The sequence below is a fragment of the Nicotiana tabacum genome, chromosome 15, assembly GCF_000715075.1.
Source record: "Nicotiana tabacum cultivar K326 chromosome 15, ASM71507v2, whole genome shotgun sequence".
NCBI classification, from domain to species: Eukaryota; Viridiplantae; Streptophyta; class Magnoliopsida; order Solanales; family Solanaceae; genus Nicotiana; species Nicotiana tabacum.
In genome coordinates, this window is record NC_134094.1 from 115885407 (window position 1) to 115957495 (window position 72089).

General features: G+C 39.4%; 5 protein-coding genes across 8 annotated transcripts in view; 3 read left to right on the forward strand and 2 right to left on the reverse strand.

The window, feature by feature from the left end:
- The first annotated feature begins 26374 nt into the window (after positions 1–26374).
- Positions 26375–29833, forward strand: LOC107823396 (soluble inorganic pyrophosphatase PPA1). Of its 3 annotated transcripts, none has more exons than XM_016650040.2 (9): positions 26375–26511; positions 27586–27729; positions 27831–27859; positions 28409–28474; positions 28621–28728; positions 28858–28923; positions 29006–29126; positions 29215–29296; positions 29494–29833. In XM_016650040.2, the coding sequence occupies exons 2-9, from the start codon at positions 27606–27608 to the stop codon at positions 29534–29536; spliced, it is 639 nt and encodes a 212-aa protein (XP_016505526.1). In that variant the 5' UTR covers positions 26375–26511; positions 27586–27605; the 3' UTR covers positions 29537–29833. The 3 variants fall into 3 exon arrangements, with proteins under 3 accessions (XP_016505526.1, XP_016505533.1, XP_016505518.1); XM_016650047.2 differs by having other exon boundaries at positions 26487–26576; XM_016650032.2 differs by lacking the exon at positions 26375–26511 and adding an exon at positions 26558–26581.
- Positions 29834–32588: 2755 nt separating this feature from the next.
- LOC107823389 (mitochondrial import inner membrane translocase subunit Tim13) lies at positions 32589–38572 on the reverse strand. The gene is made up of 2 exons (XM_016650023.2): positions 38324–38572; positions 32589–32906 (listed from the first exon to the last, which is right to left on the reverse strand). Exons 1-2 carry the CDS (start codon positions 38426–38428, stop codon positions 32760–32762), a joined length of 252 nt encoding a protein of 83 aa, XP_016505509.1. The 5' UTR covers positions 38429–38572; the 3' UTR covers positions 32589–32759.
- A 4889-nt stretch (positions 38573–43461) lies between these two features.
- LOC107823350 (uncharacterized) lies at positions 43462–48888 on the reverse strand. Its single transcript, XM_075231729.1, has 5 exons — positions 48885–48888; positions 45771–46043; positions 45153–45656; positions 43811–45092; positions 43462–43552 (listed from the first exon to the last, which is right to left on the reverse strand). Exons 1-5 carry the CDS (start codon positions 48886–48888, stop codon positions 43462–43464), a joined length of 2154 nt encoding a protein of 717 aa, XP_075087830.1.
- A 20182-nt stretch (positions 48889–69070) lies between these two features.
- Positions 69071–71134, forward strand: LOC107823356 (heavy metal-associated isoprenylated plant protein 30-like). Its single transcript, XM_016649991.2, has 3 exons — positions 69071–69196; positions 69832–69907; positions 70701–71134. The coding sequence occupies exons 1-3, from the start codon at positions 69167–69169 to the stop codon at positions 71021–71023; spliced, it is 429 nt and encodes a 142-aa protein (XP_016505477.1). The 5' UTR covers positions 69071–69166; the 3' UTR covers positions 71024–71134.
- Positions 71135–71969: 835 nt separating this feature from the next.
- The window catches only part of LOC107823362 (putative cinnamyl alcohol dehydrogenase 1), a 5870-nt gene continuing 5750 nt past the window's right edge, over positions 71970–72089 (forward strand). The window contains exon 1 of one of the 2 annotated variants that reach the window (XM_016650000.2): positions 71970–72081. The gene's annotated coding sequence lies outside the window, so the exon portion shown is untranslated. The remainder of the gene's footprint in view (positions 72082–72089) is intronic. The other variant, XM_016650008.2, reaches the window with a different exon arrangement.

Below are 72089 nucleotides of genomic sequence, written 5' to 3' on the forward strand. Positions count from 1 at the left end.
GCAAAAGAAATTCCGCGTGCCCGAGATTGCTAAGTATAACGAAACGACCGACCCAAATGAACATGTAACCTCTTACACGTGTGCCATCAAAAGGAATAACTTGGAGGATGATGAGATCGAGTATGTCCTATTGAAGAAGTTCGAAGAAACCCTATCAAAAGGGGCTATGATATGGTATCATAACTTACCTCCTAGTTCTATTGATTCATTTGCTATGCTTGCTAATTCTTTCGTGAAACCACACGCTGGGACCATCAAGGTCGAGACTAGGAAATCGGACCTTTTCAAAGAAGGATAACGAGATGCTCAAAGAGTTCGTGTCCCGTTTGCAAATGGAACGAATGGATCTATCGCCGGTCGCTGATGATTGGGTTGTTCAGGCTTTCACTCAAAGGCTCAATGCTTGAAGCTCGGTGGCTTTGCAGCAGTTGAAACAAAACCTGATAGAATATCTGACCGTTACTTGGGCCGACGTGCATAACCGGTATCAATCGAAGATCAGAGTAGAAGATGATTAACTCGAGGCCCTTTCAGGGTTTGTTTATCCTGTTAGAACCTTCGACAGAGTCAAGAGAGACATCGATCGTGAACCGAGGACAAACAAGGATCGATATCAGTCATATAATGGAGACCGAAGAAGTAGTGGGTCCGGGCGGAACTCCATGAGAAATGAAAGGAGAAATGACCGAAGTCAGAGCAACCGAGGACTCATGATCAAAAACATCTTCGACAACTCCATCGGGGCTAAAGAAGCTCTGAGGCTATCGGAATATAACTTTAATTTGATGATGCCGCCATTGTATCAACTATCGGGCGCATCAAAGATACCAAATGGACTCGACCTCTACAATCCGATCCAACCCAAAGGGATCCTAACCAGATGTGCAAATATCATGGCACTCACGGTCACAAAACGGAAGATTGTCGACAGCTGAGAGAGGAAGTAGCACGACTATTCAATAACAGACATCTTCAAGAATTCTTGAGCGATCGAGCCAAGAATCACTTCAGGAACAAGGATTCTAACAAACAGAAAGAACAAGAAGAACTTCAATATGTCATTAACATGATCATCGGTGGGGTCGATATCCCTCAGGGACCGATGTTGAAACGCACCAAAGTATCTATCACTAGGGAGAAACGAACTCGAGACTATATACCAGAAGGAACTTTCTTTCAATGACAAGGATGCAGAAGAGATTGTACAACCCCACAATGATGCGCTGGTAATATCTGTATTCCTAAATAAAATTTGAGTTAAACGTGTGCTAATTAATCCAGGTAGCTCGGCCAACATCATTCGATGGAGGGTAGTGGAGCAGCTCGCTCTACAAGACCAAATCGTGTTTGCAGTCCAGTAAACACCGCCGGGACCATACAGAAAACTATGTTTTATCTAATCAAAGAAGACATAAGGTACAACGCTTTGTTTGGAAGGCCATGGATCCACAACATGAGGGCAATACCCTCAACCCTGCACCAAGTGTTAAAATTCCCAACACTAGATGGAATTAAAACGGTCTACGGAGAACAGCCAGCCACAAAGGAGATATTTGCAGTCGAAGAGGCGATTCCGATATCCGCACTTACAATGACAAAGGGGTCGGGTTCGATTACAAAGCCAGAAACCGAATAGCAATTACCAACACTAGCTCTAACCCAACCGAAAAAATAGGGGACTGATAAAAACGATGATTACGGGGTACCTAGGTCTTTTATAGTCCCCGATGATTCTGACGCCACCAAATTGATGGTCGATGAGCTGGAACATGTCATATTGCTCAAGCATCTACCAGATCGACAGGTATACCTGGGCACGGGGCTAAATCCTGAGCTCAGGAAAAAACTTATGCAGTTTCTTATGGCTAACATAGATTATTTTGCTTGGTCCCACCTTGATATGACAGGGATCCCACCGAAGATAACAACTCACAAGTTGAGCCTGGCCCGAAGTTCCATCCGGTCAAGCAAAAGAGTAGACCGCAGTCCGAGGTCAAACATGTTTTCATCAAGGACGAGGTATCTAAACTCCTTAAAATAGGGTCCATTCGGGAGTTTAAATACCCGGATTGGTTAGCAAATGTAGTAGTAGTCCCGGAAAAGGGGAGCAAATTAAGAATGTGTGTAGACTATAAAGATTTGAATAAGGCATGTCCCAAGGATTCTTTCCCTTTGCCCAATATCGATCGAATGATCGATGCCACAGTCGGCCATGAGATCCTCAGTTTTCTCGATGCCTACTCCGGGTACAACCAATTACGGATGGACCCGGGTGATCAGGAAAAAACCTCTTTCATCACTAAATACGGCACATACTGCTACAATGTGATGCCATTTGGTTTAAAGAACACTGGCGCCACTTACCAACGCTTAGTAAATAAGATGTTCGAGGAACAAATAAGAAAATCAATGGACGTTTACATTGACAACATGTTGGTTAAGTCCCTGCAAGCAGAGGACCATTTAAAATATTTGCAGGAAACCTTCATCATATTAAAGAAATACAATACGAAGTTGAACCGAGAGAAATGCGCATTTGGAGTTGGATCAGGTAAATTCCTCGGGTTTACAGTATCCAACTGAGGAATCGAGATCAACCCCGACAAAATCAAAGCCACCGAAGACATCACGGTTGTGGACAACGTAAAGGTCGTGCAAATATTAACCGGGCGCATAGCTATCCTGGGCCATTCATTTCGAGGTCATCCGACAAGAGCCACTGATTCTTCGCACTATTGAAGAAGAAGAATAACTTCTCATGGACCCCGAATGCCAACGATCTTTGGAGGAACTCAAACGGTACTTATCGAGCCCACCGCTGCTTCACACACTGAAGACAGACGAACAACTATACTTGTACTTGGCAGTTTCGGAGATAGCGGTAAGTGGAGTCCTGGGCTGGGAAGAGCAAAGTACGCAATTTACAATTTACTATTTTAGCAGGACCCCAGGTGAGGCCGAAACTAGGTATCCTCACCTAGAAAAATCAGCACTCGCTTTGCTAAGCGCCTCTAGGAAACTAAAACCATACTTCCAGTGTCAACCCATATGTGTTGTAACTACTTACCCTTTGAGAAATGTTATGCATAAGCCCGAGCTTTTGGGATGGTTGGCCAATTGGGCCGTGGAAATCAGTGGGTACGATATTGAATATCGACCCCGGACAACCATTAAGTCTCAAATTTTGGCAGACTTTGTAGCCGACTTTACGCCGGCCCTAATACTCGAGGTCGAAAGAGAGTTATTGATCAACTCCGGGACCACCTTGGGAATCTGGACCCTCTTTACGGATGGCACCTCGAACGCAAAAGGGTCTGGACATAGCATTGTGTTGAATCCACCAACAAGCAATGTAGTTAGGTAATCTATTAGGACTATGAAATTGACAAACAATGAGGCCGAATATGAGGCCATGATTGTATGTCTCGAACTGGCTAAAAGTTTGGGGGTAGAGATAATTGAAGCTAAGTGTGACTCCCTCCTTGTGGTAGACTAAGTTAATGGGACATTCGAGGTCAGAGAAGAACGAATGCAAAGGTACCTGGATAAACTGCAGGTAACATTACACCGATTCAAAGAATGGACTTTGCAACACATACATCGGGATCAAAATAGTGAGGTCGATGACCTCGCTAACCTAGGGTCATCGGTCGAGGATGGCGAATTCAACTTGGGGTCAGTCATACAACTTATGAGATCGGCAGTGGAGGAAGGCCATGTCGAGATTAACTCAATGAGCCTAACTTGGGACTAGAGAAACAAATATATAGAATACCTGAAGATCGAAAAACTGTCATCGGATCCAAAGGAATCGAGGGCCCTACGTACAAAGGCAGCCTGGTTTCATCTATCCGAAGACGAAACCATGTTCAGAAGGGTGTTCGATGGCCCACTCGCGATTTGTCTAGGACCGAGGGACACCAAATACGTTTTGAGGGAAATCCACGAAGGCACATGTGGAAATCATTCAGGCGTCGAATCACTGGTTCGAAAAGTTATCAGAACTGGCTATTACTGGATCGATATGGAAAAGGACGTAAAGGAGTTCGTACGAAAATGTGATGACTGTCAAAGACACGCTCCGATGATTCATCAGCCCGGGGAAATACTGCATTCGGTCTTGTCACCATAGCCATTCATGAAGTGGGGTATGGATATTGTCAGCCCCCTTCCATAGGCAACCGGTAAGGCTCAATTCATATTGTTTATGACTGACTATTTTTCTAAATGGGTGAAAGCCCAGGCATTCGAAAAGGTAAAGGAGAAATAAGTCATCGACTTCATTTGGGATCATATCATATGCCGATTCGAAATGTCGGCCGAGATCATGTGCGACAACGGGAAACAATTCATCGGCAGCAAGGTAAGCAAGTTTCTCGAAGATCATAAGATCAAAAGGATCTTATCAACACCCTACCACCCCAGTAGGAACGGGCAAGCAGAATCGACCAACAAAACCATACTCCCAAACCTCAGAAAAAGGTTAACCGACGCCAAAGGAAGGTGGAAGAAAATCCTGCCCGAAGTCTTATGGGCATACCGAACTACTTCAAAGTCTAGCATTGGGGCTACCCCATTCTTACTAGTCTAGGGCGCCGAAGTTCTGATACCGGTCAAAGTCGGAGAGCCAAGTCTCAGGTTCTAATATGTAACCGAGGAATCAAATGGCGAAGCTATGAACACCAGTCTCGATTTATTGGATGAAAGGCGTGAAGCAGGCCTTGTCCGCCCAAAAGCAGCGGATCGAGAGATATTACAATCGAAGGACCAACCTTTAACACTTCAGTGTTGGGGACTTGGTACTAAGAAAGGTTACATTAAACACCTGAAACCCGAATGAAGGGAAGTTAGGGCCAAACTAGGAAGGTCTGTATCAGATTATTGAGATCACCGGTAAAGGATCGTACAAACTCGGAACGATGAACGGTGAGCAGCTACCGAATAACTAGAACACAGCTCACTTGAAGCTATACTATTGGTAAGGTACGATCCCATTCATTTCCTATTATTTATTTACATTCCGAACTAACAACTGAAGCAACTGTAGCAAGGAAGAAACTTTATGATTCAATGATCTTGGCTCGATCGGTAGGGTTTACTATAAGGGCCAAACGGTCACATGAACCGTGCCCTTATACACTGCACGCGCCCTGGCATGAACCCTGTACACATGTGTAACTATCACGCACAAGAATAAAAGAAGTTTCTACCTTGCGGATAAATGTCTTATCCTCTAAGAATTTCTCTTTTTTTTCTTTTAAGGAATTGCGTACATTCGATCCCCTAAAGGTACCGAGCCCAAGGGTCGCCTTTACCCGGGTTCAAACGTTCACCCCAATCGGGGACTTTCGTCCAAAATCAAACTTGGATGGATGATTCAATGATCTCGGCTCGATCTGTTGGATTTACTGTAAGGGCCAAACAGTCACATGAACCATAGCCACATAGACTGCTCGAGCCCTGGCATGAAACCTGTACACATGTGTAACTATAACGCACAAGAATGAAAGAAGTTTCTACCTTGCGGATAAATATCTTGTCCTTTAAAAATTTCTCTATTTTCTTATAAGGAATTTCGTACATTCGATCCCCTAAAGGTATCGAGCCCAAGGGCCGCCTCTACCCGGGTTCAAACGATCACCCCAATCGGGGACTTCCGTCTAAAATCAAACTCGGACGGATGATTCAATGATCTCGGCTCGATCGGTAGGATTTACTATAAGGACCAAACGATCACATGAACTGTGCCCACATACACTGCACGCGCCCTGGCATGAACCCTGTACACATGTGTAACTATCACGCACAAGAATAAAAGAAGTTTCTACCTTGCGGATAAATGTCTTGTCCTCTAAGAATTTCTCTTTTTTCTTTTAAGGATTTGCGTACATTCGATCCCCTAAAGGTACCGAGCCCAACAGTTGCCTTTACCCGAGTTCAAACGATCACCCCAATCGAGGACTTCCGTCCAAAATCAAAGTCGGATGGACGATTCAATGATCACGGCTCGATCGGTAGGATTTACTGTAAGGGCTAAATGGTCATATGAACCGTACCCACATAGACTGCTCAAGCCCTGGCATGAAACCTGTACACATGTGTAACTATCACGCACAAGAATAAAAGAAGTTTCTACCTTGCGGATAAATATTTTGTCCTTTAAGAATTTCTCCTTTTTCTTTTAAGGAATTTCGTACATTCGATCCCCTAAAGGTACCGAGCCCAAGGGCTGCCTTTACCCGGGTTCAAACGATCACCCCAATCGGGGATGGCCATCCAAAATCAAACTCGGACGGCACGGGCTATCGGAGCCCAGCGGCACAAGACCTATTAGGCAACGCCCGAACCTTAAAGGCTACGGCCACCCCCATTCGGGGACTGTTATCTTAGTCAAAGCCCGGATAACTCAGAGTAAATCCCACTCGGCAACACCCGAACTAAAAAGGCTACAGCCATACTGAAATGGCTCGAAGATGTCCGAGACCCATAACAAAACCAAGGCCTTCAAAAATATTTCATAGCCGGTTCTAAAGGCCACCCTCAGCAAAATATAATCTAAACTACTTTGGGAAAAGTTTCTGGTAATACCGAATTCCCACGATGCCTTAAAACGAAATAATGTTGAAGGTAAAGTTTGTTCGAACCTCCGAACATAACCTAACTACTTCATGCTAAGGCATTTCGATCTTTGCGAATATAAATAATAAAGCAGAGGAAACATTCAAAAGCCTTATATACATATCAAAAATTCTTTTTACAAGGGCCAAACAACCGTGATACAATTTTTTAAAAAGGCCAAACAGCCTCACCAAAAGGGTAATACGAAAAACAAAAACATCTGAAAAGAGCCTAAAGGGTAATACAAAAAACAAAAACATCTGAAAAGAGCCTAAGTGGCCTAAACTTATCCGGGAGCCGCATCATCACCTTCGGGGTCCCCGTCTTCCTTGGACTTGCCCAAATCCTCAGAACTTTCATCATCTTCGTTAAAGGCTAGTTTTTTGGCCTCGGCTTCGGGCTCTTTGGCACTCTCAATATCAGTCGATAAGTCGAAATCCCGAACATGAATTTCCTCGAGTGTCTCCCTTCGAGATTGCCATTTCGTGTGCTCGACGAGATCCTTTGCTCGAACCTATTCCGCCTCCGACTTGGCTGTCTCGAGCTCTTTGGCCAGCTTTTCTCGATCGGAAACAACCGAATTTAGCTGAGATTGAAGCTCCTCGATCTTTTGGGCCTGCACCAAGGCCTTTTCCTTCACAGCTCAAAGCTAGGCCTCAATCGAGGCCAATTGTGCCAAGACAGTCTCCTTTTTCGAGGCCAAGTGGTCCATGTTTCTTTTCCATTCTTCGGCCTCGGCCTTTACCGCATCCACCTCTGGAGCTGCTCGATCTCACTAAGTTTCTTTTGTACCTACGATTTTATATTGTTAGTGTCATGCCCCAACCTCGGAAAGCGCGACCGACGCTCAACCGAGTAAATCCGGTCGAGCAAGACTGTTAGATATATTCTACCCAGTTCACACATGATCAAGAAAATATGTGATTTCATTAATTATACAGTAGGAAGCTCATTCATACAATCCTAAATTGTTTCATTAGTTATTGCGCTTTTAAGACTCAAAATACATATTTCTTATAGTTCGAGTAGAACAAGTGATCAAACACAACATAACTTGTTTAGCATTCCCAACACACATATACAACCCGCATATAGTATCTACGGAGTCTCTAAAGATACAAAAGAGAGAAAAGATGGTGCCGGCAATAAGCCCCTGGCTATACCTCAAAATATGACCACAATATAAACAAAAGGTACAATACTTGACCCCGGAATGAAATAGGGCTCACCGAGTCTGCTGAGAAGAGGATGCAGCAGTATCTTTGATCAACATTGTCTGCTATATAACCACCTGCATCCATTTAAAGATGCAGCGCCCCTGGCAAAAAGGACGTTAGTATCGTCGAATAACACTAGCATGTAAAGCTAAACACCAACTCAATAGAATGAATAATAATACAAGAGGAACAATCAAGAATTTAATAAGGGCTTCAAATAATATTAAAACAACAAGTTAAGGATCATATACGTTTTCAAGTAAATTTCCATATTATTAGGTTGGGTGATCTTTAGTACCGATATTCCACAATTCACAATACCTCCGTATTCTTACACGGAATCCGATCTCGACCCGATAGGCTAGGTCATTTCATTTGAGACATTACCACAAATTCATTATAATTTTCAGCACAATACCACCACGTGTGCGGCATGACGTCTGATCACGGCCCGATCGGCTAGGCCATCTCATTTGAGACATCAACCATTTTCACAATTTCATCCACAATACCACTGTCTTATTATACGGAGTCTGATCTCGTCCCAATTGGCTAGGCCACCTCATTTGAGACATTACCTTTTTTAGTCAATCATCTCACATCGTACTCCTTTCATATACTTTCAATTCATTGGCACTAGTGATCACAATTACAAAGTCATTCTTGGCACTTGGTCGGATTTTATAGTTCCGGTTCCCTTTTCCACATTCAAATATCATTATCATTATCAACATCAATAGGGCTTCCCATTCAAGACACTAATTCACATATGAGCAATTTGAGAAATCTTAGGCACATAGAGGTCTTTCATACAATTTGGCATAACGACCTTTATTTCGGTTTTGACATGAAGTTTTAATATTCCTAACACATATTCCACATTTTGAACGTATTCTCAAATGGAAAGATGACATGATGAAGCATTTAGAATAAACATTGAACAAACATCCTTCAACACAACCACATTAGGAATAGTCAATTCAATAATGATCAAGGACTTACTCCAATTACATGAACACCGTGGAATTCGATTCTAAGAAGAAGGAGGTTTAGCCAACATACCTCAATTGAGCTTCTCAAACTCTAAATTTATCCGAAATTCTTTGCAACTTCAATCTATTTTAGAAATATAACAAGTTGAACCAAAAATTAGGAAGATGATCATGGTTTTAGCTCATTTGAGCATTTTATCAAACACTAGGTGTGCATTAAGGTTCTAAGGCTCTTTTGTGGAAGATTCCATCATTTCCCAACCCGCTCTCTACCATTTTTGGCTCACAACCTTCCCACATACTTCAAGGATACATGCATGCAAGACAACAACCCCCACACCCATAATTTTCTCTCTAATTACCCCATTTTTGTAAAATTTCGAAATTGAGAGCTAGGACATAGATTCTTACCTTTAGGGTGAATACTTTCTTTGTTAATCCTCAATGATTGTGCAAGAATTGATGGATAATGGTTAAAGGTTGCTCCCCCACTCAAAGAACTCTCCCTCTCACTCTAAAATATCAAAAATGTGCTCAAAATGGTCTATGAGGTGTGTTTTAACGGAATAGGGTCGGGTTTAAAAATCCCAAAAATGAAGCTCCGGAACAGGTTCTGCGGTCACATATACGATCGCATAATGGTTACGCGGTCCGCGAAATGACCGCAAAATTGGGGGCCAAAACTGGAGAAGAACTAACCAAGTCTGCGGTCACTATGCGGCCCGCAGACCTGTTTTGCGGTCGCATAGTGCACCGTGGAACCTCCCTCCAAATATTTCCAAGGAGGGATATGCGACAAGAGTGCGGCCCACGAAACAGTTATGTGGTCGCATAATTGGCAGCGAAATTGACATCAAAAACATCCCAGAAAGCTATCTGCCCAACGTTTTTCTTCAACTCCCCAACGCACTGTCCAATCCAAAAAGGTCGAACCTTATTAACCTCTACGCCTACTTTGGCATCATGGGATTCGGGTTTTTAGGAAAAGTTTTACGGGGTCTTACAGTTAGCCACAGTATCTAACTCATCATCACTAACCTCAAATACTCTTCTTACCTACTCGACCAGGTCAGCATGCTCCTTTCGAGCCGCCTCTTGCTAAGCCTGGAGTTTCTCACTAAGAAGTTTGTAAGTATCCCTTTTCTCAGTGAGCCTTAGAGTCTCGGCCTCATGATGGTTTAACTCTTCCCGATATCAGATAAAAGTCTCGTGATGAAGTACCGAGGCCTGCAAACACAAAGAAAAAATGTTACGATTATTTATGACTTAATCTAAGTACATAATAGAGGTCGTCAAGAGGCATACGAAGTTACCCGATTTAACTCCTGTTGTGCTTCATTGAACAGGTAGGCACTTCCACCTCATTCATCTTGGCTTGATCCTCTTTGGTTACCAGACACCGAAGATAACTGGCAATCCTTACGGGGGCAGAAATGACCCGGGCATCCTGCGGAATAGACATGATGATTGATCGCTTCCGGTCGGGGTTCGCGCTCGGAGCTGGGAATCGGTTGACTAGTTTCGGACTTGAAGAAGGCTCGCTGGTCCCCGAAAAGGGACTCTTCCTTGGCACCGATAAGTCACCCAACCCGGTGACGTCCTCCGTGGCGGTTGAGTCTAGGCTATCAAAAAGGTTGTAAAGGGGGTCTGCCACCCCTTGGGGCCCTTCGTTGAGGTGACTTTTCAGTGTTTGAGCCTCGTTGATCATGGAGTCAGTAAACGAATGCTACTCAGAGAGATCTATCACTCAAAGTATGACCTTCGGGGCATTGTCCTCTACCCGAGAAGCACTGGTTGCAGTTTCCTTGTCGGCCTCCCTAACTTGAGGAAAAACGACTTCGCCCCTCTTTGGTTCGGAGGCCACTGCCTCTTCATCAGGCCCCCTGATTCAAGGCGAGTCAGTATCGCCTTTCTCTGGTTCAGGGGCCCCTCGTCCCTCGAGCTGCGACCACACGTGGGCCACCAATTTAGAGTTTTGTTATTCTTCTTCTTCGAATTCATCCATCAACCGGTGGAGTGAGTCCGTTGGGAGCTCTCGGGCGCTGGTACTTTCTTTGTATTTGCACACCAGCCTCCTCCTCGGGTTTTTTTCCTGAAAGTTCAGAGAACTCGGAGCCGTTTTTCTCTTTTTCTCCTCACCCTATCTCAGAGAAGGGGACTCAGCGGGGCAATCCTTATCACCAGATGGAGGCCTCATTGCGACATCCTTGGGAAGACCTGCAAAGAAAAAAACACAGAGTAAAGGTGTAGCAACATGGAGGAAACCTAAGTGTTGCCACTCGAGAAAGGAATCTCAATGTGAGAACGGGCCTCCCACCGGACCTTCGAAAGCTCGCGCCATGCGCGTTCGGAATACGGTTTCTACGACATAATTCCCTCGACCCACTCCTTGAGTCGAGGAACTGCATCCAGCATCCGAGCGACAGTTGCACCGCTACAAAACATCGATGAGAAGGGAGGAAAGGGAAAAGCGATGGACAAAATCTTGAAAGCAAGACTATACTTACGTGTCATGTTCCACTTCTCAAGAAATGGCATATGCTCGGTTGGGATCAAATTCGAGGTCTTTACTCGGACAAAGCGGCCTAACCAGCCTCGGTCCCTATCTTCGTCGATGCTCGAGAACTGGGCCTTACTGGCCCAACGAGCAAGCTTGATTAGTCCCCCTCAATAAAGTTGTGGACTGTATAAGCGCATGAGATGGTCGAGGGTGAAGGGATACCCCTCGATCTTGCTTACGAAAAAACCGAGGAGAATTACTATTATCCAAAAAGAAAGGTGAATTTGATCAAGAGTCACCACGTACCTCTTACAGAAGGAGATAATGACTGGGTCCAAGGGACCCAGCGTGAGGGGATAAGTGTAAACACTTAAAAATCTTTCCACGTGGGTAGTAATGACTTCCTCAGGCATAGAGACCACTATGTGCTTATTAACCCAGTTGCAATCTTTTTTACCTCGGAAAAGACGTCTTCGGTGATCGAGCAAATACATCTCAAGACTGGCTCACACTGACTCGGTACCGAGGAGGGCTACTCGTTCTTGAAATCAACATCGGTCGGACACCCCCCGGGGATGAACATTTTCAAAGGAGGTTCCAGTTCTTCGGTAGAAGCAGACGAAACATTTTCCTCTACAACTAGTTGTGAGGCAGAGGGTTTCTTTTTGGGGAACAGATTTTGAAGTCTTCGCTATTTCTTTGATAGATGAAGAAAAGAGAGGGGGGGTTAAAGATTAAGCTTGATGGTTGGGGATAAAAACAGAGCTGAAGTTCTTGTAAAAGGCTTTCAGAATAGCCAAAAATTTAATGCTCGGAAGTGTTGGAATTTTTAAGAAACAGGAGTAGAGAAGATTTGGACGTAAAGTTTAAATGAATGAAGAAGGGGGTATTTATAATTTTCAAACGACGGTTCAAAGCCAGGAGTGGCCGACAAAAAATTGACGAGCATTTAATGCCATTAAGACGTGATTGACGAGACATTTCGTTCATTTTGTCATATCTAACGTGGAGTACCGAGGTGAGAATCGAAAGCTCATTTCGTTTCTCGTCGTTTACTCTCCGAAAAATAAGGGGACTATCTGTATATGGTCAAAATCAGGCTCGACTATTACACGACAGATCGGGATCGGAGCGCGAAGGGTTGAAGGTCGACCCCGAGTCTCATCGAACCAGAACACGAGATTAGAATATCCGTCCTCGAGAACATTGAGCCCATGATCCCAGAATTGACCCTGACCCCGAATAAGCTCGAGGAAACATTGCCGATATAACCAACAGAAGACCGAAATAATGGAAGACCGAAATATCTGTAACCGGTCAGATATTTCGGCAGGAATCTCGGCACGTATCAATAAAGAACCGACAAATCAGCAAACGAGGAGATTTTTAGCTTTTATAGAATTGTACCTAAAGTAGGATTCCCCTACTATATAAAGGGGGTATGATTACTTGTAAAACGCATTGTAACACGCATCCAAAAGCAATATATTATTATTCTCGTCAAGTTCTTGTTATTCTCTTATTGTTTCTATTCTGATATCAGTAAAAGCATTTTTGGCTCGAGGGTGACAAACCGTCAAGGCTAAGACTGTTCAACTTGTGTGGTTAGCATTTACTTTTCCATTACTTATTTTAATTGCAATCTGATTTGTCGTTTAGTATCAAATTAAATCATGTATCCTTAAAACCACTTATAAATTCAATTGTTATCCGATTTTGAGGGTTAACAGGGGATAAAGTGCTCCCTAACAAAGGCGATTCCATACCCATGAACTCGAACCCACGACCTCTGGTTAAGGATGAAGTAGTACTTACCACTCCATCACAACCCTTGTTGGTTGGACGTTCGCTAGTTCGAATTGGATATAAATGGATTTTTGACTTTTGAATTTAAGAGATTATAATTCAAATTCAAATTTAAATTTTGCCCAAGTTTTTTCCACCCCTAATAATAAGTCTGTCAATACTGTTGAAATTTTTAACAATTTAAATAGTTATATATATATATATATATATATATATATATTTAGATATGCTCGTTCAAAGTGTGGACTTATATTAAAAAATACATTAAATATGTACAAATTCTACTTTAGAATCGAGTAATATAAAAGGGTTAGAATTTCAGACCCAACAACTTCAAATCATGGCTCCGCATCTGTTTATATAGAGATCTCCGAATGGTAAAATAAGCATTCTTGTTTAAAAGAGAAGCATTTAGTTAGCAGCTTATAGTTGTTTTATTTCCCGAAAGCGATTATAGCGGAGAATATTAGTAGTAGATAATGTTGCAGCTAACTCTGTTAATTTAAGATTGGTCATTCTTCCATTACTGGAAGATATGTTTAGTAGATAAGTGATGAGTCTATGGTTTTATTTTACAAGTATATGATTGCGTTTCAATTGGTTGTTTTCAAAATGATTCGTTGTAAAAGTTAGCTTATATTGCGATGATGAAATTATATATACATGTTGGGTGACATAGTTAGATATAGCTGTGCTGCTTGTGTGTTTGTGAAGTTGCTAACTTATATTAATTAGGGAAATTACTAGTTATGTAGTCCATATATAAGTACAAAAATTAGTCAATTCATACAATATTATCAATATTAGTCACTTAGCAATTTCTAGCCAACAAATGTCAAAATTTTGCTTTCTTTTGGGTGGGTGTTGTTGGTACAGATTGGATACATCTTAAAGTATTTAAATCTCAGTTTTGGGATGAATTTTGAGGTGGTTTGAATTGAAATTTCAAAGTAGAAGATGAACATGAAAAAAGATAATATTGTATAGTAAACCAAGCTCATGGTGCACCCCCGCCACCGACTAGATAAGCCAAGCTCGAGACATGGTGGCAAGGGACCGAAATTGAACCAAAAGTCCCACCGAGTCAGAATCCGAGGGCATGATGTCTGCCCTCGGGAATGTCGAGGTCATGGTTCCGGAATGAGTCCTAGCCTCGAACGACTTCGAAGAACATTGTCGGTCAATCAAGCATAGCAAATAGAGGCCGAAAGATCCGTGACCGGTCAGATATCACGCCGGGGATCTCGGCACGTATCGATAAGGAACCGGCAATCAGTTAATCAGAAGATATTTTACCTTTTATAGAGTTTTGCCTAAAGTAAGACTCCCTACTATATAAAGGGGTCTGATAATTCATGAAGGACATTGTAGCACGCATACCAAAGCAATATATCGCTATTTTCTCTGTCACTAGCTCTTTCTCTTTTTCGTTGGTGCTGACGGTGGTGAGCCCGGTTCGAGGGTGACTATTTCACTAAGGCTGGAACTATCCTACTCGTGTGGTTTGAATTTATTTTATCTTTATTTGTTCAATAGTAACTTAATTTATCGTTTTGTATCAAATTAATCCGCGTACCCTTAAAACCACTTACAAATTTAATTGTTATCCGATTTTGAGGGTAAACAGCTTGACGCCTACCGTGGGGCTAAGGATAATAGTGGCTATTTAATACAAACTTCTATAACACACCCTATTTTACGCTTGTTCTTTGAAGTGTCTCTAATTTCAGATCAAAGTTCAAAATGTTGAACTCCCAGTCAGCCCCAATAAACGTGGATGTTGAATCCGTCCACCATGGAGAGAACAACAACTAGTGCCCGGTAACGAGCCCTCTGCCGATCTTGGCGGGGTTCCAGATGCGGACCCGATCAATGTTAGCTCGCATGTGGCCATCAATGCAAATTTGCCTATCCAATCCAGAGAACAGTGTCCGCAGGGAAGTTCGATTGATCGCCCAAAATACGTACAGCAATGAAGGTGACAGGATCAATTTGCGGGTGATCTTTGAAATGTTACAAGCTCAACAGGCAGCGATACCCAGATGCAGAACCAAAGTCGTGCGCCAAGTAGAATTGAGACCGAGCCATCCCGGGAAGTCAACCGCATAAATGAACCGATCACGGGGAGGCCGGATGAATATGAATTGGGGACCAAACCCGAGATCATAAAGATGCTCGAGGAACTGACAAAACGGATAGAATCAGGAGAGAATAAAACCGAAGCCAATGACAAAAAGGTGGAAACCTACAATTCCAGGGTCGACCCGATCCCAGGAGCACCACCGATATTAAAGGGCTTGGATTCCAAGAAGTTTGTTCAAAAATCTTTTCCTCAGAGCGCAGCTCCAAAGCCGATCCTTAAGAAGTTCTGCATGCCCGAGATTCCTAAGTACAACGAAACGACCGACCCAAATGAGCATGTGACCTCTTACATGTGCGCCATCAAAGGGTACGACTTGGAGGATGATGAGATCGAGTATGTCCTGCTGAAAAAGTTCGGGAAAACTCTGTCTAAGGGAGCTATGATATGGTATCACAACCTACCTCCTAATTCTATTGATTCGTTTGCTATGTTTGCAGATTCCTTCGTAAAATCAAACGTCGGGGCTATCAAGGTCGAGACCAGGAAGTCAGACCTTTTCAAAGTGAAACAGAGGGATAATGAGATGCTCAGGGAATTCGTGTCACAGTTTCAAATGGAACGGATGGACTTGCCTCCGGTCGCGAACGAGTGGTCCGTTCAAGCCTTCACCATGGACTCAATGCTCGAAGCTTGTTGGCTTCACAGCAGTTGAAGCAAAATCTGGTAGAATATCCGGTTGTCACAACCGGTATCAATTAAAAATCAGGGTCGAAGACGATCAACATGGGGCCCCTTCCAGATCCATTTATCTCATCGGAGATGTCAACAAAGTCAAGAGAGACGTTGACCGTGAACCAAGATCGAACAGGGATCGGTATCAGCCATACAATGGAGACCGAAGAGGTAGTAGGTCTGGGCGGAACCCTATGAAAAATGAAAGGAGGAGTGATCTAGGTCAAAATAATTGGGGACCCGTGAGCAAAAATAGTTTCGACAAGCCCATCGGGCCTAAGGAAGCGCCAAGGCTATCAGAGTACAACTTTCACATCGACGTCTCCGCCATCGTATCCGCCATTGGACGCATCAAAGACACCAAATGACCTCGACCTCTACAGTCTGATCCATCCCAAAGGGATCCTAATCTAATGTGAAAATATCATGGCACTCACGGCCACAGAACATAGGACTGCCGACAATTAAGAGATGAAATAGCCTGACTATTCAACAACGGACATCTCTGAGAGTTCTTGAGCGATCGAGCCAAGAATCATTTCATGAATAGAGATTCTAATAAAAAGATCGAGCACGAAAAACCTCAGCACGTCATTAACATGATCGTCAGTGGGGTCGACATCCCCCAGGGGCCGATGCTAAAGCGCACCAAAGTATCCATCACAAGGGAGAAATGGACTTGGGATTACGTGCCGGAGGGGACCTTGTCTTTCAACATGAGGATACCAAAGGGAACATGCAACCCCACAACGATGCATTGGTAATATTGGTACTCATAAATAAATCTCTAATTAAGCGTGTGCTAATTTATCCAAGTAGCCCGGCAACATCATCAGATCGAGGGTCGTAGAACAGCTCAGTCTACAAAATCTAATCGTGCATGCAGTCCGAGTTCTAAACGGATTCAACATGGCGTGTAAAACCACTAAATGGGAGATAACATTACCAGTGAATGTCGCCGAGACCATTTAGGAAGCCAAGTTCTATGTAATCGAAGGATATATGAGGTACAATGCTCTGTTCAGGAGGCCATAGATCCACAACATGAGGGCAGTACCCTCGACTCTGCACCAAGTATTGAAATTACCGATGCCATGAGGGATTATCCCGAGCTCAAAAAAAAACTCATTTAATTTCTTATAGTTAACATAGATCGTTTCGCTTGGTCCCACCTTGATATGACAGGGATCCCTCCAGAAATAACCACTCACAAGCTGATCCTGGACCTGAAGTTTCATCCATTCAAACAGAAAAGGAGACCTTAGTCTGAAGTCAAGCATGCATTCATCAAAGACGAGGTATCTAAATACCCGAATTGGTTAGCAAACGTAGTGGTAGTCCCTAAAAAAGGGAATAAATTAAGAATGTGTGTGGACTATAAAGAATTGAATATGCATTCCCCAAAGACTTTTTCCCTTTGCCCAACATCGATCGCATGATCGATGCGACGGCCGGCCACAAGATCCTCAGTTTTCTTGACGCTTGTTCCAGGTACAACCAAATTTGGATGGACCCAGACGATCAGGAAAAAACGTCCTTCATCACTAAGTATGGTACCTACTGCTATAAGGTAATACCATTAAGACTAAAAATGTCGGTTCCATTTACCAACGCCTAGTAAATCGAATGTTCGAAGAACAAATAGGAAAATCAATGGAGGTTTACATTGACGACATGTTAATTAAGTCCATGCGAGCAGAGGACCATTTAAAACATTTGCAGGAGACCTTCAACATATTGAAAAAGTACAATATGAAGTTGAACCCAGAGAAATGTGCATTCAGAGTTGGATCCGGGAAATTCCTCGGATTCATGGTGTCCAACCAGGGGATCGAGATCAACCCTTATAAAATCAAGGCCATAGAAGACATTACCGTAGTGGACAACGTAAATGTCGTACAAAGGTTAACCGGGTGCATAGCCGCTTTGGGTTGATTCATCTCGAGATCCTCCGACAAGAGCCATCGGTTCTTCTCACTATTGAAGAAGAAGAACAACTTCTCATGGACTCCGGAGTGCGAGCAAGCCTTGGAGGACTCAAGCCCACCATTGCTTCACACTCCGAAAGCAGGCGAACAGTTGTACTTGTACTTAGCAGTATCCGAAGTAGTGGTAAGTGGAGTCCTAGTCCGGGAAGATGAAGGTATGCAATTTCTAATCTACTATGTTAGCAAGACTCTAGGCAAGGCCGAAACTAGGTATCCTCGCCTAGAAAAATTAGTGCTCGCTTTCCTAAGCACCTCTAGAAAGCTAAAATTGTACTTCCAATGCCACCCCATATATGTTGTAACTACTTACCCATTGAGAAACATAATACATAAACCCGAGCTCTCGGGACGATTGGCCAAATGGGCCGTTGAGATCAGCGGGTACGATATTGAATATCGGCCCCGGACCGCCATCAAGTCTCAAATTTTGGCAAACTTTGTTGCAGACTTTACACCGGCCCTACTACCTGAGGTCGAAAGAGAGTTGTTGTTGAACTCGGGGAGTTCTTCGAGAATCTAGAACCTCTTTACGGATGGCGCCTCGAACGCAAAGGGGTTCGGACTTGGCATTGTATTGAAGCCACCAACAGGTAATGTAGTTAGACAATCTATTAGGACTATAAAATTGACTAACAACGAGGCCGAGTATGAGGCCATGATTGCAGGTCTTGAACTAGCCAAAAGCTTAGGGGTAGAGGTGATCAAAGCTAAGTGCGAATCCCTCCTTGTGGTGAACCAAGTTAGTGGGTCATTCAAAGTCAGAGAGGAATGAATGCAAAGATACCTAGCTAAACTACAGGTAACGTTACATTGGTTCAAGGAGTGGACTCCACAACATGTACCTAGGGATCAAAATAGCTAGGCCGATGTTCTCACTAACTTGGGATCATCGGTCGACAACGATGAGTTCAACTCGGGGGCGGTCGTATAACTCATGAGATCGATAGTGGAAGAAGGTCACGCCGAGTTAAACTCAACAAGCCTAACTTGAGACTGTAGAAACAAATATATAGAGTATCTGAAGACCGAAAAGCTGCCCTCGAACCCTAAGGAATAAAGGACTCTGCGTACGAAGGCGGCTCGGTTCAGTTTGTCCGAAGACGATACCCTATTCCGGATAATGTTCGATGGCCCACTTGCAATATGTCTAGGACCAGGAGACACCGACTATGTTCTGAGGGAAGTCCACGAAGGCACCTGCAGAAATCATTCGGGAAAAGCCAGCTACTATTGGATCAATATGGAAAAGGACGCGAATAAGTTCGTACGAAAATGCGACGAGTGTCAAAGGCATGCTTCGATAATTCATCAGCCTGAGGAGCTGCTACATTTGGCCTTGTCACCCTGCCCATTCATGAAATGGGGGATGGACATCGTCGGCCCCCTTCCATGGGCACCGGGTAAGGCTCAATTTATATTGTTTATGACTGACTATTTTTTAAATGGGTAGAAGCCCAGGAGTTTTGAGAAATTCAGGGAGAAGGAAGTCATTGATTTCAAGTGGGACCACATAATATGTCTGTTCGGAATGCCAGCCGAGATCGTGTGCAACAATGGGAAGCAGCTCATCGGCAGCAAATTAAGCAAGTTTTTCGAAGACCATAAAATCAAAAGGATCCTATCTACACCCTATCACCCTAGTGGGAATGGGCAAGCAGAGTCCACGAACAAAACTATACTCCAAAAACTCAAAAAGAGATTGACTGATGCCAAAGGAAAATGGAAAGAAATATTGCTCGAAGTCCTATGGGCGTACCGTACAACCTCAAAGTCAAGTACCGGGGAAACCCCATTCTCGTTGGTTTACGGCGCCGAAACTCTAATACCGATCAAAGTGGGAGAACTGAGTCTCAGGTTCTGATATATGACCGAAGAGTCAAATGACGAGGCCATGAATACGAGCTTGGAACTGTTAGATGAAAGGCGCGAAGCTGCCCTCGTCCGGTTGGTCGCCCAAAAATAACGGATCGAGAGGTATTACAATCGAAAAGCCAACCTTCGATACTTCAATGTCGGGGACTTAGTATTAAGAAAGGTCATACTAAGAACCCGGAACCCGAACAAAGGGAAGCTGGGGCTGAACTGGGAAGGTCCGTATCAAATTATCGAGATCACCGAAAAAGGATCGTATAAACTCGGAGCAATGAATGGTGAGCGAATAACGAACAACTTGAACATAACTCACTTGAAACGATACTACTGGTAAGGTACGACTTCATTCATTTCTTTGATTTATTTATATTTTGGACTAATACAATTTTTAGGCCTAAAAGCACGCGTTGCACTCTTTTTCCCTTGAACCGATTTTGTCCCAAATGGGTTTTTCAGTAAGGTTTTTAACGAGGCAACAGTGGATCATTCTAACTTAGACTCGAATAACGCTTATGAACCGATGTCAAGGATCACATCAACAATATCCGAGGCTTCTCTATGATCGGCCTCGAACACTGGGGGCATCACCTTCGGATAATGAGTTTAGCAAGGAAAGAAACCTTGTGCTCGAATAGTCTAGGCTCGACCGATAAGATTTACTGTAAGGGCCAAATGATCAAATGAACTGTGCCCAACATAGACCGCCTGAGCCTTGACACAAAAGCTTGTACACATGTGTAACCTTGCATATTACGTACAGAAATGAAAGGAAGTTTCTACTTTGCGGATAAATATTTTGTCCCTTAATTTTTTTTTCTTTTTTACATTTGGTCCCCTAAAGACGTCGAGCCCAAGGTCCACCTCACTCAGGGACTGCCGCCCAAGGCAGTTTCGAACGGCCCTGGATAACAAAACACGGGGGCACAAAGCTTATTAGGCAGTGCCCGAACTTTAAAGGCTACGGCCATCCCCATTCGGGGACGGTTGTCTTGGGTAACCCCGAACGACTCGGGGTAACAAGCCCGCTGGGCAACACCTGAGCTAGGAAGGCTACGACCGTCCTAGAATGGCTCGGAGACGTCCGAGACCCGTAACCAAAATATAAGGCCTTCAAAATATCTAAATTGGTTCAAAAGGCTACCCTCGGCAAATTGTAATCGAAAATATTCTAAGTACTTTGGGGAAGGCTTCCGGTCATACCAAGCCCCCCACAAGTCTTAAGCAAAATAATATCAAGAATAAGGCATGTTCGAACCTCCGAACAAAACCTAATTATTACGTGCTAAGGCATTCGATATCTTTACGATCATAAAGAAAAGAGCGAAAGGAAACAAGCTTAATATATATATATATATATATATATATATATATATATATATATATATATATTACAAAGGTCAAACGGCCTCAACAAAAAGTACAAAGGTGCAAAAACGAAGAAAAATCTACAAGGCACCTAAACATCATGGTCTTCACCGGAGCCCGCCTCATCACCGGGACCATCAGGGTCTTCTCCACCCCCGGATCCGCCTGAACACTCGGAGTCTTCTTCGTCCTCGCGATACGCCAACTTTTTGGCATCGGCCTCGAGCCCCTTAGCACTCTCCATCTCGACCGATAAATCAAAACCCCAAGCATGAACCTCCTCGAGGCCCTCCCTTCAGGACTGCCACTTCACATATTCAACAATGTCTTTCAGGTGGTCCTGGGCTGCCTAGGCATTGGCTTTGTACTGGGCTACCATCTCATCGGCATCGGCTTTGGTTATTTCAGCCACTGACTTAGCCGCTTTAAACTCCTTGGCGAGGGTCTCTCGATCGGCAACAATCGAGCTCAACTGAGACTGAAGCTCCTTAATTTTCTGCGACCGTGCCTCAGTCTTCTCCCTCGTCACTCGAAGTTGGGCCTCCCTCGAAACCAATTATTCCCGGGCAGTCTCCTTTTTTGAGGCCAAACGGTTCATCTTACCTTTCCACTCTTTGTCCTCGACCTTTATTAAATCCATCTCGGGCCGGAGTTGGTCGAACCGATCAATCTTCTGTTGGACCTGCGGGTTTTGACCATTAGTCACCGTGTCTAGCTCATCGTCACTAACTTCAAATATTTTTATCTATTCAACCAGGTCGGCGTGTTCTTTCGGAGTCGCGTCCAACTCAGCTCGAAGGCTCTTAGCCGCTCCTTCACGTTGCTCGCTGAGAAGTTTGTACGTGTCTTTCTTCTCAGCAAGCTCTTTGACTTTGGCCTCGAGTTAGTTCAGCTCATCCGATACCGGAGGAAGGTTTTGTGGTGAAGCACTGAGGCCTGTAAATACGAGAAGAGATATTAGGATCGTCAAGAACTAAAGTTGTAAAATAAAAAAAAAGTTTGGTAACACCTTACCCGGTTTAGCGTCTGTTGTGCTTCGTTGAACAAGCATGGGGCGTCCACCTAATTCATTTTAGCTTGGTCTTCATCGGTTACCAAGCACCGGATGTAGCTAGCTACCCTGACGGGGGTGGAAAGAACTCGGGCATCCTCTAGGACAGTGATGACTATTGACCGCTTCCAGCTAGGATTCATACTCGGGGCTAGGAACCGGTTGACCATCCTCGGGCTCGAGTGTGTCCCGCCAACCTCCGAGGATGGACTTTTCCTTGTTACTTCTAAATCACCCAATCTGGTTAAGTCCTCCAGGGTGGATGAGTCTACGCCATCAAAGAAGTGACGAAAGGTAGTCGTTCGGGCTTCGTCGAACATTGAGTCCATGAACGAAGGCGATATCGTAATATCTATCACACCGGGCGGGGTGGAGCCGACATCTAGAGAGTTCTCGGCCCCCACTACAGCATCGACCTCGCGAACTTGAGAGGGGTTAGCCTCTATCGTTTACTCCTCGACTGCCGCCCGTTCTTCGGGGATTGATGGCTCTTAAGCCACTAAAGGTCCGTCCTCCTCAAGCTCGTCCCTGAGCTGGATGAGTGAGTTTGATTCAAGCACTCGGGAGCTGGAGGTTTCTTTTGACTAGCGAACCAGCCTCCTTCTCGATTTCTTTTTTCTCTGAGCTCGGGGAGCTCGAAGCCCTCCTCCTTTTCCTATCTCCGACCTGCCCCGGAGCAGGAGACTCAACAGGCAAGTCCTCGCCACCGACTAGAGGCCTAAGCTCAACATCCTTAGGCAAGCCTGCAAAATGAAGTAAAGGAAATAAGAACTTGATGTTAAAAGAAGAATCTTAATACAACCTACTTGGGAAAGAAGTCTCACAATGCGAACGGGCCTCCCAACGGCCCTTCGAGAGTTTGCGCCACGAGCGCTCGGAGTAGGGCATCTGTGAAATGATACCCTCAACCCACTCCTTGAGTCAAAGGACAATATTTGGGACCCGAGTGACGACTGCACCACCATGAATACCAATAAGGAAAATAAAAGTAAACATAAAATCAACATTTGAAGGAAAGTTCTACTTATGTGACATATTTTACTTCTCAGGGAATGGCCTACATTCATCCGGAATCAAGTCCAAAGTCCTCACTCGGACAAAATGGCCTTACCAGCCTCGATCTCTGTCCTCACCGATACTTGAGAATGGGGCTTTACTGGCCCGGCGCACAAGCTTTATCAGCCCCCCTGGGAATATTCGGGAACTATACAAACGAAGTAGGTGATCCACAGGGGACCGGCATGAGTCAATTTTGTTTACAAAAAATCGAAGGAGGATCACAATCCTCCACGGTGAAGGATGAATCTGACCGAGGCATACCTCGTATCTCTTACAAAAATCTATAATGACCGGGTCCACTGGTCCCAATGTAAAGGGATAAGTGTAAAACTCAGGTATCCATCGACATGGGTGGTAATGGCCTCCTCAGGGTCGGGGACCACTATGTTTTTATCGGCCCAGTTGCAGTCTTTTCGGACCGTATGGAGGACCTCTTCGGTAATTGAGCAGATGTATCTCGAGGCCTCCTCACACCGACCCTGTACGGAATAAGGCTTTTCAACCTTGAAATCGTCGTTCACTGAGCATCCCCCAGGGATGAACATTTTCAAGGGGGTTCGGGTACTGGTTCATCAACGGCCATACTCGAAGCAGTCACCTCGACCTCAGTGGTCGGCCGCGAAGTAGAAGGAGCTTCTTTCTGGGGAACGGTTTTGGAAGTCTTTGCCATTCCTTTAGAAAGTAAAAATGGAGGAAAATTTGGAAAAGATGAAGAAAGAAAGGAAGTTAAAGGATAAGACTTGTTGGCTTGAGAAGAAGCTGGGTAAAGTTTTTTGCAAAGGACCTTGAGTAACGGGGGTAAAAGTGCTAAAGAGTATTGAAATCCTAAGGGTACGAGGGTAGAAGGTTTGATGTAAAGTGAAAATGAACAAATGAGGGGGTATTTATAGTAGTTCAGCAACGTTACACGTCCAGGGACAGCCAACTGGCGACCGACGTGCATTTAATGCCATTATGATGCCATTATGACGTGATTGAAGAGACATTTTGGGTTTTTTGTCGTTTCTACCGCGACGTGTCGAAGTAGGAATCAGAAGCTTATATCGTTTCTCGTCATTTACTCCTCGAGAAACTAGGGGACTATTTGTATACAGATAAAACCAAACTTATGGTACACCCCGGCCTCCGAAAAGATAAGCCAGGCTCGAGACATGGTGGCAAGGGACTGAAATCGAGCCAAAAGTCCCACCGAGCCAGAATCCGGGGGCATGACGCCTGCCCTCGAGAATGTCGAGGTCATGGTTCTGTAATCGGTCCTAGCCTCGAACGACTTCGAAGAACATTGTGAGACAATCAAGCTTAGCCAACGGAAGGCCGAAACATCTCTGACCGGCCGGATATCACGGCGGGGATCTCGGCACGTATCGATAAGGAACCGACAATCAGTTAATCAGAAGATTTTTTTACCTTTTATAGAGTTGTACCTAAAGTAGGACTCCCTACGATATAAAGGGGGTCTGATAATTCATGAAGGACATTGTAACACGCATACCAAAATAATATATCATTATTTTCTCTGTCACTAGCTCTTTCTTTTTTTCGTTGGTGTCGGGCCGTGGTGAGCCCAGTTCGAGGGTGACTATTTCACTAAGGCTGGAACTATCCTACTCCTGTGGTTTGGATTTATTTTATCTTTGTTTGTTCAATAGTAACTTAATTTATCGCTTTGTATCAAATTAATCCGTTTATCCTTAAACCACTTACAAATTTAATTGTTATCCGATTTTGAGGGTAAACAGATATGTGTATCACACTTTGTATCATTTATGTATTATATATGCATATATTTGTGTCAAATGTGTATCACATGTATATCCATGTATACTTGTATGTGAGATACATGTGTGATACATATTTGATACATGTGTTGCAAAAGAATTTTTTGAATTTGATTTTAACTACTAATTTTGATTCCAAATCAGTCCAAATCACCTCCAATCTTCCTCAAAATTTGTATATTGAATTATTTATATATTTTCAATGAATTTTAACTGTACCTATTGAAAAGGAACCTAAAAAAAAGAGATAGGAATCTCTTTATTACACAGTGACAAACAACTTGTACTCAAGGAGGTATTGAATTTTGGTGGAGTCTAATAAGAGAGAACACTGAACAGCAAAAGTTCAATGCATTCGATTATAAAAGTTAAAAAATGTCTATGTATTGCTTAACTTTTTTTAGAAATAATTCATTAATTGTTAGGCTGTCAATTTTATTTTCAGAAGAATTAAGAAAAAGGACATATTTTCAGAAGCAAGTGAGATAAGCACCTAATTTAACATGTCTGGCTGGACATGGGAAGTTAGGTAAATATAGAACAATAAGAAACGCATCTCCCCTTCTATCGGCCTCCGACTAGAAGATCTACTTGAGCCATTCTAGTGATAACCATTGTCTTACATATAACAAATAGTAAATATTTATTCGTATATCAGTCTAATAAATATATAATATATGAGTATGTTTCACATATATTCTTATTACTAAATAGTAATGTATTTAATTAATATATACTCTTACTTTAATATGAGTCGATGCAAATATTGAATGCGAGAAAACCTTTACCTATGCACGTTTAATTTAATTCTCAGTCTCTTCCTCTTCTCCTTTGTAATACACAAATGAAATATAAAACAACAAACACATTGCCCTCAAACTATGGGTGCGTTATGCATATTAGTTTATCCGTACTCAAAAAAAAAATGATAAATTACAACAAGCACGCATGCAGAACAGAAAATGTCAGCCCTTTTACGCACACAAGTGGGATCGAATTTATCTGAATCTATAATTTTCGGCATTAAGTATAAAATAATGCATACAAATTTATAAAAATTATAACAAAAAGGTGAATCTAAACCATAAATTTAAACCAGAAATATAATAAAATCAATTCTTGGTTTGGTGATAAAATTTAAATTATAGATTCAACTCTTGGTTTGGTGATTACACGCAAATCGAAAATCAACGTAGGAGGGACATTAAAAGCAGGAAAGACATTGAATTGAAAGTTGAAAAGTTCAAGGAAAAGGAACCACTGCGTCCACGTCAATTACACGTGGTTAGGAGCCCACTTTTCACCTATTCCGATTTATATATCTCTCTCTCGGTCAAAAAGGACTTCTTTATCCTGTCTATATTTATAAGTATAATATAACATTTTCATTGACCATTTCTTTCTTCCTCTCCTGCAATCTATTTGCTCATTTCTTTTCGTTAAATCCAAGGTAAGAGACCTGATCAGTACCATCTCCCTTCATTTTCCAGTGTGATAATTATTTGCTATCTACATGTACAGTACGATTCATCCCATCAAAATGTTTTTCTGATTTTCATTTTCTTACGTTTGTTTTAAAGTTGGTAGCTTCCCTTGTGTTACCATCTCAAAAAAAAATTAAAAAAATTGGTAGCTTCCTTACGTACTAACAGACGAATCAAGATCTTGAATTAATTAGTTCAGAATGACTGATTTTATTTTCTTTATGTAACATAGTTCGAGCAAAAAATAGTTATAGGCTTAGATCTGCATCTTGTAGTAATTCCATGCTAACCTACTCTGCTCTTCAAATTTTGTTTTGGTCTGATTCATGACATCCTAATTTCTACATTGAGAAGAACTACAGTGCAGCTAATAGGAACTTTCTAGTTTCAATTGCTTTGAAATAAAAAAGGGAGCCTGTGCACTAAGCTCCCGCTACCTGGTCGACCAGGGAAGGGTCGGACTATTGTACGCATCTTTACCTTATATTTAGGTTGTTTCCACGGCTCGAACCCGTAATTGCTTTGAAATATGGAAACATACTCACACCTCGTTCATCTGCTTTTTCGGACTTATATTTTGGGGGAATTTTTATACCGCTTGACATTACCATTTTCCCTATGGTCAACTTACTTTTCGATTAGAATGAATATGCATTTTTTCGCATTATATCTACACCAAACGACCATGCGTCTAATATAGATAGGCGAATTTAGAATCTGAAGTCACTGGGTTCAAAATGAGTATAATCTTGTTAAATGTATAGTACAGTACATTTTAACATTTTAATATAGATAGGCGAATTTAGAATCTGAAGTCACTGAGTTCAAAATGAGTATAATCTTGTTAAATGTATAGTACAGTACATTTTAACATTTTAATTACTTGGCATATGTATACATAGTTCTTACGAAAGCAATGGATTCAATTGAATCTGAAGAGCTTGCTCTAGATGCGTCGGCGCCTCTACCAACATATTGTTTCCTACTACATTTTCATGAAATGAACCTAAATGATCCATTGTGCATTTTCATTCTTTCAGGTTTACCAAGAACTGAAAAAATGAGCAATGAAAACTGTGATGAGGCATCTTCACAAAAGCGTGCCCCTCGTTTGAATGAGAGGATCCTGTCATCTTTGTCCAGGAGGTCTGTTGCTGCCCATCCTTGGCATGACCTCGAGATAGGTAGCTATATAGCGCTACATTTTTCATCATTCATAATTTCACAAAATTTTTGGCACGCAGATCTGATCATTCCTTATATTTATGCTGCTTTTATTTTGTAGGACCTGAAGCTCCAAGCGTTTTCAATGCTGTAAGTATAGTAAAATCATTCTTTTTATCCCTGTTTATTATCTAGTCTTAACTTCTTCAAGCCTCAAATGTAAGTTCAACAGATGTGCAGCTAACTGAAATCCCCAGCCTAGGCCTAGGCCTAGGCACATTTTTTTTTATTAAAGTTGGGAAATTAGAATTGTATCTTACTTAGAATAATCTTCTATATCTGCGTAACGGGCAATTATCGTACCACTTATTACATGATGAAAGTACGAACATCCTAAAACGCAAAAATTTATCAGTATAGAAGTAGAAAATTGGCATTAGGGCAATTTTCCATCCAATATGTCATTAATGTTCCAAACTCCTCAAATTCTTGATTAATTGTTAATGGTAATTTTTGTCCTGCTGAGGAAATTGAGAACCTCTTCTTCTTTAATCTTGATTATGGGGGATTTTGGTTTATTTGGACCGTTAAGTCTTTCATGTAAATAGATTAGAAAAATGAGAATACTATATTATCTGTGTCTGTGTAGAAACTCTAATTTGGTGGTGCTGTGATCTCCATAATGCATTCTTCATACAGGTCATCGAGATAACAAAGGGAAGTAAAGTCAAATACGAGCTGGACAAGAAAACTGGTCTCATTAAGGTATGACACAATGATCTAAATTAAGGTAGCTTTAAGGGATGAGGGTATTATCACCTGACAACCTTGGCTTTGGTTGAATACTTAGTTGTTTTATCTGATAGCAGCATTGTTAATCTCCCTTCTAAACCTCTTCCGTGCATGAGCAGGTTGATCGTGTCCTATATTCTTCAGTGGTTTACCCTCAGAACTATGGCTTCATTCCTCGAACACTCTGTGAAGATAACGACCCAATGGATGTATTAGTCCTCATGCAGGTATGTAAACTGCACTTGGTAAATTAATTTACAGTAAAGGGAAACAGCAAATGTTCTATTGCATTAGCGACTAGCCTATTGTACACTCCCGGGACTAATTAAACAGAAATTGACTTAATTTTCCAACAGGAACCTGTCCTCCCAGGTTGTTTCCTTCGAGCTAGGGCAATTGGTCTGATGCCTATGATTGATCAGGTTCCTATTTTTTGCTCAACAGTTACTTCCTCTTTATAGACTAGACTTTCAATGACAAATTTTTCTTCATCAATTAATTCAGGGAGAGAAAGATGATAAGATCATAGCAGTGTGTGCTGATGATCCAGAATATCGCCACTACACTAACATAAACCAGCTTCCCCCTCATCGCCTGGCTGAAATTCGCCGCTTCTTTGAAGATTGTATCCTCTTAATTTAATTTTTTAATTGACTCCCGAATATGAATCTGTAGAAAGTTTTCTGTGAGGAATTTCTTAACTCTGTCTTCAGACAAGAAGAATGAAAACAAAGAGGTTGCTGTTGACGAGTTTCTGCCTCCTAGTACTGCTGTCGACGCCATTCAGTACTCCATGTACGTATGACGTATCTCTGTAACCCTGTGATGTTTTCCTGTTTTTCATTCATTTAATATGATTCCTTTACTATCTTTCTTCCATACGTTTATTACATGCGGGGAACATTTTTATGATATTCGATATTATACTAACTTGAGCAAATGTTTTATGCTTTAAAGATGCTGACCGTTGCATTGTTATAACGTTTGTTCAGGGACCTGTATGCTGAATACATATTACACACCTTGAGGAAGTAATCGATTCTCCTGAGGAGTACAATAACGGAGTATCTATATATAGGTACAACTGGAAGTGAAGACTGTCACGGGTTATTTACTACCATATCGATTTCTTTTTCTTTCTTCTTTTCTAAGGGCTGTGATCGTATGATTTAGCAAAGGTTAAGTCCCCTACTGCTCCGAAGACTAAAGTTGTGCTATTTTAATTATGTTGGCATGAATTCAGCATTGATGTATCCTTTTCTCTGTATCTAGGAGAACTTCACTAGCTAAAATCCAGCTCTATTTCATAGTCTCCAACTTCGAACACTTCAACGTTGGTGTTTGTGTTACTCTGTACCTAGGAGAACATACTTTATGTGTTACTTAAAAAGAAGCTACTTACTAGTGTAATTATTACTTGAGACGGCGTTTCGAAAATGTAGACAACACGAGCTCAAATTGCATCTCATTCTCCGTCTGTAGCTTGAAATCCTACATCATTGCAGGATTTGACCATCGGAGAAACACTGGGAACCATCATGTTCTGTTGTCTTCTTACTAAATGAGAGTCCGGAACTAAAATGTGGTTCTTTTGGACTCAAAGAATTCGAATGTGTGGAAAAAAACTTGATGCCGCCCTTTTACTATACCTTAATGGCCGTTTGCCCAGTTAAATATAACGTCCTTTTAAAATGCGCTATATATATTATGTGGGTCCATCAATAATTATTTTGGGCTTAACTGACATAACAATAATTTAATTGGGTATAGCGCCCTTTTAAAAGGCGCTATATCTCAAATAATTGTACCTCAGGACTGGTTTTTGCTTTATTTAAAGAGTTTAAAGATTTTGTAAAAATTCATTCATAAATATTCTCTAAGTCTTCTGAAATATTTCTTCGTTAAGTTGAAATATTAACAAATGTCTGGATGCGATGATGTACCAAGGTGTTATTGTGGCAAACGTGCGATTTTGAAGCCATGTTGGTCAAATAGTAATGTTGGACGCAGACGTTGGATATGTCAACAACTTGCAAGTTATTGTTTTGAAACAAATGTTTGTTAATATTTTTTATATAAAATGTTAACTAATAGTGTTGTATTATAATCCCCATTGGTAGGACGGAAATCAATGTAGATTTGAAGAATGGTATGATGAACCAATTAACCAAGGAATATTACAAATCATGTTTACAGTATGTTTGGAATATGACCGGTGAATACGAACTCCAAATCTTTAAAATGCAACGACAAATTGTGGCAGTGCACGAGAAACTAAAAGAGGCGGAAGAAGAAAAAAATAAGTTGGAAGAGAAATTTAAGTGGTTGAAGCAGAGAATAATGGGCGATAGTGACTAAACAAACACATGTATGTGTTGAGTGTAGTATTTTATCTTTATGTTTTCCGTATCATATATTTTCATTAGTTGTACTGAATTTAAATTATGTTAAGTTGCTATGTTTGTGTTTGTGTTGTAGTATTAAAATAACGAAGAACCCGAGAAATAAAAACATAATGCGCATATAATGTAAACAATAAAAATTGTTGCTATTATTTACTGAATGTCATATGTACATAAAATAAAAAAATAAAAAAAAGTCAATGTGTCTCACATCCTGTATGCTTTAAAGCAGTCGTTGGCTTGAGGCGCATCCCATCCCGCTCGGCTACACTATTAGGATCATTCTCATCACGTCGCCTCTTTATCGGAGGATGCGCTGCAACATGATCCTCAGTAGGGCTGGCAGGCTCGGTAGAAGGGGTCGTCGGTCCAGCAGTAACCTACAGAATAATAAGATATTTTAGTATATGAAATATATATTTGTAATGTACGTGTTAAGTCACAAAAATTTAAATTATCTTACCATGGTCTCGGCGGGCTCCTGAATATAATTATTCGTCTCAGCCATGTCAGTATCGCACAAAGTGTCTTCCGTGACGGGCGAGGATGATGCCTTAAAAAAAGGCTTTAGATATTTATGACTAATCAATGAGATAAAAACAAATATAAATAATAGTAATACAAACAAACATGCGCCTGTGAAAGATCCTCAGCATCCCTTGATTATGAGCCATAACTCAGTTGGCGCCCACTATCCGCATCTCGTGTCGGACTATCATCAACAACCGTCGATGGCTCTGGAGGACCAGGAAAATACTGATCCCACTCCTGTTGCGTAATGGCCGTGCCCGCGATCAACAATGGAGCTGGCGGGGTCACCTGCGAAGTCCCTGGAGTAAGCTGAAGGCTGAATGACGGCATATCACTAGGAGCATGGTCTGGCTCATGGTGGTCACCGGGCTGATGAACTCCAACATCCTCAGCAGGTGCCTCAACGCCCCCTGCTGGGGACCACCTACTCGCCGACCCCCACGACCTCGTGGGACACCCCTACCGTCAAAAACTGTAGCGTCTTAATAAAGGGCGTTATACCAAATATAGCGCCTTTTAAAAGGACGCTATACTTAACTGGGCAAACGGCCGTTAAGATATAGCGCCCTTTAAAAGGACGTTATGTTCTTTGAGTCCAAATGGTTCCGGGGCCTACTAAATAGCCAAAGTCATCTCATATCCATTTTGATGCTCTTATCGTAGATGCTAGGTTCATTGTACAAAAAATAGGATATAATTGGCATTTCTTTGGTTTTACACAAGATTAACTTAGACAAACTTTTATTTTAAATTTTAGCATTAGCTTTCTTAAAACACTTCTAGAAAAGGACCTTTACAGAGGAGCATCCTTGTTACTTTGTTGATTTATCCCGAGATTGTTATCCCACGTTAGAAGAAGCAAGAAGAAATACACAATTGAAACAACACATCATTGTATATTACTATGTGGCTGCATCTGTGAAAAATGTATCCACGCCCTTCGCCACATTAGAATCTAGGGGTTAAGGCTATCAAACTATCAAGTTGATGAAAGGACTGAATAAACGATGTCAAGTTCAAGAGGTCCCGAGGTATTATGCCTTTTAAAATACTTAACAATGTTACTCGTATGTTCATTACCTTAAATAATTAAGACAGTATCCTCAAATTTCTCCACACACAAGGTTATAAAGCTCTCAATGCACCAAAAAACGTCTTACCACTAATACTGCTCTCGTCATTGATCTTAAGGAGTACGAAAAAATTCACTTGTAATATCGTTAATAACAATAAGAAATGAGAAACATATTAAAGTATATAATCGTGAAATAAATGTACTCAAAAAAAATTCGTAACAAAGCCTCAGGATCTACTCAGCTACTGTTTCATCGTTGACTAAAGAGCGCTTTGCTAATTATGCCAGTGGCCTCAATATATCGATCAACACACCTGGAGATACAACTACCCTCACTGCCACTCATACTACTCCCTGGTTTTGTAATACACTTGTCAAAGCATTTCTCCCTTACTGTCTGAAACATTCAAAAAGAATAGTGTCAAACTGTCAGGAAAACACACCAAAAAGGCATTTAGACAGCAGTAACACTAAAACTTGCACTGAAAATAGCAATCAGAGGTTTCATCATGTTGTACAATGATCGTAAAGTTAATCCTTCTGCTTTCCAAGAAAACAATTCAAATAATTCTTAAATATATTTAGAATTTTCATATGATGCATCAATAGCATCTCGGTGTCATTGTTTATTACAGTTAGAAGCAAAACTGTGTCACGAAAACCAGATTATCTGCCCATAGCAGCAATAAATAATATCGTGATCAAAGAGAAAATAAATCAGTGGCATGAACAAAATTCCGTGAGCTAAGTGGGATCATGCTCATTAGTTAAATACTGAGTTTATGTCCATTATCTCACCCCACTCATCAATCAATTGGCAGTTGCTGAACCACACTAGTTCACAATACCAAAAGAATAACAGAGAATCAACATTGAGCACAATGGTGAAAAACAAACTTTAGAAGACCAACATGGATGGCTTCACAAAAGGAGGGTTTTAGGGTAGGAATAGAAAAGCAGTTATCCGATGTTTCTATTTGTATACTCCACAACTTATCTCCTTAGCAAAAATCCTAGCCAACCCAATGGTTCCAAAGTTGATTAATCAAGAGAAACTATTCTTCTGTACTAACCTAATGAAAGGAACATCAGAGGGAGTAAGATGGGTCAAGAATTAGACATACATAACTTCCATTATTTTTATTCAGCTGACGTGCAAAAGACAAGATGATGCTAAGACATCATAGTTTACATTTGTTTATGCCAATAAAAATATATTTATAAATTTTTCAGAAAATATGTGTGTGTGTGAGAGAGAGAGAGAGAAAGAGAGAGATTCCCAAGATGACATACTTCCCTATGTCTCCAAAGTTCACTACTTTTTTTGTACAATTAAGAAATCCATTGTTTACAGCTTCAAAACTCGCTGGATAACAAGCTGGCCTTACTACCCTTCTCCACTTACATACCAATCCGCACTTACTACCCTACTATTATCATTGAACCAATGCCTTGAAGGCCCAAAGTTGACTAATATTGAGAAGCTATACTTGCAATGTTAATCTAATGAAGGAACATCAGAGGGAGAAAGGTGGGTCGAGAATTGCGCACACATAGCTTCAGTGCTTTTCATTCAGCTGATGTGCAAAGACAATGCTAATTCATCATGGTTAACGCCACACACAATAAGTATATTCTGCAAGCCTTAAAGACATACAACTATCTTGTGCATATGTGTGCGCGTAAGATTCCAAAAGTCACCAAACCCACCTCAAGCCACAGACATGTCAGAAAACCTGAACACGAGGATATTCATCCAAGAAGAATTCAACAGAAATAAGCAGAGCTTGGCACATGACAAGCATACAACTTCTCTCCTCAATCTATAGAAGGCACTTTACGCTTCCCAAGCATACAACATCACATGGCATATTAAGTTCTATATTGGACATTCAAGGGAAAAGATCATTGGTGTGGGATCTCTATTCTCTCCTCAAGGAAGAACCAAAAAAAGGGGGCAACAGTTTAACTGAGCCCATAACAGCACTACAAGTACATTGGCACTAAACCTATTCAAATTGATAGGTTTCCAACAGTCAATTGATCTAAAAAGTTGCATGAGAGGTTTCCAAGAGTGTATATGTGCATTCAACAGATAACATTTGTCAAATAATGTCGACACCAGGAAATCAAGGTGTCACCACGCCAATTGATTTGAGTATATCCAAATACTAGAGCATAGAGTTTGTACTTTTCTTGAACACTTACGAGACTGTAGGAAGGGATATCATATTGTTAAATTCTTCCCATAGAATCTTAAGGTCAAGTCGGCCATCCTTCTAAAGTAGACCGGCTAAATCCCTGTTTATAAAATATCAGTGAAATTGTTGGTTTAGTTTATTATTTTTGATCTATTGTAGTATTTTACAATGTGCTATGCTAGTTTAGTTTATACAGAAATGGTTTATTCGTGTTAAATTGAAATTCTTATCTAACCCCAAAAGAAATTCTTAGCTTAGTCTATAAGGTCTCTTCTTTTATCATCTGCATTAAAGTGAAATTGTTCAGAATGTTCTAGTTTTAGTTTAGCTTATATGACATTAATAAATTCTTGTTGTTTACATTTTAATAAATTGTTTCTTTATCTTTATATTATTCTTCTTAAATTGATAAATTGGTACTGTTTACACTATTAATTATATAAGTAAAACATACAAAGTTAAAATTGAATAGTTCAAAGTAAAATTTGCTAGATTTCAATAAATTGTTAAATTTACTTATTCCAATAGTTTTGTTTTAGCCTCAACCTAAATAGGCCAAATAACTTCAAAGACAACAGAAATAGGCTATCCAAACTATTTTGAACAAAAATTAGCATATCATATTTTTTCAATGATATATATTGAAAATTAACGGAAAAGGTCCAAATATGCCCTTGTACTATACGAAATTGAGCACATTTACCCTTCCTTAATACTTTAGCTCAAATATGCCCTTACCGCCACATAGTTGGTCCATATATGCCCTTAGAGTTACACAGTTGGCCCATATATGCCCTTTTCGAAACAGAATCCACCCAAACTAATTAGCTCTTTCGTTAATTGTATTACAAATACTATTTCCTTTTTATTAATACTTTTTTTTCTTTTCTTCTCTTTTTTTTTCCTTTTTCTTTCTCCCTTATCCGATTTCCTTCATTACTGATGTCTTCTCCATTTTCGTCACCAATTTCACTTGACAAAACTCATGAATTCCAATTACTAAGAAAATTCTCCCATAAGAATATTTTAAAAGATCATATGTTTGTCAATTTTTTAATTTTTACTGAACATATATTTAGTTCTAAAAAATTTAACAAAGTAAGATTGAAATAATATTTATGCAACAAAAAACCCGAAAAATCCAACAAAACCGAACAATCCAAACCGATATAATTGGTTTGGTTTGGTTTTAATAAAAACCGAACTAACTCGTTCCATGTACACCCCTAATTTTTTAGAACTAAATATATGTTCAGTAAAAATTAAAAAATTGACAAACTTATGATCTATTAAAAAATTAAGGGTGTACATGGAACGGATTGATTCGGTTTTTATCAAAACCACACCAACCAATTATATCGGTTTGGATTGTTCGGTTTTGTTGGATTTTTCGGATTTTTTGTTACATAAATATTATTTCAATCTTACTTTGTTAAATTTTTTAGAACTAAATATTTGTTCAGTAAAAATTAAAAAATTGACAAACATATGATATATTAAAATATTCTTATGGGAGAATTTTCTTAGTAATTGGAATTCATGAGTTTTGTCAAGTGAAATTGGTGACGAAAATGAAAAAGACATCAGTAATGGAGAAAACCGATAAGGAAGAAAGAAAAAGGGAAAAAAAGAGAAGAAAAGAAAAAAGAAGAAAGAAAAGAGAAAGGTAAAGAAAAAAGTACTAATAAAAAGGAAATAGTGTTTGTAATACACTTTAATACAATTAACGAAAGAGCTAATTAATTTGGGTGGATTCCGTTTCGAAAAGGACATATATGGGCCAACTGTGTAACTCTAAGAGCATATATGGACCAACTATGTGACGGTAAGGGCATATTTGAGATAAAGTATTAACGAAGGGCAAATATGCTCAATTTCGTATAGTACAAGGGCATATTTGGACATTTGCCCGAAAATTAATTTATCTCAAACAGACTCAGTTTACCGGCTATTATGCCTGGTTAACTATGTATTGTAGAAATAGTATAACCAACAATATGCATGTAGTAACTTTTTTAAAGCCTTGTTGGACCCATTAGTTCTTAAAGCTCTGCATCTCATGCCAGTGCAGTCTCTATTCTTGGTTTTAGCATAATTACAATGTTGTGCTTGTTATTGGATCTAAAAAATTTGTCCTTTGATTTGTTACAGAAACCTTGCAATGGGAATCCGTTGATGTTTAAATAATCAATAAATTTATTATTGGGTGCGGTTATTTGTCGAGAAAATTTATCTCAAAAATGTCAGAAAAGAAAGTTTTTGGCCATATACACTTTGTAGAGAATGGATCAAATTATCAAAGTCTAATCACATCACCAGTACCTTTACAATCAAAAACCAACTTTACAATCAAAAACCAATTGACGCAGCTAAAAAGTCCCTTTATAGCTAAAGCAACTAGACCAAACTCTTCACTATCACTCTTTCCCTCACAACTCATATAATCTCACCCCTGAGCTTAAAACAATTCTTAATTCTAGAATTTTTTCTCTCATTCTTAGATCTTGAGCTCTTTTTCCTCTGCTTATATGGCTCAAAAAAATTCTAGAAGTAGCCTCTACCACTATTCGCGATTCCTGGTGATTTTATATTTTTTTCTCAAAGATTCCTGGTGATTCTAGGAAATGGAGTTTTTTTCACTTATTTGCAATTGTCCAAATGGTTCAAGCAAGGACATTTGAGAAACTCATTCCTAGTATTTGCTTTGGTTGATCCATCTAGTTATGTACTTATATTGACATCTTTAGTTAGGTTAAAAACAAATCGATTGTTGAGAATAGATGGATCAATCTAGGCAAATAACAAGAATAAGTCCCTCAAATGGCCTTAATTCATCCACCTACAGATGAGAGTCAATGGATCAACCAAGCCAAATAGAGGGACACACTAATAACACTAAACAAAAAGAAATACTATAAATTAAATATTTAAATACATAAACACAAGATATTAACTTTTTTAGATAAAGATATGATAAAATTAATGATTTGTTAACTATAAACTAACTATAATTGAACTAACAATATAATAAGACAAGACATTAGCTAACTTATATGAAGATAAATACGATTTGTCAAATGACAACTACATATTAGCTAATTAGCCACATCAACAATATTAAATAGCTAAACACTATACCTTAAACCGATTATCATATAGTTAGTATCTTGTGTTATTATGTAGTTTGATTATAGCTAACCAAATCACTAATTTTGTCATATTATGTGATTTGCCTTTGTGTTGCTCAAAATAGTTTGGACAACCTACTTTTTGATGTTTTTGTAATTATTTGGCCTATTTAGGTTGAGAATTCCCTAATTATCATGCTCGGTGATGCCTCTACTATTGGTTGTCAATCATTGCCTTATTCTATGTCTGAACCCCTTTGCAGAAAATCATAGATGTCACTGCTTCTCCGTGCAGATTGCAACCACAAATGAATCATGAAAAATAGATATATTTCTAGAAAATTAAAGTTTGACAACTGACTTATAGCCAATAACCGACCAATTATCAGCAGGTTTTTCATCGTTTATAAGTCGAAGAACAACTAAACACGAATCAAAGCCAAAACCTATAGGGAGATTAAAAAGACAGAGAGATGAAATAATACCTCGAGAAATTGCTCAGCGTAGGCCTGGGCAAGCTGAGTTTTAAGCTGGTCCATCAAATCACTGTTTGACGAAGATCCAATGGACGGTGCCGAAAAAGAATCCATATCTTCTCTCTCGTTATCACCTTAAGATTGTAAAACCCAAGATGCTACTGTCTATGGTGACCTGAACTTGAAAGTATAAAACCCTTCTCAACCAGCGCCGTCGCACTTACACCTCTAAGCTTTACTTTTCTTTCTCGAGAATTACGGCGGAGTACTACTTTTTTTTAAAAGCAAAATGGTCTTTTATTTTCTTGGATATTGCATTAATGACGTTAATCGTATTTTTGAGTTCGATTTGACTATTCATAATTTCATATAAGGATACTTATAAGTTATGACACTATGGCTTACATATTTTTACATAATCAATATAATTTAATCGACCATAACAAGATGTTTGCCTTATTAGATAAGTTTAAGTTTTACCGCGTTCTAGAAATCTAATCTCACAAGGTTAGTCAAAGGAGAAATTATTCTTTAATATGACTAATTAATGATTCACCAAGCAATGGTGCATTTGGCAATAATTGCCCTTCAATAAAATAAAATTAAGACAAGAAATTTCCTTTTTTTTTACTTTGTCTTGGAGCATTTTGAATATTTGCTTTAGGGATAGTTCTTATGCATCTCCTTACTTCCCGAATTTAGAAGATATAGCTCTCATCTCATCTTATTCTTTAAAGTCAGAGATTGTTCCAATTTCCTACTCATATAGGCAAGCAAGGAGAGCTAGTCGTATCTTGTTTTGTTCCATAGCCCCAGAGCTATTTACAACTAGCCAATTAAGAAGTCTCAAATGTATTATTAGTACTGCATCTTTGATGCAGCTATCGATTCTCCGGAAATGTCACAATTATCGCGAGCAACCATACTAGTGACAAGGAAGGTTTTTTGTTACTTTTTATTAGTGATGTTTGAAAATCTGCACATATAGGATCGCATACTTAATCACGTGATGCTATTGAGGGTCCCACTCCAGTACCCGCTTTGATTCAATAGCTACTTTGGTAATAGCTTGTGCGTTTTCATAATAGCAAGATGCTCCCTTTATTTGAATATCCACTTATGACTTTGATTGTTATTACTTTTACAGGAGTTATGATGTTTTTCCTTGCGGCAAACATAGGAATATTACAGAATGATCTAAACATTTTAATCGCAAATTCACATTTCTTTTATCAAATCTAAAGGACATGATCTAATCACGAGGGGTAGTATTTTATCAAGGTGTCGGATCCAAATTTCTATTAATTCCTTCTTTGTTAACGGGGTTGACCCGTAAGCCATAATGCCTCAAAACGAGAATGCCATAAAGATTTTTTTTTAATTCCTTTGTTTCAAACTTGAAACTCTATTATATTCTCGGTCGTTACGAACAAAAAAAGTGAGGATGCACCTTAATTATATAATCCCTTTGTTCAACAAACCCTTATTAATTCTGAACTTCGTTTACAAAGGAAGGCCAACCATTTTTTACATAATAGACTGTATAAAACGATTGTACAATTGGTTGTTAATAACATATATGTCCCTATAATATTAATTTGTACCCGAATAAAACTTATAACTAACTTACTATCTAATGTTACATTATAATTATAGTGTAAAAATCTTACATTGTCGATATACAGCTTAAATTTACTAAATAACATTCCATATTATATAAAGAAATAAACTACCTATAGTTATGTAATACTATGATTGCTTAAAAGATCTTTATACTATGATATATGGAAATTAAACAACTAAAATATTATTTAATAAATTATTAAAGATGGTGTAACAATAAAATTCGTATGAGAAAATTAAGACAAAAATATATGTGGCGAATTGTACTATTTAATTTCAATAAAGTGGGTGTTATAGTGTCTATAATTTCTCAAAATTTGATGATGGTACTTTTTAATTCTTTTCTTCAACTATTGACCCAAGACTTGAAAAGCTGATCTTGAGTTTGATGAATTTTAATCTAAGTTGAGTTTAATGAATTTGAGTCTAAGGACTTAAAGCCTTGAACTTGAACATGATCGTGAATGTAATTTTGAATTATCCGTCACAAACCTCAATTTTGGATCAAAATACCACGAGCAAGTCATGTTGATTTCAAATACATTGGTCCCTTAATTGGCTTCGTTCTTGAATTTGAGTACACGAAACTTGTAAAGAAAGTCTTGAAATCCATTGTTCCTTTGAGCCTTTTGTCGCTTATTGCAATTTTCGATTCTCTTTTTGGCTTATAGAGGACCCATATTTATATTATTATGGAAGAAAGAAGTTGTGATGAATACAAATTAACTCTTTAACTGTGGTTTTATTGATTCACTTGAGTCACTAACCATTCATATTGAACCGGTGACTAAATCATGCTCCCTCCGTTTCAATTTATGTGAACCTATTTCCTTTTAATCTGTGCCAAAAAGAATGACTCATTTCCTTATTTAGAAACAACTTACCTTTATGCAATGATTTATAGCCACACAAAATATATGTGCCTCATTTTACACTACAAGTTCAAAAATTTTCACTCTTTTCTTAAACTCCGTGTCCAGTCAAATGAATTCACATAAAATGAAACCAAGGGAACATTTGATTGGCTAAAACATTATACACATGTCATATTCATATTGGCATTTTTGATTTTTTTTTTTAGAAATTTGATTTGACTTGACATGTTTTATTGACCATGTGACATGATACCATTGTCCATTTCTTTAACTTGGCAAGCCACGTCTCTTAGCTAGCATTTGGCCATAGATTTTCAAATTTCTTCTGAAAAATTTGATTTGGGTGAAGTTTGGTTTGAAGATGAAAATGTGTTTAGACATCAGTTTTCAAAATATATTTCCCAAATTTATTTTGGAAAAACATGAAACATGAGTTATACCCACAAGTTTTAAAAACTATTACAAATACCCAACAATACCATTATCAATAATATTCATTATATTATCACAAACTATAGTCCTGAACATAAATAAATTTGATACAAAATTATCATTTTTATAATAAACTACATGATACACTATCAGGTAACCAAGAAGACGAAGCAACATTGTTACAAAATAATAAATGGTGGGCTCTTTTATAAAATACAAAAGTTTGGGACAATTTTTTAAAAAATATAATAGTGATATTTTGGCTCAAAACCATCTATTGAGCTGGTTTTGGGATTTGAAATTTGGAATTTTGGATTTTGCCAAAATGTAGGCAGAATCTATGGCCAAACATGTATTTGCCAAATAAAACACAAATTTATTTTGGCAAAATCTATCGCCAAACGGGTCCTTAACACATTACATAATTTTAGACCTTTAGGGGTCATTTATTACAATAGATAAGAATAATAATACTCGAATAGAATTTGAGATTGTATTTATCTCATATTTGATTATAGGTATTAGTTAATTCGGATAAATTTTATAAATACATCGACAACAACTTAAAGTTGTCTACACTTTTCACTTAGATACTCTATTTTAAGTCTGTTCCATTTGAACACTCCAACCACAGCTCAAATGTGTCATGTAGACACAATTTGGTGATGTGGCATAGTGTATACTGCCCACCTCTTTAAAGAGCTTGACATGAATATAATGCTATTGTTATGGGTCCCAAAGAACAAGTGTTAATAAAAAATTAAAAATATAAAAGTACTTAACTTTTTTTTTTTCTCACCTCTCCATCTATGAAGAACACCTACAGTTCTCCATTTTTCTTCCTCACTGTTAGAGCTAAACTAGGTGCAAAGGAAGAAAAAAAAAAAAAGCAACAGCGCCACTAGCTCATCTTCTCCATTTATCTTCCACCATATAACAAAATCTTGTCACCGTGTCAAAAAGTTGTTTAACCAAAAAATAATTTTCTTTGGCTAAATTAATTGAATGTATTTAATGAGGGTTAAGCCTAACTAATAATAATAACTTCAAATATGAATTCAATGTTAGAATATCAATAATGGGAGAGGAATATTCAAGATTTAATTATATTGAATGACATTAAAGTAAATAAGGAGAATGATTCACCCAATCTCGAATAGGATGAAAATGGTTCCTCTTTTGGTTATGATGAATGATAGATAGATACAAGAATTTCGGAGCCTTTCTTGGATCTGTTGTCTAAGATGTAGAGAGTTTGTTCTTTGTCCAGGAAGTTCTTGTCCGAGACCCCTCATCTGATTTATCTCTTTCTATTTATAGGGGCAGGCCCTCAATTAACCCTAAAAGTACAAGTATCAAGAATATCTAGCAAAATATTCTCTACTAAACTTGTTGTTACTGCTTCCTCTGATACTCAACCTCGGCCATAATTAGTTGCTCGGCAACGAATCCTATTAGTTACTAGTCGACCTCAGCCATATTACTTATGGCAACATCACTCGTGTTGAATGCATTTAGGCATATTTTAACCCATACAGTTAGTCCCTCCGATTATCGGGGCCGTCTCTCGGACGACCTCGGTGAGTGGACTTCGCTAGTCGTAGTTCAAGAGATTTTAGGCGAGCAGGTCGAGTAGTAACGTTCTTGGCGTGGTGATAAAGTGGCGCTTAGTGAACCATAACTTATCGTTACGTCAATTCTAAATGACGTCACGATGCCGCGCGTCATTATAAGGCATTTTCTCGATGTATTGCGTCGTATCCTGTGCCTCTGTCATTTCGATATCCGTGTGGGGTATTGACGATTTAGATTCTCGATCGTGGTGCCCAGGTTCTTATAAATAGGGATATAAGACCCTTTGCTTGGTTTTTGGTGTTTTTTGAACATTGAATATTTATCTCTTCTATCACGCCCCAATTTAGGATCATGACTGGCACTTAGGAGCAAGTGGCCCCAAGTAAGCCTCATCGGTATTTAACAGAAATCGGACAGAGTTTTTTCTATTTTTGGACTATCAAAAAATTTTCCTGTCTCAAATCAATAACCAAACATCCTAATATCAATCCAAACAACTGTAATAGCCCACCAAGCCCAAAAGATATGAATCTCTGTAGGAGAAATAGGTCTGGGCCATTTCTGCACAGCTTCTGTCTTCTTAGGATCTACCATAATTCCATCTTTGGATACAATATGCCCTAGAAATACTACTAAGTTTAGCTAAAATTCACACTTTGAGAACTTAGCATAAAGCCGATGTTCTCGCAATGTCTGCAACACAGTCCTCAGATGATTCTCGTGTTCTTCTTGGCTACGAGAATATATCAGGATATCATCAATAAAAACTATTACAAATCTATCTAGAAACGGCTTGAACACCCTATTTATTAAATCTACGAATGCAGCTGGAGCATTAGTCAGTCCGAAAGGCATCACCAGAAACTCATAGTGGTCGTACCGAGTCCTGAAAGCAGTCTTAAAAATATCTTCATCTTTGATTCTAAGTTGATGATAACCAGATCGAAGGTCTATCTTTGAAAAGTGGGAAGCTCCTTGTAACTGATCAAACATGTCATCTATACGAGGCAAGGGATATTTATTGCGAATTGTTATCTTGTTTAACTGTCTGTAGTCAATGCACATTCTTAGAGATCCGTCTTTATTCTTTAAGAACAATATTGGTGCACCCCATGGTGATACACTAGGTCTAATAAAAGCCTTATCTAACAAATCCTGTAACTGTTGCTTTAGCTCCCTCAACTCTGCTGGTGCCATCCGATATGGGGGTATCGATATGGGCTGTGTGTCTGGTAGTAAATCAACACCAAAGTCTATTTCTCGTACTGGAGGCAATCCTGGTAAATCCTCAGGAAATACATCAGAAAATTCTCTCCCTACTAGTACATTTTCTATACAAATTGTTTCCTTTCTTATGTCATTCACAATAGCTAAGAGACCCGAGAAACCTTTCTTCAGAAGTCGTTGAGCCTTCATAAAAGATACAACTTTGCAAGTCTTTGGAACCTGACCCCCTTTTAGAACAAAACTAGGTTCGTTTGGTATCTCAAACTTAACTATCTTTGCATGACAATCGACGATAGCATAGCAAAAAGATAACCAATCTATTCCCATCAGCATGTCAAAGTCAATCATACCAAGTACAATAAGGTCAGCTAGAGTATCTCTACCCTCAACCCGAATCTGACAAGCACGATACACGTATTCAGCTAATAGAGACTCCCCAACAGGAATAGCAACTAGGAAAGGATCATTCAATAGCTCAGGTTGTCTATTAAACCTCAAAGCAAAGTACGAGGACACATAGGAGTGAGTAGATCCCCGATCAATCAATGCAAGTGCATCAAATGAACAAACAGAAAGAATACTTGTGACCACAACATTCGAGGCCTGAGCATCCTGTTTAGTAAATGCAAAAAGTCTCGCCTGACCTCTACCAGCATTCCCTTGTCCTCGATTTACAGTAACACGGTCTCCAGCACCTCGGTCTCTATTTCCTGTACCTGTAGCACCTGAAGTATTACGAGTAGTCTGAGTAGGTGCAGCTGACTGAATAGAAGCCTGGTTGAAATTTCTCGGAGGCTGAGGGCAATCCCTCAAGTGATGTCCCAACTGGACACACCGAAAGCACTCTCCAGTTAGAAAATGACATTGGCCCAAATGTGATCTACCACAGGTCTGGCAGACTAAAATAGTGGCATATATCTGCCCAGAATTACGATGTCCAGATGATGATGGTCCCCTAGTACCCTGTCTGTAATGTGGTCTGTATGTGGACTGTGAAGACAAGTGTGTCCCTGTCTGAGAACCCTGTTGTTGTTGTCTCTGATTTCCTACTCTTCGATTTTCACTAAAACCGCCACTGAAAGACCCTCATGTCTTGGCCTTCTTACGTAAATCACTAGTTGCACGCTCATCACGTCCCTTATTTTCAATCTTTATATCAAAGTCGAGTGCATCAGAGTAGGATAAAGTCTTCATATGTGGGGCTACTACTGTGTATAGACGACCAACCAATCCATCAACAAAACTCTGAACTCGAGCTTCTTCGGTAGGCACTAAGTAAAGAGCATATCTAGCCAGCTTACAAAACTTGGTGTTATATGTTGACACATCCATATCTGGAGTCTGAACCAATCTCTCAAAGTCTCTAGCATATTTTTGCATTAGGCTATCTGGAAGAAAATAATTCATGAACAACTTAGTGAACTCGTCCCATGCCAGTGGTGTTGCTCCTGCTGGCCTTCCTACTAACACAGTTTCATACCATATATTGGCCATATCCTCTAGTTTGTATGCTGCGAGCTCCATGGCTCTCTCACTAGAACATACTAGAGCATGTAATGCCTTGAGTGTCCCATCCAAGAAACTTTGAGGATCTGCTGAATTATCAGAACCTGTGAATTTTGGTGATTTCAATTTCAGGAACTCTTGTAGAGATACTTCCTTATTCTCGAAAGTTTGAGTCTGTGCAGGTGCTTGTGTCTATAAAGTAGCCTAAGGAGATGAACTTCCACCCTGAGTAGGCACCAATGCCTCTAACACATTCAATAACTTTGCCACTGCGTCTGCAGGTAAGGCAACAGTAGGTACAACAGTTGGCACTGGTGATAGAGCGTCCTGAACCCCATGTTCTTGCACTTGATCTAACATAGTAGCTTGGGGTTGACCAATGTTCCCAATTTCAGGTTGAGGAGCAGCCTGTCTTCTAGTTTGATGAACCCCAACTTGACCACCACCCCAGGAAGTACCACGTCCAGCCGATGAGGGTGTGCGTGTCCTAGCTATCAGCGAAAGAAATACTCCAAAGTCAATCTTAAGTTATCTCAATGCACGATCAAAGTATGAAAGAAGGGAAAACATTCCTAGATGTTCAGTAGCCTCAAGATCATAAGTATGGGCGCCTACATACTCATGAACAAGACTCTACTAAACATTGCTCCATGTCTCGGGACTTAAAGCCTAAGCTATGATACCAACTTTTTCACGCCCCAATTTAGGATCATGACCGGTACTTAGGAGCAAGTGCCCCCAAGTAAGTCTCATCGTCAAACAGAGTTTCCCCTGTTTTTGGACTATCCAAAAATTTTTCTGTCTCAAATCATCAACGAAACATCCTAATATCAATCCAAACAACAATAATTTTATCAATTAACCCAAACAAATATCTACTATTAATAGTCCTCCCACTAACAACTAGAAATACTAATTTATCTCCAACTTTGATAATAAAGAGCGATACTCAACATAAATCTATAATAACAAAAGAATACTCATGACACTAAAAGAATAACTATGTAGCGACTCTAAGAGCTCAAAGAAAAGACGATAACAATAAATAAAATCTCCGCCCACGCGAACAAGTGCGAGGCTCACCAAGAACTATCAAGTTGTGTGATCTAATTAACAAAATCCTCGCCCGCATCAGTTGATGTCTCTGTAAAAAAAATTAGCGAGGAATGAGTCGCTAGCTCAATGAGTAATAACACTTAACCACAACCGTTTTTATTGGGGACAAGTCAGAAAACATGCTAGTATATATATTAAACAGAAAGTATCATAAGAATGCCCTTTCAGAAACAATAGACAATAATCAGTCTTATCATGTTTTTCATGTAAAATAAATCAATTTACAATTCGGTAATAAGCTCAGTAAATACTGTGTGATATCAATATTCATGTTTAGGAGGTTTCAATGAACTGATCATGTAATCGGTATAACTGTGGACTTCTTCGCAAGAAGTCAAATATAATGGTAGTCCCAACTCAAGGGAAATCAGTAACGGTATGCTAGTTCTACCTTCCCCACTAGCGAGGGCTGTAACGGTAATCGGTAATTACAAGGTGCACCAGGTCTAACGAACTCGCCGTTAGCTACGAGATCCTCCAATGTCTACTTCTATTTATACTTGTCTCTGTAATCGGTATATACTCGTAGAAAAATATTTTAAAATAATATAGGGCATTTCGGTTCTTATCAAATCATGTAATTTTATTTTGATAACAGTAAATTCAAATAACGGTAAAACAGATCTAGTAACAACGGAAATATTTAAAACAACGGTAATCATCTCAAATAACTATTTCGGTATCATATCGAGTAAAAAACTTGTCCCACATGCAACTCAAAATAATCGGTAACATATTTATATTAAAAATTATGTGTAACTCATGCAAGTTATGAAAACACAAATTGTGATAAGATTACTACTCACAGTACTGGTGTCGATATACCAAATGCTTCATCTCGAGCAATTCATACAACTTCTTCCAATTAATCTATAATTACATAATATCGATCTCATGTTAATTTTCATGTTTAGGCTAATTCATAGCTAATTTAGAATACCTAACCCTTGGGTTTCATGTTTGACTCTTAATTCACCAAATTATATTTACCCATACTATAAGTAATTCAACTAGTCCATAATCTCTAAATATTTTGCCTATTCATATAATATACCTGATTAATTCATGAAAAATCTTACGGATTTCTCTCAGTTCCCTAACCTCCTCTTTTTAACTCAGAATCAAATCCCAATATTATATTTACTTAGTCTCTCGATGAGTCATGTATCTAAAAATTACTACTGTTTCAAAAGAAGGAAAAAATATATGCAATTACCTAGAGCTTATCGCTGAGACTCAAGAATGTAAATTTACTTTTCCAGTAGGGTAGGAGTTTTACGGAACAAAGACTGAACCAACGCTCCTTTCTAATTCTTATGCCTTGTTGACTATAAGATTTCAACAAAATTCCTTCTTTGCTTTCTTTGCCTCTTACCTGGATGAGCATTCTTCAATTTTTTTTTGTTCTTAAATCTCAAATCTTCTCTAATTGAAGCTTCTGTTTCACTGCGTCTCTTTTCCCCCAAAATCCCTTTAGCCTTTTATATTTTTTTTTTCTTTTTCTCCCATGCCCTCACGTTTTTATTTTATTAGTTCTTTTTGCTAGATTTGTTTGACTTTTATTTCTTTTTGTGCATCCTTTTTTTTGACTTAATTAATTGCTAAATGACTAATATATCCTTGGTTAAAATCATGGGATATTATATCTTCTTTCCTTATTTAATTGTTGTTGCTTTTGTTACCTTCAGCCTTATGTTCCTGCTTTCGCTGGTTTGGATATCTCCTGCCACCTATATCTCTTCTATGCTTGCATTTTCTCAATACAAAAATGAGCAAAAATAGTTAATAGAACCAATTCATGGGGAGTGCCTGATCCTGCCCCCTTGGCGGTTAGCATGCCCCCCTCCCCCCTACGATAATGAAGTGGCCATGGTTGCTGAAGATGACAGCTTTCCTACGGTGGAGAAAATAGTTCCCTGTAAGGAGAAGGATAGGTCTGATTTCTCAAAGATGCACGAAGTTGACCCCCAAAATTTCGGAGTCGTTGATGACAGAGGCATCCATTGCCAAGTTTAGGGCTAAATTCAAAATTCCCGCCCACATAGACATCAGCCCAGCGGGGCATGACGTGGTACAAATACGTCGCCCTGGGTACTGCACCTTCTATGCCTCCCCCTTCTTCGTAGGTTATTCTTTTCTTATTCTACCCCTGGCTAAAGAATTTTGCCGCTACTACCGGGTGTGGCCGGCTCAGCTTTCCCCATATATTTACAAACCCATCCGTATGATTTCGAAGTTCGCGGAGTTGGCCGGGGTCGAGGTGACCATCCGTCACTTGATGCATCTCTTCGCCCCCAATTTTTTCAGGGGGATGATGTTACATCTTCGCCACCGGGGGCGGCAAAAGTATTGTGGTAAAAATGGATGATAAGGCCAACCGCCAGTTTTGGCTCAACTACTTCTACGTCCGAACTGAGGACGTAGTGGCAAATGCAAACGGGTTTCCTGAGCTTTGGAACTATGCTCGTAAGTACCTTTTCTCATTTTTCCCTTTGTTGCACTTTGTACTGGTCAGCCTTGATTATGCTTAATTTCTCCTTTTACGGAGGGGAGGCTGAGCCCCCTCCTTTGGTCGAGGACATTCACGAGTGGGTTAGAAAAATCCTTCCTTATACAGTGGGGATTCGCAAATGGTCGACCTTCCGCGCTAAGTTCAGGCCCACGTTTCTCGGTAAGTTTGCTTATTTTCGTCATTGAATATTTCCGATAGGTCGCCTTTTATCTTTGTGGGGGTTGATCTTGATCGATTTTTTTTATCTTGATTGATTTTCTTATATCAGCACGGAGAGGTTCGAGGGGGTCAAGAGCTCCTACTCCTGCATTCCGTCAGGCGACCGCCACAACGGAATCTTCTTTAGTTGCAACCTCTAAGCCTGCCAGGTCGTCTACCTCTGATCAATCTCTTGTTTTAGCGAGGTCAGCTCAGCCATCGGTGGCCTCAGCGTCTGGGACATCGGCTTATCCATTGCGGTATTTAGTGGATGAGTCGTCGTCGAGCGGAGAGGATTTGAATCCACGAAAAAGAAGGTCGGTGGATGTCGGTGATGGTACAGTTCAAGCAGTGGACTCTACAAGGGGTGACCATGAACCGACCATTGTTGTACCTGAAAGTGGTGCAAGCCTGTCGTCTGAAGCTCCACTATCAACGAGAGCAGTGAAAGGTGTGCCCTTTCCTAAGGTTGGGGTTGTTGGACCGTCCGTGGAGGTCAGCGATAGCAAACCTAGGAGTGAGCTGTCAACCTAGGTACCGGTTGATGTCCCCTCATCTACCGAGGCAAGAGGTAAAGGTATTGCCGAAGACGGCTATGAAACCGGCTCAGATATTGACCCCGATGAGGTACGGATGTTGAGCGATGGGTTCACTCGGGTGGAAGTGAGGTTGGAAGGGTCCACTCGTACCACCGTGGTCCCCATGGATCGTGACCTACTGGTGAACACTAAAAATATGGTCCCTTCCTTAGGTCCCCTTTGCTCCAGTGTGGAGGGCAAGACCCTCGAGGAGTTGAACGATGCCACCTTGTCGTCGAGGATAGCCGGCCTCGCCCTTAGGGTAACTCTTCCAAACTCTGGTAGTTTTTATATCTTGCGCATCATTTTCGATACTGATTTTCTTCTCTTTTTCTCTTAGACAATTATCTTGGAGATTGAGAGTGCTCGCCGAGAAGAGAGGTGTAAAACCATTTTCAAGAAGATGGCGAGTAAGTACCGTGAATACCGCAACAAGCATCGCGAGATATGTAGGCAATTTGGTGAGAGCGACGACTTCCTAGCCATCAGGGACGAGTTGAAACAGAAAGATGATGAGCTAATGAGAGTCATCAGTAAGTGCAACGTCCTTGAAGGATCACTTAGGGACAAAGAAGAGGAGCTCGAAGTGAGCAAAAGAGTTGAAGTCGAATGCGCGGACTTTCAAGCCCAAGTGGTATCTCTGCGGGCTGAACTCAAGCAATGCTCGTTCAGGGCCGATGTGTTGAGTAACGAGGTTGCCGAGAAGATGACGAATTTGGAGAAGGCCGAGTTGGCTTGCTTGGCAGCTTTGACAAAGGCGGAGGCTTTGGGGGATGCAATCCGCGTTCTTCGATCTGAGTGGGCAAATGATTTGGAGACTGCTAGGCTCATGGAAGAGCGGCTTGACGAGAAAATCATGGGGGGTGGAAAAAGAGGTTTCGAACCTTGGTGACCAAATCTTCGTTCTTGAGGCCGAGAAGATGCAGTTGCAGGCTCAAGCGTCCTCTTCTCACACTTCAGCTTATCCTGATGTTCCGCGGGATTTGTATGATAAATGGATCCACGCCGAGGACCAACTAGACATATTCAAAGATATAATGATGACGGGGAGGGTTACTGAGGCTGAGTTTGAGGATTCTCGTGCCAAGGTGCGTGCAGCTCGGATCACCTGTGGCTACGATCCTGCTACACCGAGGATCGACAATGGAGATGAGGATCTAGGTGGGTTTGAGAAGGATGCATGGTACGAGGACGAATAACCTGGTGGCGATGGTGAAGATGGCGATGATGGATCAGGTGGCGAGTAGTTATCCATTTGATTTGTAATTTGTGCATATTTTTGTAGGCGTCTGTTTCAGCCCTTGTAAAGAATATTTTTGAAGTATGAAATGTTATTTTCATTATTTGTTTTTGGATTTCTTCTGTTCGGTTTTGTATGATCATTTACCTAATACTATCGTTTGGCTGCTTTTATCTGTAGAAACTCGATTTGTGGTGGTGATCTGTGGTCGAGATCAAACGCTGCACTTGGCGGTCGTGATCTGTGGTCGATTAAGTGTTGTCGAAAGAAGTAAAATATATCCGGAGCTTAATTTGAAACGTACTTAGTTAATACAGGAGAGGTCGAACGTAACCTGAACTGAAAAATGGCTGGTGGCCGTATAAGTTTTTATTCGACTGAAATAGGCCACAGTTGATCTTAACGAAACCGAATGTGAATTCGAGCAAGGTCGAATGTTGTTTAATTCACATAGGGTCTAATGTTTTATTCGAGCGAGGTCGAATGTTTAATTCGTGCGAGGTCGAATGTTTAATTCGAGCGATGTCGAATGTTTAATTCGAGTGATGTCGAATGTTTAATTCGAGCGAGGTCGGATATTTAATTCGCGCAAGGTCAAATGTTTAATTCAAACGAGGTCGAATGTTGTTTTTCATGTGTGTTTTGCTCAATACTTGGAGAAATTTACATATTTTTTTGGGTTGGCATTCTAGTCCCGGTCATTAGGCAACCTGGAGATATGTCAAGAGGTTGAGCAATGAACTGCCTTTTTCTTGTCCGCACTTCGACTTGAAGCGTGCTCCTCATTGCCTCGTTAAAAACCCTCTTGAGAAAACCCAATTGGGATAAAACTCAAGTTAGGGAAAAAGAGTACGACTCAGAAGACGATTGTTCTTAAAAGTTGAAGTACTTGAGGTGGGTAACGTTCCAGTTGTTTGGTAGCCATTTTCCTTCCATTGTTTCTAGTTGGAATGACCCTTTGCCTGCTGTTGTTGTGATTTTGTATGGGCCGTCCTAAATTGTTCCCAATTTTCCCTCCTGCGGATCTCTGCTTGCTTGTGTTTTGGCTTTGAGTACGTAGTCCCCGACTTTGAGTGGTCTGATCTTGGCCTTTTAGTTGTAGTAGCGCTCTACATGTTGTTTTTGGGCGATCATTCTTACATAGGCCATGTCTCTCCGTTCTTCGGCTTCGTCAAGATCATACCTTCTACTTTCGTCGTTCCTCGGTCCGCTCTCATGGGAGTATCTCAAACTGGGTTCTCCGACTTTGATTGGTATTATTGTGTCAGTCCCATAGACTAACGAGTAAGGCGTTTCACCTGTGCTCGTCTTTGGCATTGTACGGTATGCCCATAACACTTTTGGCAGTAGTTCTGGCCAAAGTCCCTTGGCGTTTTCAAGATTTTTCTTCATGATGTTTAGTATTGATTTATTGGAGGACTCCGCTTGGCCGTTGCCCGCGGGGTGGTATGGGGTGGAGAGTATCTTTTTGATATGCCACTTTTCGAAAAATTTGGCGACCTTTTTTCCAGTAAATTGGGGTCCGTTGTCGCAGCTGATCTCTTTGGGGAGGCCGAAGCGACACACGATGTTTTTCCATATGAAGGTGATCACTTCCTGCTCGCGTATCTGAGCGAATGATCCTGCTTCTACCTATTTAGAAAAATAGTCAGTCAAAACTAAAAGAAAGCGTACGTTACCTCGTCCTGCAAGGAGGGGACCGACGATGTCCATCCCCCATTTGATGAAAGGCCAAGGGGAAATGACCGAATGGAGTTGCTCGCCTGCTTAGTGGATCATTGGGGCGTATTTTTGGCATTGCTCGCATTTTTTTACGAAGTCCGCGACCTCTTTTTTCATAGTGGGCTAGTAGTATCCTGCTCGTATGAGGCATCTGATCAGAGCTCGATTGCCTGAATGAGCCCCGCAGTGGCCTTCATGGACTTCTTCTATTACACGGCGAGTTTGATTTGGTCCCAAGCATTTTGCTAGGGGGCCACCGTACGTTCTCTTGTACAGATCGTTCTGGATGATGTTGTACCTGGATGATTGCATCCGAAGTTTCTTGGCTTCTTTTTTTTTCATCTGGGATTACGTCGTCCTACAAGTATGCAATAATACGGTTGTGCCAGTCCCGAGTTGATTTATAGTCCTTACCTCTATTTGATCTATTGACGAGTGGAGGGCGACCACGTTTCCTTCGCCGATTATCCTTTTGGTGGTTGCCTCTAAGTTGGCAAGGTCATCGGCTTCGTTGTTTTGTGGTCGAGGGATTTGGTCGAGCTGACATTCATCAAACTCGGGCAGTAATTTGCAAATTTCGGCTTGGTACTTTTGCAACCTTTGCTCTTTGATCTGGAAAGTCTCTGTGACTTGGTTGACGACGAGCTGTGAGTCACAACGTAGGATGACCCGCTTTGCTCCGTACTTGAGCGCTAGCCTTAATCCTGCAATCACGGCCTCATACTCGGCCTCATTATTATTCATGTATGGGCACCTTATGGACTGGCGAATTACTTCGCCTGTCGGGACCTCGAGTACGAGTCCCAGTCCGGACCTTGACGCATTGGAGGCACCATCGGTGTACAAAATCCATTGATCTTGTGTTTGCGGGGAAGCGTGGGCAATTTCTTTTTCTACTTCAGGCATTATTTTTGCGCTGAAGTTGGCTACAAAGTCGGCAAGGACTTGTGATTTTATCGCAGTCCGTGGTTGATACGTGATATCATGCTCACTCAATTCTATAGCCCACTTAGCCAATCTTCCGATAGCTCGGGCTTATGTAGAATACTTCTCAAGGGGAAAGTTGTGACTACCGAGATGAGGTGGTATTGGAAGTAGGGCCTAAGCTTTCGCGAAGCTACGACCAAAGCAGTGCCGGTTTTTCGAGGTGGGGGTACTACGTCTCGGTGTCGATTAAGGTTTTGCTAATGTAGTAGATGGGGGATTGCGTACCTTTGTCTTCTCGTACCAGGACTGTGCTTACGGCTACCTCGGATACGTCCAGATAGATGAGGAGATGCTCCCCGGGCTCAAGTTTTAAAAGCAGAGGCGGCGGTGATAGGTATGCTTTTAGTTCTCGCATAGATTGGATGCACTCGAAAGTCCATTCGAGGTCTTTGTCTTTCTTGAATACGCCAAAGAATTTATGGCATCTATCCGATGACCCGAGATTAACCTTGATAGGGTGGTGATGCGACCAGTGAACCTTTGGACCTGTTTTTTGCTGGTTAACTGTTCAGGTATTCCTTCTATGGCCTTAATTTGATCGGGATTGACCTCGATGTCTCTTTGTGATACCAGAAAACCCAAGAATTTTCCTGAGGCAACACCGAATGCACATTTCTCGGGGTTTAGTTTCATACTGTATCACCTGAGTATGTCAAAGGCCTCTTTCAGGTGGTCTATGTGATCTTTTTTCCATTTGGATTTGACCAACATATCGTCTATGTAGACCTCCATGGTTTTGCCGAGTTGGTCTTTGAACATTCTTGTCACCAACCTCTGATAGGTCGCCACGCATTCTTTTAGTTCGAAGGGCATTACCCTGTAGCAATATGTTCCTTAGTGGGTGATGAAGGTGGTCTTCTCCTGATCTTCCTCCTCCATGAGGATCTGGTTGTAGCCCGAGTATGCGTCTAAGAAGCTTAGCAGTTCATGCCCTGCTGCTGCGTCAATGAGTTGGTCGATATGGGGTAGCAAGAATGAGTCCTTTGGGCATGCTTTGTTCAAATCTATGAAGTCTACACACATACGCCATTTTTCGTTCTTCTTTTTTACCATGACTACATTGGCGACCCATTGGGGATATTTTGATTCCATTATAGAGCCGTTTTCTAGTAATTTTTCAACCTCCTAGCGAAATGCATCGTTTATTGCGGAATTGAATTTCTGCCTAACTTGCCTTACCGGAGGATAAAATGGATCGACGTTCAACTTGTGTGTCGCTATCTCCTTCGGGATGCCTGGCATATCTGCATGGGAAAAGGCAAACAAGTTTGCGTTATTAGTTAAGAAATGACGGGATTTACCTTTTTCTTGAAGCTTGTGGCCGATATATGCTCTTTTGTCGTGGTCATTATCATCAAGTTGGACGGGGTCGAGGTTTTCTACGGTTGATCTTGTGGCTTATGTTGTTTCTGGGTCTTTGATGACGTCTTCCATTTCATCATTACTCGACCTCGACCATGTTAATTGCTATGCATCTTTTACTTTTCCCTCTATTTGTTGGGTGTATGTGCAGTCCTGGGCGATGCGATAGCATTCTCGGGAAGTGTGTTGTTCTCCTCGTATGCTGAATACTCCCCATGGGGTGGGGAATTTGATAACTTGGTATAAGCTAGAGGGAATGGCCTTCATGGCGTGTATCCAGGGTCGACCTATTATGGCATTATACGTCGTATCTTGGTCCATAATATGGAATGTGGTTTCCAGAGTGACGCCGCTGGCTAAGACGGGGAGAGTGATTTCTCCAGATGTTCGTTCAACTACATTATTAAAACCGGTCAGTGTGATGCAGCGTGGCACTATCTTTTCCTCGAGTTCCCATCTGTGCAAGTACTCGAGGGTGGATAATGCACGCGCTGCTCCCATGTGATAACAAGAGCATCATAGTGAGGGAAAACCAAACCGTGGGTATCTGACTCATCGAAGATGATACTTTCTTCGAGTTCATCGTACCGTTCATGAGTGATCGACCGTTTGAGTTTGTGGGTCGTGGTGAACTTTACGATGTTGATAGATGCGTCGTTGCCGCCCCCGATGATCATTTGAATGGTGCGAGTTGGTGAAGGTAGTTTTGGAGGCCCCTGGTGCTGTTCACAACCTTAGGCGAAGTTGGCTCTTCCGCGGTCGCTCAACAAATCTTTCAAGTGCCCTTGGTGAAGCATGTTCACGGCCTCCTGCCTTAGTGCAATGCAATCCTCGGTTTTATGACCTCATTCCTGATGGAATTCGTAGAGGGCATTTGACTTCCTGGTCTCTTGCCTCCGCCTTTTTAGCTCCGGCATGGGCTATCACGAACTTGTCGGCCATCTCTTCGAAAGTTTCAATGGAGCACACGTGCAGCTGTGAATACCAAGTTAATGTGCCCCAGTGAGGGTTTTGCCAAACGTTTTCAACAGGATGGAGGATACTTGTTCTTTGGTGAGGTCGTTGCCTTTTACTGCGGTGACATAGAGAGTCACATGATCCTCAGGGTCGGTTGTACCGTTGTATATTTTTAGGTATGGCAGCATTTTGAAGGTTTTGGGTATGGCATGTGGGGCGACTTCATCACTGTACGGTTGTTCAACGAACCGACCAACATCTCTTTTTGGTAAAGGTTTTGGGGCGCCTAGTATTTAGCCCACCCTTTCTTGATGCTCTTTTATTTGGTCTCAAAGCATTTTGATGTTACATCCCTCATTTTCGTATGTTAAAGTTTCGTCTTCAGTTAATTGACGTAGACTCGAGGATGAGATTTTCTTGAGATTATAAGCATTATACTATTTCAAACACATGATGAGTAAATTCGTGAAGGAGAGAAGGTAAGCAAATAGAAGAAAATGAGTTTCGTTAAAGGTTGTCGATTTGGGATATAATACGGTCCGAGCCAAAATATTCGGTGTTTATAGCCTAGTGTCACACAAGGTACTCCATTACCATAATAGTATGATGTATAAAGTGTATTAAAAATAAGTAAAATTTTAAGTAATTTGAGATAATTTTTAATTATGCAGGTAATTGGTTAATTACCGGGTAGTGGGATATTACCAAATAATTAATTGATTATATGATAAGATTAAAATCCCCACCCAACTCCACGTGGCAGCTTTTGCCTTAAACAAATTGTGACTCATGCCTTTAGTCCATTCAATTAGTAGACACATGGACATTAATTCATTTAGTCAATTTAGCAAGTGGAGTAAGTGACTCTTGCCTTCTTAAGCTATTTACACGTAGAAGGTGGAGTCATATTAGTCTTTAAACTTGTCTTCCATGGATATCAATCCATTTTGACAAAATCATGATATACTCAGAAAGGCTGCATAAAGAACAACAGTGAGGAAAATTTTTAAAACTTCATACAACAACAACAACAATTAACAATGAGATGCTAACTTCACTTTCTAGGATTTTAAATACAAAGACCATTTCATTCTCAAATACTACAAATCAGACGTGAGGTTTTGGAGATTAGTAAGATGATTTGTTACAAATTGCTGCAAATTCGTAGAAATTCTTACAAAATACTGCAACGTAATTTCTTCAATCAATGATGTTTCTTAGCACATTAACAACAGGATTTTATAATTCTAAGGGAGTACGGTGCAATCCTTCTCAAGAATATCGTACGGATTTTTTTCTACTCCAGGTATGTTAAGGCTATCCCTTCTTTCCTTTTGGCATGATCTATACGACACGAACGAAATGAGCAAATGCACAATTTTCATAAATGACTCTATTCATAGAAATATTAGGGGTGTCTATATTCTTGATTTCCCATGTGAATTATTATTATATCTTCTGTTCATGGGTCTCAGAAAAATACGTATTTGATAAAATTTATACAACAGGCATATTATTTTTATGACATCCCGAGAAAATATTATTAACATATTTCTTAAGGCATATTATTTTTATGACATTCCGAGAAAATATTATTAACGTATTTCTTATGCATTTCATGCATTTATACATATACATTGACCCATGATCAGATGGCGTTATATACGCGTATATATGTATATTATATGTTTTTGGGATATGGGAAAAGGTTATGGCATTATATACGCACCACCACCTGATCAACTGGTATACGTTGATGATTTGCCCACAGTGGCCGAAATGATATGATGGGATGCCCTCAGAGGCTTGATGATGTTATGAACACATATACCTATGCATGGTATGATATTTTTACGCATATGCATGACATTATAAAAATGAAATAGTTCACAAAGCTATGCAGACGTACATGTCGAGTCTTTTACTCCATGTTTCTCTCATGTCTATTATTTACTGATTTTTATTCCTTACATACTCGGTACATTATTTGTACTGACGTCCCTTTTGCCTAGGGATGCTGCGTTTCATGCCCGCAGGTCTCGATAGACAGGTTGAGAGTCCTCCAAGTAGGCGATCAGCTCAGCAGAAGATATCAGCGCACTCAATTTGCTCCGGAGTTGCTTGTTTAGTCAGTATGATTTATATGTGTATGGTTTGGTATGGCGGGTATCTGTTCCGATCTTTATGACAATTATGTACTCTTAGAGGCTTGTAGACATATGTCGTGTACGTGAAAGATTGTACGACCTTGTCGGCCTATGTTTTGAGTTTATAAATGATCATGTTGGCCTATTAGGCCCGAATGTCACGTGTATATGATGAAGTAATAAGAAAGATACATTACGTTGGTACTCGGTTGAGTAAGGTACCGGGTGCCCGTCACGGCCCATCGGTTCGGGTCATGACAAAAGTAGTATCAGAGCGGTTCTATCCTAGGGAGTCTACAAGCCGTGTCTAGTAGAGTCTTGTTTATGGGTGTGTTGTGCACCACACTTATAAGCAGGAGGCTACAGGGCATTTAGGAATGTCACTCTTTCTTCTTACTCTAGATCGTGTCATAGAGCTCAATTGTAAGAACTCAATTTTCTAACTCTATCTTATTCATAATACGATGATGCCTACATCCAGAAAGACGGTTGGTAAGAGATATAGCTGTGGAAGAGTTATGTCAGAGGAACTTGATTTTTGCATCATGCTTATGATGGATAAATATGAGTTATTCAGCAAATCATGTGTATACTAAGATGTGTAAGCTTCTTGATAAGGATCCCTAAGGCAAGAATGCCAATCCACTCTTACGGTAAAAAGGAATAAAGAGGGAGACACAAGTTTCAGCAAGTAAAAGAAGCAAGGTAAAGAAGGGTACGAGGTACCCAGTTAAGGAAGATTATAAGTATTACAGTTCTGGTAAAAAAATATAAGCATTGTGAGTTACCCTCAACAGTAATAGAGGTATGTATAATTGGCCACACCCATCTCAGTTATACCTTATTGGGGGCTAACAGGTGTATATTAAGAAAAGGACGGGATATCATAATCCGGCTGGGGTTAGAGTAACCCAAAATGGTGAATTGATTGTTTGTGTTAGTTGACATTTCCGAAGGATATTGCAAATGTGCTAACATGTCTCATTGTGAGACACCCAGATGGTGCACTCTAGGATAGTATAGCTAGATACGAAAACTAGAATGTCCAAGGACAGGCACTGAAATCCTGGAAGGAATAAATATTATCTTAGTATGGCTCCCGTCCCTAGTAGAGATATAATGCTAGGCAACCCGAAGAGTCAGTGGATGGAGCAAAGGGGAGCTAAAAGCAAAAGAATATCTTGTTAAAGTTTTCAGAATAAAGTGATAGATAGAAATATTAGCAGAAAATAAGAAGAAAGCTAATGAAGCATTAAGAGTAAGATATGATACATGGATGACAATGGTAGATCAAAAGATGACAGTATTACAAAATCTATAGTCAAGTGAAGGAAGAGACAAGATGTGACAGGCCTTAAGACAACAAAAGAGTATATCCATAAAGTCATATCCTCACTTCGAGATATAAGTTCGTGACTCCAATGCAACTACCGGGAGGAAAAGTTAGACCCCAGAATAATAGGAATCAGTATGGGCTGGTGAACAAGATAGACTACACATGAATTAGGGACTGAGTGATTGGATAATAGTCGGCATCATGAGAGTTTTAGATTTCGTTCCGGCGATAATAGAATGGACAACAGAAGAAGATTCATGAGAAATTCAGAGAATGGTCATTCAGGAAGACGCTTCCCCAAAGCAAGCAATGTGAGAAAAATTAAGCTTAAGGGACTGTATGTGCAAGTTATACTAGGTGTCTTCCTCGTGAGTAAGGAATTTTGTTATCCTTGGTACAGAAGGATTACCGCAAGGCGAGTAAGGGTTATCGGTAATGTGAAAGGACGCCAAAGATGAAAAGGTAAAACATCTATAGGTAGATCATCATAGCTCCAAATCTTAGTACTCCCCTAAAGGGGGGAATATGGAGTGATGTGGCATTAAGTCAGAATTAAGTGGTTCTAGTAATTATGGTATGGTAAAGGAAGAATGCGACAAAAATGAAAAAGGGATGAGATTGCACTTATTCAAAGCCTACAGATAGGCTACGATTCCAGAACATTATGCAAACACGACGTCAAGGAGAGGAAGTGAGGGTTCCTGCTCGAGATGTTATTGATAAATTAGGAGCCAGTACGAGACGTAAGTTAAGACAAAGGAAATAACCCAAGAAAGATTACGCGGAATATTGATATGAGAGTGGGCCAACGATTAGTTAGCAGTTGATTCAGGAAGAGCCTAGTTATGGCTAGACAAGAGGATACAGACAAATCAATAGATCGTGCAAGATAAACAGAGTGAACCCCAACATGGGGAATTCAGTCTCGCAGATATGACATCGCAACCTTTAGAAATATTCAGATAAGAGTTGGGGTAGTTAAAGATACCGTATGAGTGTTATGGAAATAAAAGAGAGTCCCACTGGGAAAACAATCAAAACTTCAGTTCAAAAGATACCATACGAGCACATGAGCGTGGAGGAAAGTAACTAAGGATAATTATATGTGAGTACGAACATCAAATATTCTATCAGGTATACGATGTAATAAGCTCACAGCTTTACAAGAGTCAGAGGGTCCTCCCTAAATACTACAATAAAAGACTAGTTGAGAAAGTAAGGAAGAAGGCTTCAACCTAAGCTCAGTGACCTAAGGAAGGAATTGTCTTATAACAACAGTCTCACAACAACATTGTATGCACTCCATAATAAAATGGCACCTACCATGGCTAATGAATGGGAAATAAAATCAGAAGCGATATCCAAGATCATATGAGTTGTATGGAATTCCAATATGCGTGGGCACTAAGATAAGCGAAGTATGCACACGAAATAGGAAAGAAAGACCAAAAAAGTAAAAGCCTACGTTTAAAGAAAGCTGAGAAGGAACAAAAGGAATTATTCGATCAATGATCCAAAGTTAGTTACGTTATGGACGCACTTAAGAGTTGGAGTTTTATACATGTAGCATATATAACCGTGGAAGATTCCGGTATAAGTTAAAAGAAAGAATTGAGCCCAGGTCATAGATCGAATTGTTAAAGGATTATATCATGAATATTCCACAGCGCCTATGAAAGGCTAAACATAATAACTAATACCATGAACCGCAGATCAGGAGATAGCTTAAGCGTACATAAAGGCTGATCAGAAGAAGGAGGAAACTAAAGAGTTACATCAACTAAGAAAATCAGGAATCTGATTACTGGACCCGAAAAATTATAAAAATCGTGATCGAGCACATTACAGGGTCACTCTTAATGTCAGAGGTACAACAAGGATAGTACAACAATCATATTCTATAACGGCCCTACGATAAGGCCGGTTAGAAAAGTACCAGCCTCCTAAGAAGTCTGTACGAAGCTCCCACCAGATTGTGTATGCACCAGAGGTGCAAGTATTATAATAGAGCTTTAAGTTATGGACGTGAATTACACCTAGATGAAAGGGAGGTCATGAAAGAGATAGAAGATACAATGCGAGATTTTAAGGTAAGTAAGGTAAAGGTGAACAACGTACAAGATACTCAAAGGCAGAAGATCATGAATAGTCCATATGTCGGATAAAAGGCTAGAAGCGCGGGGATTCGGTATCTAGGAATAATAGCGGCATCGCCAGTAGCATATCTTCCAGCCTATGGTCTAGGTATCGAAAAGCCTAACTAAGAGAGTAAAGAAGAGTTAGAGACGATGTGATATCTCGCTTGATGATCCAAAATGACACAAGGAAGTCTATGATGCAAGCAAGTTGAAAGGTTGCAAGTATTATAAATAGATATGTGTAGGTTGCAAGCTATTGTATGGTGAAGCGACAAGGTTTTAGGAAGACAGGAGTAAGGATAAGAAAAAGCAAGTGAGAAGGTGACAAAAATGGATAAGTCCTCAGGATTAAGCCCATGAAAACAAGAAGAGTGATGGTTTTTCTAAGTTATACAAAGCTCACTATAGCCCGAATGAACTCAAAGGAGTCTAAGACTAATAGCATTTAGAAGAGATGGAATGCTGCCCTGGTAATAGAATAAGGGTATAATTGTGATAGATAAAGGATGACATTTGGGCCTTCGATTGAGTAATGATCTGACGAAGAAAAGAAAGGGATCTCATGAATTGGACAGGATTAAAATACCCACGCAAGGTAAATCACATTGGGATGCTATGAGATATGATTATGAAAGCATAGTATCGCCCCGGGTGGATCAGTCTAATCATTTAAGATGTTCCCCGATGAAACGTGAACCCTAGCGGCAGTGTTACATAAAAGGTTAAGTTATCAGGGGTAGATTATAGATCAATATTGAGGTGAATCAACAATGGATGGATAGAAGTTATAAAGTATGAGATGATATTAGGCCGTCATTCTTGAGATGAACAGTAATGAGGAAGCATCAAAAGATATAGATTTATATATATGGGATAAGCAACAAACGTAACCTGGAGTTTGGTAGCAGACCTCAGTAACGATAAATCAAGGTAAGAGTAATGGTATATTATGACCTACTTAGATGTAGTAAAGTCATACAGATGGATAACCGGGTCTATGAAACAAGATATATCAATATTCGTAAGTTTAACAAGGTACTGAGCGAAGAAATTCAATATGCCTATAGATGCCCAAAGGGATATCTTGTCAAGCTCTGTATATGTTTATAAATTGAGGCCTAAAAGCTGGAGGAAAAAGGAGAGAAGAGACGCATAAGAGCACTTACAAGGTCAGAGTCGTACAAGCCGCATGATAGAATGTAGCAACAATTACGAGACTGGAAGGATTCTGACCATAAGTCATGGTGTGAGAAAAAGGCCTAAAGAGGGGGAAGGGGAGGGGGATGCCCTGGCCTTTGGATTTATTCACAGAACAGTTGCCTAGATGGCAAGAAGAGTATTAGAGTATTTGCAAGATCTATGGGTTATGAGAATGATAAGGGCATCAGTCAACATTTGAGGACGAATGTTCCAAAGGGGGGAATGATGTTACATCCCGCATTTTCGTATATTAAAGTTTTGTCTTCAATTAATTGACGTAAACTCGGGGGTGAGATTTTCTTGAGATTATAAGCATTATACTATTTCAAACACATGATGAGTAAATTCGTGAAGGAGAGAAGGTAAGCAAATAGAAGAAAATGAGTTTCGTTAAAGGTTGTCGATTTGGGATATAATACGGTCCGAGCCAAAATACCCAGTGTTTATAGACTAGTGTCACACAAGGTACTCCATGACCATAATAGTATGATATATAAAGTGTATTAAAAATAAGTAGAATTTTAAGTAATTTGAGATAATTTTTAATTATGCGGGTAATTGATTAATTACCGGATAGCGGGATATTACCTAATTAATTAATTAATTGATTATAGGATAATATTAAAATCCCCACCCCACCCCCATGTGGCAGCTTTTGCCTTAAACAAATTGTGACTCATGCCTTTAGTCCATTCAATTAGTAGGCACATGGACATTAATTCATTAAGTCAATTTAGCAAGTGGAGTAAGTGACTCTTGCCTTCTTAAGCTATTTACACGTAGAAGGTGGAGTCATATTAGTCACTAAACTTGTCTTCCATGGATATCAATCCATTTTGACAAAATCATGATATACTCAGAAAGGCTGCATAAAGAACAACAGTGAGGAAAATTTTTAAAACTTCATACAACAACAATAACAATTAACAATGAGATGCTAACTTCACTTTCTAGGGTTTTAAATACAAAGACCATTTCATTCTCAAATACTACAAATCAGACGTGAGGTTTTGAAGATTAGCAAGGTGATTTGTTACAAATTGCTACAAATTCGTAGAAATTCTTACAAAACACTACAACATAATTTCTTCGATCAATGAGGTTTCTTAGCACATTAACAACGGGATTTTGTAATTCTAAGGGAATACAGTGCAATCTTTCTCAAGAATATCGTACAGATTTTTTCCTACTCCAGGTATGTTAAGGCTATCCCATCTTTCCTTTTGGCATGATCTATACGACACGAACTAAATGAGCAAATGCACAATTTCTATAAATGACTCTATTCATAGAAATATTAGGGGTGTCTATATTCTTGATTCCCCATGTGAATTATTATTATATCTTCTGTTCATGGGTCTCAGAAAAATACGTATTTGATAAAATTTATATGAGAGGAAATATTATTTTTATGACATTCCGAGAAAATCTTATTAACGTATTTCTTATGGCATATTATTTTTATGACATTCCGAGAAAATATTATTAACGTATTTCTTATGCATTTCATGTATTTATACATATACATTGACCCATGACCAGATTGCGTTATATACGCGTATATATATATATATTATATGTATATGGAATATGGGAAAAGGTTATGGCGTTATATACGTACCACCACCTGATCAGTTGGTATACATTGATGATTTGCCCACAATGGCCGAAATGATATGATGGGATGCCCTCAGAGGCTTGATGATGTTATGAACACATATACCTATACATGGTATGACATTTATACGCATATGCATGACATTATAAAAATGAAATGGTTCACAGAGCTATGCAGACGTACATGTCGAGTGTTTTACTCCATGTTTCTCTCATGTCTATTATTTACTGATTTTTATTCCTTACATACTCGGTACATTATTTGTACTGACGTCCCTTTTGCCTGGGGATGCTGCGTTTCATGCCCGCAGGTCTCGATAGACAGGTTGAGAGTCCTCCAAGTAGGCGATCAGCTCAGCAGAAGATATCAGCGCACTCAATTTGCTCCGGAGTTGCTTGTTTGGTCAGTATGATTTAGATGTGTATGGTTTGGTATGGCAGGGCTCTGTCCCGACCTTTATGACAATTATGTACTCTTAAAGGCTTGTAGGCATATGTAGTGTACGTAAAAAATTGTACGGCCTTGTCGGCCTATGTTTTGAGTTTATAAATGATCATGTTGGCCTATTAGGCCCGTATGTCACGTGTATATGATGAAGTAATAAGAAGGATACGTTATGTTGGTACTCGGTTGAGTAAGGTACGGGGTGCCCGTCGCGGCCCATTGGTTCGGGTCGTGATAGTTTTCGCTTTCCATTTCTTTCATCTTTCTCAGAATGGTCGTGAGGGTATCATTGCCTGCATTATTAACATTGTGAGTTGGGACGTACCGCTCCGCCGTCATTGGCGCAACGCATATCTTCGCATTTTCTCTGATTTCTTTTTGGGAAGGTTTGTAGAGGACGCTAGTCAGCATGTTTGTTAGCTAAGCCTCAAGTAGTTTCTTCACTGCGGGTGGCGCCTCTTCCGTTGTGGATGTGGAAGCCTCTTTGCCGTGGGATGTTGTGATGCTACCATGGGGGAGGGGTGAGCCACTTCGCCTAGGAGAGGCATTGGGCGTTACATCTTCGCCCTCCATTTCAGAAACTTCGTTGATGGTATTTAAGAGGTTGGTGGTGAGATCGGCCACTGCCTTCATCCTTTCTTCTCGTTACCTGCCATGTTAGGTCTGTGCTTACAAGAAAGCAGGGGTTTTGGAACTTTATTTTTAGTTACAGATCTGGAAGAAACTAAAATTTTAACTAGGAGAATCTCCACAGACGGTGCCAAATTATTTAACCAAAAAATAATTTTCTTTGGCTAAATTAATTGAATGTATTTAATGAGGAGTTAAGCCTAGCTAATAATAATAACTTCAGATATGAATTCAATGTAAGAATATCAATAATGGGAGAGGAATATTCAAGATTTAATTACATTGAATGACACTAAAGTAAATAAGGAGAATGATTCACCCAATCTCGAATATGATGAAAATGGTTCCTCTTTTGGCTATGATGAATGATAGATAGATACAAGAATTTCGGAGCCTTTCTTGGATCTGCTATCTAAGATGTAGAGAGTCTGTTCTTTGTCCAGGAAGTTTGTGTCCGAGACCCCTCATCTGATTTATCTCTTTCTATTTATAGGGACAGGCCCTCAATTAACCCTAAAAGTGCAAGTATCAAGAATATTTAATAGAATATTCTCTACTAAACTTGCTGTTACTGCTCCCTCTAATACTCGACCTCGACCATAATTGGTTGCTCGGCAACGAATCCTATTAGTTACTAGTTGACCTCGTCCATATTACTTATGGCAACATCACTCGTGTTGAATGCCTTTAGGCAGATTTTGACCCATACAAAAGTAACACGAAGAAGAGAGAAAAACCTTGTTACCTCTGTCTTCTCTTGTCAACATTTGGATCTATCAAAAGTAACAGATTAACAATTAGAAGAAGAAAAATTTGAACGGTAATATTTTCCGGCGAAACTTCATTTTTTCCGGCAAAGTTTTATTTTTTCTCAATAGTAACAAAATTAAACTTTGTGACTTAGATTTGAAGAAAAATCAGATTTACATCTCCAAACATTCCAGTTAAGCTTTGTGAATCTAAAGAAGAAGAAAATCATATTTGGATGTTTCAAATAAATTTAGGCGAAAGCTCTTGCGTGAAGAAAAAGGAAAAAATAAAATAAAAAACAATTTGGAGAAGAAGACATCATTGGAAAGAAATGGCCATAAATTTTTTTCCGGCAAAAAGGGGTCGTTTGGGGAAGATGACGATGGTGGGGTGGGGTTCTCGTTTTTTACTTTTAATTTATTTTTTTCAAATTTTTTTCAAATTTGTTTAAGTTAAATCCACGTGTCCTTGTCTTATTCATGAGTCTGACATGTGAATATCACATACTTTTTGTGTTTGTCTGCCTTCAAATTTTGTGTCTAAATGACATATTTGAGTTGTGGTTGAAGTATTGAAATTGAACGAACTTAACATGGAGTGTCTATCTGAAAAGTGTGAACAACTTTAAGAGGCTGTCGATATATTTGGCCAATTTTATAATAAAATGATGGGATTAGTCATCCCATATAAAAGATGGAATAATTAATCTTATAGGATATCCGTATTTGTATCACACAACCCCTTAGGATAAGACAACACACCATTTATTCAAAGCTTAAAAATTGGACTCATCATTTGAAGCAGCAAACATATCATATTTGATTGGCTAGAATATTATACACTTGTCATATTCATATTTGTATATTGATTTTTTTTTAAAAATTTGATTTGACTTGACATGTTTTATTGAGCATGTGACATGATACCATTGTCCATTTCTTTAACTTGGCAAGCCACGTCTCTTAACACATTACATGATTTTGGACCTTTAGGGGTCATTTATTACGAGAGATAAGAATAATAATACTGGCATATAAATTGAAATTATATTTATCTCATGTTTGATTATAGGTATTAATTGATTCAAGATAAATTTTACAATAAAATAATGAGATTAGCCATCTCATATAAAAGATGAAATAACTAACCCTTATTTGTATCACACAACCCCTTGGGATAAGGCAACACACCACCATGGATCCAAGGCTTAAAAATTGGACTCATTATTTGAAGCGCACCACATGGACTAACACAATAACATTAAACTTTAATCAAATTCATAAAATTTGACTGAAATAATTAATCTCATTACATTAGCTCATAATATTATTTTGAGTTAATATGTCTTGAATTTAGAATATAGTCCTAATTTTTCTGATGGTGCATGCTTGGCAATTGGCATGTACCAGGATTGAAAAAGAACATGATAATGACAAGAAAACGAAAAGGAGATGTTTGGAATATATATGTTCCTTTGTATCAAATACCTTTTGTACTTCCTTAAGCCCATACATCTTCCACACGAGACCTGATATTCCTTTTACTTTCCAGTCTCAGCATCCATTTATTTTTTATTTTTTCCTTTGCATCCTTAGGCCCATCCCCACAAAAAACTGATCATATTCCTTTTACTTTTCAGTGTCAGTTTGACCCATGCTTTAAGCATACATTCACCACATATTATATAAAATAAAAATAGAAAATCCATTTGAAAGAATAGTTACAGTTATTGATAATAATGAATATAGTTATAAAGAAATTAACATGGAAGAAGACTTAGAAATAGTAAAAGAAAGATTAAGTACATCAAGTATACCAAACCAATTAACTTATGAAACACCAACATCATCAAGGATAAGTACATCAAGAAGGGAATATATAATCCCAAAAAAGATGCCATTCCCTTCCTAAAAGGGCTCTTAATTAATTCATTGAGATAAGCCCTTTTTTGCTGTATTTTATAGGGCTTTTTTCGCTTTTAGTCGCACCAGAAACTATATATATTCAGTAGCCGAAAAAGTGTATTAAATTTATATAATTTTTGTATATAACATACAGAATGTATATAAATAAAAAATATAAAAAAAATATACATTTTTAGTTATTATTTTGAGAGCGGTTATATAGTATCATTTTTCCTATTATATATAAAAAATATTAAATAAGCCCACAATATGCTAGTTTCTTTGAAAATAGAAGAATTAACCTAAATAGCAGTTCACTCAATTATTTAAATTAAAAATAATCGACGAATGTATAATATATGTATAATTTATATATAATATGTGTATAATTGGTATATAATCTATGTATACCGTTTAGGAAAAATAAAATAGTAAAATCATACGGCTACTTGTGTAAAATTCTCTGAAAATATTTAATAAAGTAAAAGAGGAGGGCTTGCCAGTTTTTAGACAAGTACATAGCGTTTGTTTGCTTAATTGATGTGCTAATCAAGAGATGCCTTAATTCTCTTCGACGAATACGTCTACACAAATTGCCATTTTTTTATACCTGTATATGCCAATATATATACTCAAGCAACCTATTCAGCTAGAAAGGAATACCTAGTTTCAGAAACTATTTTGCGCTTTTCACTTCACTTTACAAATTACTCTTTCTTTCACTATCATCATCTTTCTTCATTACCAAGACAACCACAAAAGCATTTACAACAACATGCCTAGGGGTCGACCACTTTCTTTGCAGGTTTCACTTTCAATCCCATTGCTCTTTATCTTCCTTTCATCTTTTCTTTTACTTGTTAGGGAAAATTTGTCCAAACATATTCTTAATATTGTGTGATATTGTCCGCTTTATACCAAGTTTGCACGATTTTTTCCAAATTAAAAGGCCTAACACCATTAAGAGTATCAAACTTCTTATAAGTATTTTTTTTTATTTCTATATGGAACTTTGTTCATGCACATCCAACATTACTTTCAACAACACCAAAAATAGGTTTCATTTTCTCCACCTTTTCGCCAGTTCAACCTATAATTATTTCACTTGATTTTCTACTAGTCAATGTTATTGTAAAGATGCATGTTAATTAGAATACGAAAAGAGAAACACAATATAATGGAAAATGTTAATGAGATGACCATACATTCTTCTTTTTTTTCTTTTTTCTTCTTCTCCTTTTTTTTTAAAATAACTTTTATCTTTTCGCACCAACATTTCCATCGTTTGTCTTAAATTTTGTTGACGTTCGACAAAATAGAGTCCAAAAAGTAAAAGGAACAAAGAGAACGAAGCGCATTTGGTCTAATAGTAGTAGGTGTAGTTACAAAGCAAAGGAAAATTCTCAGGCTCTAACTATTAAACCCTGATTCATTTTACAGACGGTGGAACTCAAAGTAAGGATGTGTTGCCCAGGTTGCGAGAGAGTTGTCAAAGACGCTATGCTCAAGCTTAGAGGTGCATAAATCGATATATACCAGCTTAATTATATATTGCCATTGTTGCTATATATCATTGAAATTTATCTTGAGAGAAAAAAAAAATTGTAATTGAAAGAATTTATGATCCATATGTCCGTCACAAATTTTTGACGGACTTGTGATGACCCTCATTTTTGTTACAAACCTACTAGACGGAACTAATAGTTTGTTTGACCCTTTTTTTTTTTTTTTTTTTTTGCCAAAAATACTTCTTTTTTTTTGTTTTTCCAGAATCCTCTTTTTCTCCAAAATTAAGGTGTTTGGCCAAACTTTTAGAAGGAAAGAATATAAGCAAAAACAATCTTTGAGAAGCATAAAAATGTATTTTCTCCCCAAAAGTACTTTTTTTAAATAGTATTTTTGAAAAAAAATACACTTAAAAGCAATTTCTAAAAACTTGAGCAAACATTGATTACTGCTCAAAAGTGTTTTTCAAATTAATTAGTCATACACAAGTTGCTTCTAACCAAAAATACTTTTTTGAAAAGCACTTTTAGAAGCTCCGGCAAACATGCTACAAATCTGTATTTTTGTCACACACACTTCGTCCGAATTGATGAAATTTCGTCACAATCTTCTGACAAAATTGTGTCATATATTTTTCAATATTTTTCGTAAGATTTAAGTATATATGGGAAGCGTAAGGATTTTTATTACATTATCAATAGTAGTACGTAGGATAGATACTATTTTTATCAAAGACTAATTAATAATTATCAAAAGATTTATTTGTTATTATCTAATAAGTAATGTGATCGTACAAACGATAGGGATAGACTCAGTGGAGGTGGACGTAGAGATGGAGAAGGTAACAGTGGTGGGATACATTGATCGGAAAAAGGTGCTAAAGGCAGTGAGAAGGACAGGAAAGAGGGCAGAATTCTGGCCATATCCTAATCCACCATTATATTTCACATCCTCAAATAACTATTTCAAAGACACGACGATAGAGTACAAAGAGAGCTACAATTACTGGAGGCATGGCTACAATGCTACTGAAAAACATGGCAATTTACCTGTTAGTCAACGAGGAGATGACAAAGTTAGCAACTTGTTTAATGATGATAATGTCTATTCTTGTTCTCTCATGTGATGTATAAGCATTATGTATCTTATAAGCTTAATTAATCTTATGTGGATTAGTAAATTATGCGTGTAATCTGTGTATTATGTCATCCCAGTTGTTGTCACCTTGCCTCTAGAAATCATCATATATGAATCATGATCATGCAAGATTATAGTATAATATTATTGGAATACCAAAGGGACTTACTCGTTGGTGACATGGTTTTTAATTGTCTTGGATTTTGTTTGTTTAGAATTTATGCGTCTTTATACAAATACGATGGATAGAGCTACCTGGTATCAGTGGCGAAATTAAAAAATTCAATAAGAGCGTACAAAATTTGAATATTATTTGTTAGTGAGTCATGCAAGGGTGTTCAAAGTATATTTTTTGATCAATAACAACTTAACAAGTAATATTTTATATTTTTCGGCGAAAGATTTCGTTGACCACCCTTGGCCACACATAGCTTCTCCCCTGTTGGTACCTATTTCTCGTGGGAGATAATATGTATCCCGTCGAATTAGTTGAAGTGCGCAAGTTGGCCCGAACACCATAGGTATAAAAAAATAATTACCATATAAAATATTTACACAATTTGATCATTTAAAAGGTAACCACAGATAACTCTCTTTAATAACGATAAGTGATATGCTATAACAAATTAAATTATATAATATACTGTCAGTGTACATAGCATAAATCCGAGCACACAAAATATTTCCAAACTTATAAGTAGCTATCATGGACAATTTAACTGATAATGAAAACACTCTCATCATCGGAGAGGAAAATTAATAGTACTAATTAAGGAAAAATAAGGCTTTAGACCATGGTCAAAGAATATCTTTAGAGAACAGATCTGATCCGTCATTTTGGTAGGACACGTGTCGCACATCGAGTGCATCACTAGAGGAACTAGAGGGAACTTTCACTGGATGGATCCGAACCCGTAAATATGAGGCCCGATTAACCCGAGTGACGTACTATAAAGGGTGTAACTTTTCCATTTTCCATTTCGCAGTAACTTTTATTCGGACTCGTTGGTTAGCTCCATTCTTTTCCCCATTGTTCCTCCCTTCCAGGTTTATTC

What these genes read in the sequence shown, in the direction of transcription:
- LOC107823389 (XM_016650023.2), bottom strand. Translation starts at nt 38,428, where the DNA reads ATGGATTCTTTTTCGGCACCGTCCATTGGATCTTCGTCAAACAGTGAT. An exon ending in ACGCTGAGCAATTTCTCGAG is followed by an intron (nt 32,907 to 38,323) that starts GTATTATTTCAT and finishes TGAATGTTTCAG; the next exon opens with ACAGTAAGGGAGAAATGCTT.
- LOC107823356 (XM_016649991.2), top strand. Translation starts at nt 69,167, where the DNA reads ATGCCTAGGGGTCGACCACTTTCTTTGCAG. An exon ending in GTCGACCACTTTCTTTGCAG is followed by an intron (nt 69,197 to 69,831) that starts GTTTCACTTTCA and finishes TTCATTTTACAG; the next exon opens with ACGGTGGAACTCAAAGTAAG. An exon ending in CGCTATGCTCAAGCTTAGAG is followed by an intron (nt 69,908 to 70,700) that starts GTGCATAAATCG and finishes TACAAACGATAG; the next exon opens with GGATAGACTCAGTGGAGGTG.
- LOC107823350 (XM_075231729.1), bottom strand. An exon ending in GGTGCCTACTCAGGGTGGAA is followed by an intron (nt 45,657 to 45,770) that starts GTTCATCTCCTT and finishes CAAAATTCACAG; the next exon opens with GTTCTGATAATTCAGCAGAT. An exon ending in TTGCCTCGTATAGATGACAT is followed by an intron (nt 43,553 to 43,810) that starts GTTTGATCAGTT and finishes ATATTCTCGTAG; the next exon opens with CCAAGAAGAACACGAGAATC.
- LOC107823396 (XM_016650032.2), top strand. An exon ending in CTCCAAGCGTTTTCAATGCT is followed by an intron (nt 27,860 to 28,408) that starts GTAAGTATAGTA and finishes TTCTTCATACAG; the next exon opens with GTCATCGAGATAACAAAGGG. An exon ending in ATGTATTAGTCCTCATGCAG is followed by an intron (nt 28,729 to 28,857) that starts GTATGTAAACTG and finishes ATTTTCCAACAG; the next exon opens with GAACCTGTCCTCCCAGGTTG.